The sequence below is a fragment of the Neltuma alba genome, unplaced genomic scaffold, assembly GCF_004799145.2.
Source record: "Neltuma alba isolate B1F8T4 unplaced genomic scaffold, ASM479914v2 tig00012848_pilon, whole genome shotgun sequence".
Classification (NCBI taxonomy): Eukaryota; Viridiplantae; Streptophyta; class Magnoliopsida; order Fabales; family Fabaceae; genus Neltuma; species Neltuma alba.
The window spans coordinates 155,285-216,232 of record NW_021637234.1 but is presented as its reverse complement, the minus strand read 5'-3'; the positions used below and the strand labels follow the sequence as shown (position 1 = coordinate 216,232).

The window sequence follows — 60,948 nt, the reverse complement described above, 5'->3', positions numbered from 1 at the left end:
ACGCGTTGTGAGAGGGGAGTTATGTGAACATTGTTGTGTGCGCTTTTTCTCGGAAAAGTCATGGTGAATTATTTTGATGCTCATCAGGGTTAGTCTCCATAGCTCACTATGTTATGAATTTCATTATTTTTTTTTTGTAATAAAATCTGGGCGAGTTGTTAAGGACTTGGATCCCTTCAATTGATATGGTCTCAATTGATTTTTTTTTTCTCCTTTGAATATAAAACTGAGTAACATTAAAATAAAAAGCAGAGTACAACAAGAAATGACCTACCCTCCTTCGTTAACCTGTTGAAACAGAGGCGCGAGGTGATTTAGGATAGAAGATTCCATTCTTAGCAATTAAGGGATCTTATCAAATAATTAGATGCGATGTGTTGAGGTGGCAGCTACAAATTTGTTCAAAAAATAAACAAAGGAATTTATCTCAGCACCTGTCACAATCAAGGACCGAGAACAGTGGATCGCAGAATGCCAGAAAGTGATCAAGACTTTCGGGGAGCTGCGATAGTTCAAAAGTCAAAAGGAGGGGAAAACCGGGGGAAAGTGAGGGCTGTGGAATAAATAAAAGCTTAAACGCGTGGAATTCCTGGCGTCTATAAGTAGCCCTCCGCACCCCGAAGCTGAACACTACACTAGCCATACCTCCATACAAAACTCAGGCCCTTATGGATAATCTCCCCGAAGCTTGCATCGCCCACATCCTTTCCTTCACATCCCCCCCTGAGGCCTGTAGGCTTTCCTGTATTTCTTCCTCCTTCCTTTCCGCCGCCGTCTCCGACGCCCTCTGGAATTCCTTCATCCCTCCCGATTGCCTCTCCTTCCTTTCTCCTCCCCCCTCCTTTCCTTCCAAGAAGGATCTCTTTCTCTCTCTCTCCCAGCAACCCCGCCTCATCGACAACGGTCTTAAGGTATTTCTTCCCCTTCTATCTCCTCGGTATCTCAATCTTATTTCATTTTTAACTCTTCCAGTCTTACTGCCTTAATCTCATGCCTCTTTATATATATGCACAGAGCTTTTGGCTGGATAAATTTAGTGGGGCAAAATGTTTCATGCTGTCCTCGAGAAGTCTCTATATTGTCTGGGGTGACACTCCCGTGTATTGGACGTGGCTTTCGGTGCCGGAAAGCAGGTTTACGGAGGTTGCTGAACTTCGTGACGTGTGTTGGCTGGAACTTGGAGGGTACATCAACACGCGCTTGCTGTCTCCTTCAACTCTGTATGCCGCTTACCTTGTGTTTAAATTAACGGCTCACACCAAGGGGCTCAAAAACAAGCCGGCGGAGGTCTCCATTGGGATTGCCGGGAATAAAAGCAAGCGATTCGTCTATTTGGTTCCGAGAGAAGCACAAAGCCGTGCCATTCCACTAGAGAATCTTAATCAACAGTATCCAAACAAGAGAGCAGATGGATGGTTGGAGATCGAATTGGGGGACTTCTTCAACGAAGGAATAGATGACCAGGAGCTAGAAATGACCGTTTTTAAACTCACTGGAAAGTGGAAGAGGGGCCTTGTCATTGAAGGATTAGAAATTAGGCCCAAACGCACTTAGTGAATGGTGAACCTACGCTGCGAGTTTCTGATAGATCTTATTTATCTCCATATCAGGTCAGTGAAGTTATGTAAAATTAAGAGCTTCACTTCCTTCTCTATCGAATCTTTGTAATAGTGTGTGTTAATCGAGTTGGACAATACTATGGCCTTCTTATTGCAAAATGAAACAAAAAAAAAAAAGTACAAAGGCCAAGGCACTAATCAGTAATCACAGCAAAGAAAGAAAAAAGCACTAATCAGTAGTCAGTAATCACTGATTTGTATATGTGTGTATTCTTTATTATATTTTGAGGTTTTGAAAGGCAATGGCATTAAGGTCAAGCCTTTGAAGCCAACTGCAATTGACGTTGAGGCCAATTATGGATTGCAAGTACTACCATTTTTTGGGGTATTATATATTACCTCTTGTCCTAATTATAAGACCCAATTAACTTATTTGAGGAGATTAAAGAAGTAAGTTAAGTTAGTTATTTGTAATAAATAAGTGTTGTCATTCCTAAAATATCCTTGCTAATTAAGTGTATTGGCTAGAACTATCATTATTAGAAGGACTATCTTGAAAAAAAATGCATAAATATGTGAGACAAAATGGATTGGAGTCTTATAATTAGGACCAAACAAAAAGTCAAATGAAGTCTTATATTAAGGACCGGAGGTAATATTGTTTTGTTGTCACGCCTTGAAAATTGAAGAGTGACCGGCATAGAATATAAGAACTCATATTTCTAAAGCCTTTAAGATATACAAACAAATGCTTAATAATTACAAAAATCTTAAGGGTTCATCCATTATTTCTAGTTCATATATAAATTTATTTCTTATTATCCCAACAGTAAGTTTTTTTTTTTTAGAGATTTTGGAAGAGCTTTCCTTGCAAGTCTTTTTTTTTTTGGGAAAATTCTACAACAGTCCAATAGTTGAGTAGCAAAAGAGAGCTTCGTTCCATAACCACAATATACATATACATATATCCCAATGTATCAAAAAGGAACAGGGGTCTTGCCTATAGGCTACATGGAGCACCTAAACTACAAAAATAAATACTTAAATGTAAACTTAGATTTACATTACTAAAAGATGTTTTGAAACGCATTTACAAGTTTTGACTATCAATGAGTGTCTTTGCCGTTCAATTGGAGGTATAGAAGCAATGATGCTGTCTGAAGACAAAATAGTTCCCATTAATAAAAATAAGGTAAAAGAAGTGCTAAAAGAATAAATTATGCAACATAATCATGTAAAATAAATAATTTACCATTGCTTTTAAATTCTTAATAAGCCATGAAAACATAAAATAAAATATATGGAAAGCTTTTGATATGCAAATTAAACCCAACATAAAAAAAAAACTTATTTATAAATTTAAATCACGAAATAGTGTGAAAACTCTTTTTAGTTGAGGATTTCAACAGAACGAATAATAAGTGCGGACACACAGTCCATGAGATGAGTAACTAACGTGCACGGTAGAAGCAATGAATTCAAACGCAAGAACGATACCGATGAATATCAAACAAGATGTTAACCATGATGTACCATCACAAGCGCAGCCAAAACCACGAATACAAACACGACCGGAGCCACGAATGACAAGCACGGCCAAAGCCACGAATTACAAGTGCAGCTAAAGCCACTGATACAAGTGTAAGAACAATTCCCATGAATAACAAGCACGGCTGAAGCCACGAATAACAAGCAAGCTCAATATTAACCATGTTACACCAAGGGCTAACAGTATTGTTGTTAGCAACTAAAGTTCTGTATTCAGTACTTAGAAAAAAAAAGAAAGAAAGAAATTTTCAAGCATGCACAGGGTCAATATACCATTAAACGAAAGATATCTTCATCCTATAATGAAACCTCATAAAGAAAGAATATTTTGTAACAATGATCCCAGCATGAAATTTTTCAAATAACATTTTCAAAACTTTCTTTCAAATTCCATTAGTGAGTGAAGAAGGATTCTTCTCAAGGAATATAAGTTCGCACAAGGACATTTTCAAAAACATATAAATCATTACTTCGTCTGGGCATTCAAATATCAATAAACAAATATTATAGTTCCAACAAGCCTATTTTCAATCAAACAATATTTAAAACAAAAACATTGATAATATGAACAAATATAACATTGAAAAACATATCATTTATAAAAATTATCATGGAGCGCTGTTCACTAACCAGCTATTTATCTTAATCATACTATTTGCTTTCACTTGTACAGTTCTGCAACTCCTCAATCTCGTAGTGTCACATAAACAAAGTATTAATACTCCAACCAAAAGAATCTTTCATAACAATTTATTTAATGAAATTTTAGTAAATTCTTCTTCATCAGTAAGTCTCAATAAATTGAAAAAAAAGTGTATAAATATTTCACTCAATGCCAACATTCAAGGGGTTTTATTTAAATTGATTTGTGGATACTGCACAATAATCCAACTCCTTTTTTTTTTAAACACTATTCCATAAATCAATTTATAAGTGTCCACTAATCTTAGTTTAATTAAATTCTTCTACAAGATTGCACAGCTATTCCAAGCACATCCTAGCTCAACCCACACAGTAAATAGCATGCTATAAAAATCAACAACCATATAGCTCTAAAGCATCCAAATAGCTAGTTACAACACCTTCATTATCATGTTCTATTACTGGCCAAGCAACTACAAACACCCTCAACACAACACAAAGCTGCATAAGTTAATTTCTCAACACTATTTACATATACATTACAAGTGATTAGGTTCCATAGTTCTTATTTTGCAATCATCAAAATATTAATACAAACATATCCAAATAAAATTCATTCCCTCATGTCCAGACCAAACAAAATCTCCCTGGTTCATCATTCACACAATTCGTCAAACACCTTATAGGCATTCAACTTGACTCAACAACCCAACATAATCCACAAGTCGGAAGCCATGAGTCATTTCTAATATATAAACACAAGTATATATGTTTCAGCATTCACATTCAAATAAACATCATATAGTCCATCGAACCCAAAATTTATCAAAATTCAGTGCAACACCATAGCAACGCCAAAAAAATGAACTAACAAAACCAATATAAACCCACACACCCATGTCCATCAGTGCAGAAGATTAAATAGAAAATAGGCAAATTAAGTCCAATCTACTCCCCACTACAACAGCAACAAAAGCGGGGGAGAAGAATAGTGAAACTCCTCTTAAATACACCGTTACTCAAGCAAAATAAATAAATAAATGAGTAGAAGATTTTAGCTTACATGAGTCCCTGCTAGCAGCGGCTATGAAGGAAGAAAAGGGGGGAAAAAAGGAATAGAGCTCAATCTTTTCCAAGCTATCAAGGCACCAATCAGAGCAAAGAAGAAGATAGAATGGCAAAGCTTGAAGGAAGAAGTGCAGAGCACACCCATAGCACACGAGCCGCTGATGAACGCACGGCCAGGAGAGGATAGTGGGAGAAGTTTTTTTTTTTTTTGGCTAGAGGGAGAAGTGATGGAATCACAAGATGGAGTTATCGAATCAAAGAAGAAGGATGGGGTTTTTGAATGGAAAATGAGTTTTTGGAACTCAAGCAAAGCTGACCTTTGGTCAGGACGACGTGATGGGAAAGCAACGGAAAAAGAAAGGAAAGGAAGAACACAATTATAGACTCCTCATTTGTGACTGATAATTTATTCTGGTTTTTGATTGAGAAATAAATATATTTGTAACTAAAGGGAGAATTAATGAGTAGGTTTGTATCTATGCATGCAAACTGAACAAGGTTGGTTTGAACTGAATGACAGGGGCCAATTGACATGGATTTTTTTCATCCAAATTAACGCAGTACTGTTGGCGAATCGATTTTTCCCATAAAAAAAATGAAATTTAGTAATATGTAAATTAGAAGGCTTGTGAACTTCATTAATACAACGGGACTTGACATGAAAATTGAGATTAGATATCAACATAAGTAATTAATAACGTCTTTTTTACTTCTATTAGGAGAGATAATTGAAAAGAAAATGGGATGAGAGAGGATTGAAAATACTACCTCCGGTCCTAATTATAAGACCCAGTTGACTTATTTGAGAAGATTAAGGAAGTAAGTTGAGTTAGTTATTTGTAATAAATAAGTGTTGTCATTCCTAAAATATCCTTACTAATTAAGTGTATTGGCTAGAACTATCATTATAAGAAGGACTATCTTGGAAAAAAATACATAAATATGAGGGAAAAAATAGATTGGGGTCTTATAATTAGGATCAAACAAAAAGTCAATCGGGGTCTTATATTAAGGACCGGAGGTAGTAGAAAATTAAAGATAGAATATTTTCTTGGGAAAATTGAGGAGAAGGACCTAAAAAAATTACTCCCTCTGTTCCTTATTATAAGAGACAAATAATTGAATTACATTGATAAAAAAATAGTTAAAATTAATTAAGAACAATTAATGTGTAAACAGTATAATTTTTTTTTTCAAAAATACCCTCATTAATAAGGAGAGAGAGCATGAGAGAGAACAATTAAATTATTAAAAGAAAGAGAAGTGGGAGGGAGAGAGAGTGTGAGTTGGAGATAATAAATATGGGTAAAATAGGAAATCAACACAAAAAAGTAGAGACAACTTTTAAGTGTCTCTTATATATAAGAACATGCCATAAGTATCAAATGTCTCTTATAATAAGGAACGGAGGGAGTAGTATTTATGGAGAGGGATCTTAAAAATTGTAATTAATTTGAAGGACCAAAAATTAAAATATGAATTTACAATTATGAAATTATCCCTGGCCAAATCCCTACACTATCTTCAAGACCCATATCAATATTTGACTATCAGTTATCAATTGAAATATAAATTTATAATTACTAAATTGCCCCCCATTAAAATTAAAAACTAAATACAGCAATTAACGAAAAATAGAGTCTTATTTTTCAGTCATTCATATCTGCATCTACTAGCCTTTCATTCCAATATGGCTGGAAAAATTTCCAGCTTGCGCAACTGCGATTTTGCCTCTCATTCTGATGTGGTTGGAAAAATTATTAGTGAAGCTTAGGTTACAAAGGGGTACTATTTACTTGATTTTCATATTTTGGTTAACACAAAGAACTATATTTATATTCATCTAAGAAGCTTTGTATAGGTAGTGTGATTGTGTTCATATGTATGTATAGTTGGGATTGAATGAAGGTACAAATATATACTTTTATATTCATCCAAAAAGTCTTTATATAGAGGCCATGAGAAAATTAGAAAACATTCGGTACAAATAAACTAAAGGAGAGAAAATAATGTTCAGAATATACAGACCGTCCAATAAATAGTCTGCTAGTTGATTCCTTTTAATTTGTCTTCTTTGTTTTGGATTTACAAGAAGATAATTGCTATTAGTTAAAACTTTAGGTGCATCAAAAAGAGATACAGAGAGAGAGATAGATAAATCATGTTCAATTGATAATTAACTGTTAAATTGAGATAGGAGAGTGTTGGAGATAATGTAGGAATTTGATAAGAGATAATTTGGTAATTGTAAAATTTTATTTTAATTTTTGGTCTTTCAAATTAATTACAATTTTTAAGATCCCTCTTAATAAATACTAATTTTTTTAGGTCCTTCTCCCTAATTTTTCCTATTTTCTTTCGCTATGTTTAAATAAATAAGAGAAAGATACGAAGAAAAAAGTGACTAAATTCACGATGATAGTAATATCCATATGAATAGGATATGGGCAACCTGTCTCTTTTTAATTTTCGAATTTCTTTACCTGACAATAAATCTTTGGGAAAATCATAAAAAAAAACCGCTGAAATTAAAAATTTACACACAACGACCCGTTCATAAAAATTGTTATTAAAACTCATACTAATGTTTTAACAGGTCCTTGCGATTTTTTTATTTGGGCTTTAATTAAAAAATATGGGCCTTAAGTTGAACTGTTGGACCCAACTAACAAAATATTTGGGCTTGAAAAAAAATCCTAGAATTAAATATCGCAGCATTTTGTCATAGAAGAAGAATTCATAGCATTTTTGACTCTGACCGCTGCAAAGAGAGGCCGAACAAGACATTTCAACCAACCAATTTAATTTATTCAAATAATTTAGTAATAAATAAGGCTAAAGTGATCGCTAAGTATAATATGGAAGATAGATATTAGCATGTTAGGACTAACAGAAGAGATTAGTCTTCCATAATATAGTGAATTAAGATTTGAATTCCCGCTATGAGAGATACCTATAATTAGTACCCAACTATACTTCAAATAGGATTGCCACCAATAGAAGGATCACTATGCCTAGCAAAAAAAAAAACATGTAAGATAGATCAATCACTTACGGGACTTGCAAATTAAAAATACTAAAGTATCCAGATAAAATTTTTAAAATTATTCAAAAAAATTAATTTATGTTACTTGTAGGAAAAATGACATAAAAAGAAGTTGAAAATTGTATTATTCCAATTTAAGCATCTAAGATGTCAAAATTTCAGGAAAGGAAGTGGTGTCTGATCTGATATTTTTCAAATATAGTAAAATGACTAAAATACCCTTGCATCAAAGTTGTTTTTCAAAAAGGCTAACTTGGGTTGGGCTAAAAGTCCAGCCCATACATCACCCAAAAAATAAGTCCAGCCCATTCATCAAGAATGTTGAGTCCCGCTCCCCCCTCCCCGTACAGAGGAAAAGAGAGTCCCAATCTTATATGCTCGTCACAAGGAATAATAATGTACTAAAATTTTTTTGCAAACTTGGTTAATGCTATACTTAGCAACTGATCTTACATTTGGACCCAAAAAAAGAAAAAACAACTAATGTTAGATAAGGTATTGGTGTAATATTTAATTAGACCCTTTTTCTTGCCATCTCATCGCATCTTTTGTGCATACTCTTTAAGTACTTATTTGGTGTCAACTAGAAATTTTTCTCCTGTGCCATGCATGGAGTATTATATTTGATTTGATTTGGAATTCTAATAGATTATATTATCTTAGATAGCTCAAGATTTACTTAATTATTTATTTCTCCCTTTAAGCCTCCAACCGAAATACTATTTAATTATAATGCTTCCTATTTAATTCAATATATTTAATCCCAATTAACATATTATTCATATTCAAAATTAATTACTAATTTTTTGTTTGAGCCTCTAATTAAAATCCTATTTAATAATGATGCTCTTTATTTAATTCAATAAATTCAAATCCCAACTAAGATATTATTCAAATATGAAATTAATTATTCAAAGGGAAAGAACAAAGTTGGCAAAAGAAAAAAGGGAAAGAACAAGAAACCATTGAGACGGCCAACGACTTCACCCAACACTACATCTAACACCCTTAATTATTGAATTGAGAAAATAAAATATAAAAATTCTTTTGTTTTTCATGCACCCCCCCAGGCTCGGAGAACAGCATCCAAATGGCACCTACCTATTGAACTTCTGTTGGTGCCAATCACGTCACTATGATCATGAGATTTCTCTCTCGATACAATTTTAAACGTTGAAATTTAAAATTTTTAAAAACTAATTTTTAAATAAAAATTATTTTTTTTGGAAAATTAGCATTTAAAAGATGACATTTATTTCAGATTCTGCACAGATCAATGTATTAAACTATTAAGGCTCTGTTTGGTTCAATGGAAGGGAGAGAACGGGATGTTAATTGGGAAAGAGGAGTTATGATTTTGTTTGGTTCAAAGCGAAGCGATGGGAAGGAATTTTTCTTATTCGGTTCAGAAGGAGAGGGATGGGGAAAGAGAGCTAATTATCAAGTGACAAATAAACTCTTATTCCTTTATTTAGATTTATTATTATTTTATTACAATATTTATATTAAAATTATCATTTTCTAATTTATGAGTCTCAAGCAACTAGTCATAGCACCTACACACGACACAAAAAATTATATCCATTTTAAATAATGATTTTGTTAATTATAACATATAATTTCATTAACTTTATAATTATAACGTAATATATGCGTGTATAAAAAATAAAATATATACATATCATAAAAATATATACACTTGTCCCGTCATGAAAAAATATTATAGCCATGACAGAAATATTAGCCCGACAACAATCAAATATTAAATAATTAGTAAAGATAATTTAGTTAGAATAACACATAAAATTTCTCTCCCTTCGGAAAATATCTTAAATTTGAAGGGGAGCAGAGAGAGGTGACATGAGCACTAAAAACAATTTTTTTTCCCTCCATTCCCTTTCATTTTTTAAACCAAACACGCTGAACCCATATATGTAAAATAAAAATAAAATTATATTAAACTTGAACCGTCTAATTTTGATCTGGACAGTGTAGATTTAGTGCTAATGACTTAGGTGGTGACCATCGAAAGTGAATCCCCTGCCTAAAGTTATGCCTCTTGTGCGCAAAATCTTTAAAACTTTTGTTTTGATTAATTAGGCAAAAAAATTTTTTTCCAATTTTTCAAAACACTCTGTGTATGCTTCCTCATGGTAATGGCCAACGAAAAATATATAAGGCTGAACTGGACAATTAAAAGGGGCAACCGAAGGAGACCCTGATAAATGGAAGTTAGTTAAACAAAAAACAGAGAGCAAGGGAAAAGCTATTACTATATTACATTTACGGAAAGAAAAAGCCATAAGATGCAATAAGCAAGATCAAAAGTATGATAAATTCTGAATCAGAAAAAATAATCGTGAAAATTAAACTGCACGTACAATGCCCTTTGAATATTCTGAATCGAATCAGTAAAAGAACCACATATGTAAGTCTAACATGGAATCTTAGGGTGTGTTTGGTATGAGGGATTTGGGAGGGAGGAGAGGGAAGAGGAGGGATTTTAATTATTTCTCTTTGTTTGGAGATATACAAATTTTAGGAGGGGAGGAAATTTTAAAAAAATTTTCCTTCCCCTCTCCTCCTCAACCTCCCCTCCAAAATTGGGAGGATTTGGAGGGAAATGACAATATTTTATCATGTTGTGACTATTATGTCCATATTTTGTCATGTTGTGACTATTATGTTCATATTTTGTCATGTTGTGATCATTATGTTCATATCTTAAATAAAATAAAAGCAAAATTGTTCATATTAAAATATTTTTCCCTCCCCTCCCCTCTTTTTTTATAAATCCAAACAAGACAATATTAACATCTTTCCACTCTCCTCCTTTCCCCTTCCCTCCATTAAAATCCCTCCCCTCTCCTTCCTCTCATTGAGCCAAACATATCCTAAGAGACGAACCACTCCATCACCAATATTGGAGCTTTGATCAGAGCTAAAACAAACTCAACCATGATGAACACAAAAAGGCAACATGGGCACATGCATGTTAATACCAACCTGCAAAACACACACAATCCTTCTCACTAATGATATCATTCCTGAAATATTAATTCCTACGATTCTTACTTAGGATTCTTCGAATAACTGAGACTTACCCAACAATCCAGATAATAGCACCTATGAGAGAGAGGGGCAGAGAGAAGAAGGCAAAAGAAGCCCTAGCAGAAACCCCAGAGGCCTGCATTTACCGTCTTCATCAGAGACGCACATGATGGATTCTTCCTCCTCCTCCTCCTTATTCTTCATGTTTAATGGCTGTTTCTTGCTTCTGAGAGATCAAGGACAATATAAACTACAATATTGACGGAGAGCACAAGATATATTAATTAAATAATTGTGCGTATGAATATTAGGAATTATTGGTGAGACACGTGTGTGTGTGTGTAATAATAATAATAATAATAATAATAATAATAATAATAATAATAATAATAATAATAATAATAATAATAATAATAATAATCACCCCGTTCCAGGAAAGAAACTGATCGATAAGAAACTAATCACAGATATGAATTCTTATTCAATCATTAAAATTGAGTACAAACGAAAACCCTAGTTCTTTTTATAAAACTTCTAGAAATATAAAATAATAATAAATTTCTAAATCAAATCCTAATCATACTCAAAGATAATAAAGATAATAGCAAGATATTAAAAAATAAATAGTGTCATAAATTTTAATTCTAATGGATAAATATTCCTAGAGTAAAATACTCTGACCTCCCTTCTATTTTATCTTAATTACATGGACCTCCCCTCTATTTTGATAACATACATTTTAATTCAAACCATTAACATCGTTAAGGAATATTCTGAAAAGATTCTTTCCATACATTTTTTAATTAAAAAATAATTAGAATAAACCTTGTTTCCTACTTTATCGCTTGTTCTTTTAAATATGTAGTTTATCTTTTAATATTAATATTTATTAATAATCTATTTAATATTTAATAAATTAAGACATAACTTTATAATTTTATTGAAAATACGTATATACAATTACAAAACATTTTTTACTAATATGTATTTAAAAAATTACATCACAAGTAAGTTTAAATAAATAAACAAGATTTATTGTAAAATAAAAATTTATATTTATAAAATTAATAAAATTTATGCTATGGTAATAATTGAATAGTATAACAAAAAATATTAAAATATTTATTAAAATTATTTTTTGATTTCAAATAAAGATGTATGATATGTTATTAAATGATAATTATTAAGTAATATTTGTATAAGGAAGGGACAATTTGGTCAAAATAATGGGTCAATCCTTTGATTTAACGGTCAACTAACGGATGGGTGGGTGGGAGTTGAATTTCAAAACTAGAAAGGAGGTTTGTGCAATATATATTTTGATTTTAAGGGAAGTCCATATAAATTTCCAAAATTAAAGGGAGGTCTTTGTAATTTAGGTTAAATAGGAAGGAGATTGATGTATTTTACTCATATTCTTATTCAGATCTTAAAGGATGCTCTAGATATCTAATTAAATCCTAATTATTTCATATATCATTTTACATCATGTAACTAACTAAAAATAATATTTTAGGAAAACTAATTACACACATCTATATAAATAATTAATATAACTATTGTTTTAAAAAAAATAGTTTATAGCTAACTCAGATATTTAGAATTGGAGAAAGTTAGAAAGATAGAGAAAAAGAAATTAGGAGAACAACCTATGCTTCTTTAAATATTAATTACTGTTGTTGTTGATCAATTATTCGTTTCTTGTTTTTCTTCTTCTTCTCCTTCCATTTTCGCCCATTGAATAGTTTACTTATGATTGGCGGTTTATGTTTCGGTATTGTAAAAGTAATCATCTCTGATAACTTTATATATGGTTCTTTTTTTCCCCCCCTGTTGGTGGACAAAACTTGAGTTTTGGAGATGAACCATGTACGAACCTAACAAGAAGACGTAGCGAAAACGCCGTTAAAATTAAATAGAGAAAATAAAGTGCAATGAAAAGGAAGTGTTGAACATAAAGTAATAAAATAATGGAAGCACAAGACAATAGAAAGGGAAATTAGAAGCATTCTTTTTTAATATTATTGATTTATTTAAAAACATCGCCTTCAATTTTAATTTTTTTTTTAAAATTCTTTGTCACCTTTCAAAATTCATTTCCTTTTTGTTTTTTTCACATCTACTAGAAATGTGTATAGAAGATGCATCGCTTTTAACATATTACTTTCGATCTTAAATATAAGATCTAGTTTGTACTTTGTAGTGTAATTTGCATTACAAACTAGATATTATATTTATGACATTTAGAACTAGATGTAGTGTCTTGTTCACATTTGATACCTGACAGTATTTTAAATAGAATTACTTCTGGTAGAAAGATGCATGTGACTAGCAAAAAAAATAAAAAAGCTATACCAGTATTCATTTTGCAGATTAATAAGAAATTCAGTACTATTGGCAAAAGCATAATTAACTCGTTTCCACTGTGAGATAGGAAGTTATGTGAACTTCGTTTGTGTGTTCCCTTTTGGGAAAAAAAGATTATGCTGAATTATCTCGATGCTCACTAGTTTAGTCTCCACACCTCACTATCATATTTATTTTTTAAAAAAAGTAAATAAAGGTATTTATCTCAACGTTATTGCATTACGATCTAATAATTAAATTTCTTAATTGAGACTCCATTAAAGGATCACAGTCCATTGTCCAGAGGCTTACAAAAAATAACTTTGTATTTTCTTCGCACACGCACACACATCATAGTTTTTTTTAAAAAAATAATTAATTACTATGTAAATATTTTTTTTAGTCCGCTCATAGAAAAAGCACAGGCCAATCCCATCAAATTTTCTAAACCTCTCACAACGTCATTTCCAACTCAAAATGATATTCGCGAATAAACATTGACTTCAAAGTCTTTTTTAACACAAGAGACATGATAATGCATTTTCACGGGTTTGATTTTTCCTTTTGCTAATCCTTTTATTTTCTTGTTGTTTTGTTTTTCCACATTTAATTAGTTCGACCTCCAGCGAAGAGTCATTATACCCAAAAAAAAAAAAACAAGTTCTTCGATGCGTCTTTATTAGTTTGATTTTTCTTATTCTCCTCTCCCTCTTACGGTCTTGTTGCAATTATTTTTTTCGTGAATGAAGTAAATTTGGTATATTTCGAAATTTTTAAGATCTGTTTATGATCTGATCTTGCCCAAAAAGTATAAATAGATATATTTTATCGTTTTTTACTATGAAAAATAATTATTTATTTTAAACTTATGATATAAGAAAAACGAATAGGAAAATGATTAATGTGATCTCCCAAGATTAAATACGCTAAAATATTAAGCAAAGAGCACAATAACTCAATAAAAAAAGAGGAAACCTTTAATTAAAAAAAAAAACCAGGGCCGGTTTCTAACGCTTCTCTTCCTCTACTTTAGCGGATCATTCACCAGACTTACAACCCATTGAGGTTTGCCTCTGAACATGACAACCTGAAACAACATTGCTCCAAATGCGTTCACATATATCCCAACACCACAGGTTTCCATCCAAATTCGAATCCAACTTCAGAACTTGGAAGTGGTTCTTGTCTTTCCTCATGGGTAGTGCATGGAATCTTAAGTTGAAAGCCACGCAGCTCTTTGTTTCCTCTAAAGGAATTCCTTGAGAAAGTCTCAAATTGTTGGCCCCTAGGAATGCAACCTTCAAGTTGATTCTTTGAGAGGTTCAAGACTTCAAGAAAATTGAGATTAGTCAACTTAGTAGGAATTCTCCCAATAAAGTTGTTTGATAAGAAATCCTTCCAAATTCCTCAAATTTCTTATTGAGATAGGAATTGCATGGGTGAGCCCATTATGTGAGAAATTGAGCCCCTTCAATGCACGGAACTTTCCAATAACTAGAGGAATCTCTCCTTCAAACATGGTATTCGACAAATCAATGCTTGTGAAAACAATCAATATCTAGAGTTTGCATAATTCAAGTACTGCAAAGCCAGTTTTTCCATCTAATCTTCTCATAGCTTCGAAAGATTTGAAGAATGATGCAGGTAAACGACCTTTCAAATTGTTGCTTGGCAGGTCAAGTACTCTTAACATACGGAAGTCATGGCTTCTATTGTCCTTAAAACTGGGGATAAAACTGTGCAATTTATTCCCTCTAAGAACAAGTACTTGCAATTCTTCAAGCGCTTCCAGCCAGTGGGAAAGTACACCCTCTATGCCCTTGTTGCCCAGATCAACATCTCAGCCCTGTGCAATTGACCAAAGATCGAGGTAATGACCCTTTCAAAAAGTTGCCATTAAGATTTAGGGTTCTTAAATTGTTTCCCACTTCAAATGATTCGGGTATAGTGCCAGATCCAACACAGAAAGAGTGAGGTTAGAGCTGACAATGCAGTGTGGAATGGTGCCTGCGAAATAATTATGGGACAAGTTAAGAATATCAAGTGTGCTAGCATTGCAAATATAAGAAAGGAGCCCTCCTTGAAGATTGTCGCAACTGAAGTCAAGAAACTGCATGTAGTTCCATGACAAGTGGTGCCACAAAACATTTCTGGCGTGGCAGTTGTGAGAGAAGCTGGAAAATTGACCTTGGAATTGGGCCATGCAACTTATTGTTAGACACATCAAGCCGTCCCAGTGAATAAGCGGATATTTCAACTATATGACCAGTGAATTGGTTAGATGATAAAATCAAATGATTTAAACATGGTAGAGTAAAAGGCGAAGAGGGAATTTTGCCATGGAAGCCATTGTTTTCTAGAATTTGGAGATCTTTAAGATCTGAAATTGACTAAGGAAATTAGCAACTAAAACCACCACAAAAAATTTGATTTTCAACGCTGCCGAGAGTCAAAAAGTTGTGACTGAAAGTTTTCAATGGCAACTCTTTGCCACCGTCAAGTCGTTACTATTGCGACTAATGCTAAAGGGTGCCTTCAATGATAACCACATATATTGCTGCTAAATGTGACTTTTGGCAAAAGTGGCCAAAAAAAAATAATGACATGTTATCAAACACTTGACACATCGTGCCATGTCATCCAACCACATCGCCCACCCACACCTACCATGTGTAACGCCACATCATCCGTCAACTTGCCACCCACCACATCACCTCTTCACTACCATGTATCACCACGCCATCATCGCCTGCCATGCCGCGCCCCATTACAGCATAATATTTTCACCTCCCAAATGCACCTTCGCCAAACCCATGACCACATGTTGCAGTGTCAAGCCTCTTGCCATATGAGCTATGATCAAATCCCATCTTTTTGTTGCAAAATGAAATATATGTAACACAAATGTTTATTAACACATATATGATATAAATATATAAATATTAATGTACAAATATGTTGAATTTACCCATATTGATGTATATGTTAGTATTAATATTAAAATGAATATATATAAATATAAAATATAATATTAATATATAATGACATGATATTTATGACATTATTTTTAAATAAATTAAATATATAAATTCAATAAATTATTTATTTATTTTTTCCCACCAAGACTGTTTTATTTATATTCAGTGGGTAATATTATTTAATATATTAATTTAAAATAAAAATATTATTTAAAATTAAAAAAATCCTTATTACGTCATATGTATTTTTTATTGCTTTAAAATTTATTTTCCATCTAAATTAATTATATAATTTTCAAGAATTTATTGGTAAGTTTTTACCGTTTATTTTCAGTTTGTATTATTTTTTATTTCTTAACTATTAATTTATTAAAAATTGTAGAATAAATGCATGATTTATATTGATATTTCAAGATAATACTAAATATAATATCATATAAATATATTAAATATATTTTTCAGACAAAAATATGGCTATATCTAATTTATCTATAAGGATATTTTGATTAAGGTGTAAGGAAAAAATATCATATCATCTAAGGATAAATTTATTAAAATCTTATAGGTTTAATTATATGATTCATATTTATATTTCAAGAAGTTCTATATAGGTATAAAAAAATTAAGAAAATTAGTTAATGTAGTTTTTTGTATGAAAACATGTGTTAATTTCTTTAAAGTACGCCTATGGTTATTTTGCATTAGAAACCATCTTTTGGTTAATAATTCTGAATATGTGCAAGGAGAGTTTGTAAAAAGAATAATAAATTCAAGAAACAAAGTAGATTGAGTCTTATGTTTAAAACAAAAAACAAATTATTATACTAACTCCTGTACTTAAGATCAGGGGTACTATTCTCTAACTAATTGTCTTCTTTTCTCTTGAATCAGAGCTTTTTGTTCCCTTTTTCCCTGACATGTGATTATGAAAAATTGGATGGAAACATATACACTCTATCGCTGCATATTTTATAATTAAATAGGTGTAGATTTAAAGATATATTTGATTAAATTTATGAATATTTATACCTATTGAATTAGTTTATTTTATATATCAAATTATTAAACAATTATTTTTAAGTATACACACCAGAAGAAATTAAAGTTGGACCATTTTCACCTTGGCTATATATACTAGTTTAATAAAATATATATATTAATGATCATTCATTTTAAATTAAATTATTAATTTAAGCACAAAACCTTTTAATTATCTTATTTTTTTTCTTCATGATACAATAACACATTTAATAATTTGATATGTTAAATGTCATATTTCAAAAACCAAAAAAATTATTATAATTGGTGATAAAGAAATGACTGATATGGCTACTGAACATCAAACTTTCAATAGCAACGGTTATAGTCATCGCTAAAAGTATCACAGTCAGTGATGACTATTATTGTCGTCGCTGATAGTCTCGCTACATAGTCGCCGCTAAAAGTTGCCACTTTTAACGGAGACTTGAAAGTTAGAATTTTAGTAGCAACTTTTAATGTCGCTGGAGAAAGTCAAGTTTCAGGCGCTACTTTTTAGAATTGTTGTCAAAAGTCATTGTCAAAAGTCTTTTTTTTTTGTAGTGAATTATTTGAAAAAAATTAAGAATAGTGAGATTTTCAAGATTGGAAAGTGATGATGAGTTTTGACTAGAAAAATTGTTGTTTGAGAGGTCTTGCAAATCAAGTTGTGTAAGGTTCCTTAAGGATGGTGGAATTTCTCCAATGAATTGGCATGATGAGAGATCCAATAAATTTAATGATTTCATATGGCTAAAGGAATGGGGCAACTTTCCTATGACATTTGGGTTAAAATACAAATATCTTTGTAGTTGGGGAAATGAAAACATATGTTCATCCAAATTGCTTTGCAATTCAGCTTTACTAATACGAAGAAAGACCAGAGATGCACTATAAAAAAACAGGGTATTAGTGATAGAATTTAGTGACGAAATTTTATTTCGTCACTAATCCATCGCTAATCACACACAAATTCCGTTACTAAAATTAGCGACAGAAAATTTTATTCGCTAAATTAGTGAATGATTAGTGACGAAATTTTATTTCGTCACTAGGTTAGAGACGGATTAGTGATGGAATTTTATTCCATCACTACATGCTGTCACAAGTCTGTTACTAATTTTGTTTTAAATGATTAGTGATAGAAAAATTCTTTTACTAATTTTCGTCACCAATCCATCACTAACTCTCATTTTGTGACGGAAATTAGTGAAGAAATTTTTCCATCACTAATTTCCGTCGCAATTCCGTTACTAACCCATCGCAAAAAAATATAATATAAATATATAATAATTATTTTTTAAACTTATTATTAAAATAAAGATATAATATATCATAATTTTTAAATAATATATTATATAAAAATTAAAAATTAAAATATTATAAAATAAAATAAAATATATAATTTACTTATTATTTATTAAATATTTGAATAAAAATATAAATTATTAGATTTTTTACTAAAATATAAAAATTAAATTCAAATAAATAATAATATATATTAAATTATTTATATAATATTTATATAATATTTATTTTTGTAAAAGAATTTCGCAGGTGCTTCTCAGCTCAACTGACAAAGGCTTCCGCACGGGCGTAGGAGGTCTTAGGTTCGAACTAATACTTCTTCACAAATTGACTCAATTTGTGACGTGGCGGCACATGGACGAAGAGATCATGTGGCAATATGGGCGAGACAGAGGAGTTGGTGAGGCGTCAGCCATTGATGACGTGGCAACTCATAGTGATGAACACATGGCGACGAAGTGGTATTTTAAATTTACAAAATAAAAAAATTTAACAACGGAAATTAGTGACAGAAATTTTTTGTCACTAATCCATCGTTAATTAGTGACGTCACTAATTATTTAGTGACGACGGAATTAGTGACGGAAAAAATTCTGTCACTAATTTCGTCACTAATCTGTTGGTAATTTTGATTAGTGACAAAAATTCTGTTACTAATTTGATGTTTTTTACGAGGAAAGATTCTTTAATAGGTGACTCAAGGGTATTATCCACGCCACTTAGCGAAATAACCTTTATATGAGTGGCAATTCTTGTGAGTCTCTCCCAAGTCTTTTCCTTAAGAATGAGATAATTCAAATCCTCATAGAGGTGAAATGAAACCAATTTGTGAAGATGAGAAATCTGAGATGGAACTTCACCACTAAAATTACAAAAAAACCCAAGGATATATAGGTGTGTTAAACTTACACGTTGAGAAAAATTAGATGGTATTTGAGACCCCTAAAAGTCATTGAAACGAAGGTCAAGCCTTTGAAGAAGGCTAAGCTGGAAGAGAGAACTGTTGGAAGGAGAGCCAAAATGTAGAATATGAAATGGGTAGAAAATGTAATCTGGTTCTTGTTCAGTGACAATAGTCAAGAGTTACAGACGGAGCTCTTATATAGAGCTGAAACTTAAAGACTCAAGATGACTCGTAAGTAAGCTATTTTGACTATTTAACCAGACTGACAACTAAACCATAACAAAATCTAAACTGTATTCTAATAAAGACTTTACCATGAAGTCGCTTACAATAAAGATCAAGGTCAATGACGTAACCCTATGGATTGCAGGTGACCCCATCCCATAAGCAGCTATTCGTACCATTTTTCCAAGTTGATCTCTTGGGGTATGATATGATTTCATACAAATCATAAATCTCAGAAGTGAAAGAAGAAGGATGGGGTTTTTGAATGGACAATGAGTTTTTGAAGTCTAGCAAAGCTGAGCTTTGTTCAGAAAAAACATGATGGGAACGCAAAGGAATAATAAGAAGAGAGAGACTTGGAGACAAGTTAAAGAATATAACACTACGATAAATTCCTCATTTGTATGTGAATGCGAATTCTGGTTTGATTGCTGCAACAAGTGAAGAGAAATAGCTGCTGTATTAATAATTATAAGTGAATGGAAAAGCTGGGCGAGAAGAAAAAACTAAAGGAAAATCTTAAATCTGTATCTCTGCAAGCAGTGTATCTAAAATGCCTTTTATTGGCTTGATTGATCATATTCTTCTCCTAGTACTTTCAGTGTCTTGCTGTTTCGATTTTCCAATCCAGATCAAAAAATTGTAATAAATATCTACAAAATACAGCTAAAGGAAGAATGAGTCCATTTATATCTGTGCACGCCAACTGGAAAAAAGCATTAAAGAGGCTTCACATGGTGACGTGTGTATCCGGTTTGTGACATTGATTTTAATTCTCAAATTTTATTCCATATTTTTAATACATTGTCCATATATAGTAAGTATGTGATTTATGCTCAAATTCATGACAAATTGACAAGTACTAGAGGCTCGTAAATAATTTTCTTGAAGAAAAATTTAGCATACAAACACCCACATATGTCAGGTAATGTCGGAAAGAACTCTAAAAAATGTTGCCAAAAGAAAAGCTTATAACTTGAATTTCAACTGTAATAAGTTAAATGTCATTTTTTGCTATCAACGCTAAAAGAAAGTCACACGCGCGCGCACACAAAAGATCGAAATTGTACAACTACTTATATTAAAAACAAAAAAAAAACTAAAATTAAAACTGAATTATCATTGAATTTTATGATATACTCGACTTAAATAAATTACTAAACCATAAGGGCCAATGAACACGAATTTTCCCATATCCTTCTGACCTCTGATTTCCAAGAAGTTCCCATTATTACTAGTTCATCTCATTCACATTAATACAGTACTGGAGACGAAACAATATTTTTCCAAGGAAAAGTGACATTTATTTAGTGTAAAGTAAGATTGATTGATCGCTTAAGGAACTTAATAATTAAACATCCTGAAATAGCCAAAGTTATTGCTGGAAATTTTTAAGAACTATTCTTGGTTCTTTTTGAAATTATAATTTGATCTTTGTATTTAAAAAAGAAATAACATCAAAATAAACTCTTGTTTGAAGGACCAGTCCCCCAGCGTTAGAAAGCAGCATGCGAACCAACATGAATTGACCGACAAAGTCATAATCCATAAAAGAATTTGAGTTTGGTTTTTTTTTTTTTCCCAGGGAAAGGAGTGAGAGAAGGTAGAGGATATTTTGACGGCCCAGCATGCTGCTGAGTCTCATATTGAGAAATTTCACAAGTGTTATGGGGTTTATAAGTTTAATGGGCTCTCCGTCCTAATAGATTAGTCTTTTAGAATTGGGCTTTCCCTTTGGGTTTATGCTCATCACATTGGTGCTTTCATTAAGAGTCGCCCAACCAGAAAGGGCTACATGCGGAGGATTCTGACTGGTAAGAAGACCGAGTGAAGTGTCGTAGAATGGAACCGCCAGGGACGTCGGCTCTCAAGAGGGGTGCTTTGTTATGAGTCCCACATTAGGGAATTTCATAAGTATTGTGGGGTTTATAAGTTCAATGGGCTCTCCCTCCTAATAGGCTAGTTTTTTGGAATTGGGCTCTCCTCTTGAGCTTATGCTCATCACACATGCCCAGTCAGCATCCACATAAGCAAAATAAAAAGTGGTAATACCACATAAGCATAACTATGTTAACTTTAGATCCAAGTCTTTCTAAAACTACAAGGACCAACATTTCAAATGGAATAAACTTGAAGGACAAAAACACCTGTTTTAATTTTAAATACAAATTATAAGGACCAACAATTATATTGATTTTTTTAAAATAAAATCTTGGCGAGTTGTTAAGGACTCGGATCCCTTCAATTGATGTTCTCTAAATTGATTTTTTTTTCCTTTGGATACAAAACTGCATGCCATTAGAATAAAAAGCAGAGGGTACAAGAAGAAAAAGACCTACCCCCTTAGCCCCAAGAAACATAGGTGGAGGGTGATTTAGAGTAAAAGATTCCCTTCTAAGCTATGGGAGAATTTTACTGACTGGTCAGCAATTAAAGGAAATTAATAATTGATAATTAGATCGTGCTCTAACTGTGTTGAGGCGGCAGTTACAAATTTGGAGCCGGAAGCAGTGAATCGCCAAACGCAATGAAGACTTTTGGGAAGCCGTTATATTTGACTAGAACAGCCGCAATATCCGATCAATTATTGTTGTGTTTGGATGTTAGAATTGCTACCCTCAGTCTTAAATATAAAAACCAATTAAAAATTTAATTTAGTTTTAAATATAAAACTTTAATCTATTTTATCTCCTATCTTTATTCATTTTTTCTCAAAGTTGTAACAGCTGTCGTAACACGTGTATAATTACTCATTTTGAAAACAAAAAATAATTCTCTAAAGACTAATACAATAGATAAGAGTTAGTCAAAACATGTAAGTAATACTTCTTTAGTCCTAAATATAAAACCCATTTTACAGTATAAATTATATTGTAAAATAGGTCTTATATTTAGAACCAGAGCAGTATTATAATAGAAAGAATAAATCCTAAGAATGTCCCTTAGGCTGACCCTTGACTCGGCTAAAGAAAGGGTGATACTGAGAGCTCTAAAAATGTTGAAGCCAGTCATTATGCACCAAGTGACGGCTATAGCTCGTGGTATAAAACAATCTACCCTCCTACAATCACATCTCAGCACAACCCAGTCCGGTTCCATATGCATTTTAATAGTTCAATCTCATACAATCCAGTATCCATAAAACCATTCTCACATTTAATACTCATTCAGCATCAACAATAAAATCTCAAGATAAATAATTCATGCCCACTTAGCTAACAAATTTATCAAAACACAAAGTTCATAATTTTATTTCATACTTTTGATATATAAAATATCATAACATATAATGATAACATTTATAACATCAACATATACTTATAATATCACATCAATAAGCATACAAGTTAAATTAGAAAGTAATTACCTCAAGTTCTTAACATAAAAACTAATTTGAGAGGATTTAAGACCTAGTAGCCCATACCATGTTCACTCTACAATAATAAAGTTATAAACATATATTAATAAGAATGCTAACTAATATAATAATAAACAGCCAGTGGCTAAATTTCCATAATTAGCTCACTTAAAAATTGTTTAGAAAAAATGACAATAATTCCTTTTTTCCTCTAATCATCCTTCCAAATCAAAATTCCTAGAACTTCTCAACTCTATTTCACTCATTAAAATTATTAACAAGAATAATTCTTTCAAAACTTTCAAAAATGTCCAAAAAAGTGCTTGCTTTAGTTCATAGGAAAATAACGATGTATCAACTATTTTCCAAATCATCATTACAATCATATTTCTTTCTTCCATCAATCATCCCTCACTCATTAGAATCATCAAATTACAACATTCTCCCTAGTTTAATTCAAAACACCTAAATTTTACTAGTTAAAATTCCTCCAAAAATAATCAACATTCATATTCCAACAAAATCCTAAAAATCCAACCATTAAATCTTTAATATAACCTTCAATGAACTAAATTAAGAGTTTAAGTTCGGAATTAATAGCATCATTACCACAAATTACAATTTTCCTACCTAACCCTAACTTAAATTTCCTCAAATTAACTATTGAATTAAAAATCTAGATCATAGGACTCCTATTCTAACCCCCTAGGCTCCAGTAATATCACAATAATAAATTAGAAGCCTTAAATATTCAAAATCTAACAAGCACTATTTTTTTCCATGTCAACTGTGACGACCGTTCTTCCAAAACCCATTTAGATTAAATCCAACAATTTATTCGAAAGATTAACCATGATAGAAAAGAAGAAATCTTAAAATTTTAAAATCATTATCATGGTTAAAAGAAATAAACATATATCACGAGCAACGTCGATAAGTAACTTGGGCCTTGGACTTCCAAAGTCCAGGAATATCATTCAACCCTTAGCCCAAATAAAACTCATACTTTCAAAAGAATGTCATGTGCAAAGTCTTAGAGACCTCTGGCCTTCTAACGGCTCTCTCATCAAATAGCAGTAATCAAAAGTATTAATTTACAACATCAGAATAGATGAGTACTATGTGGCAATATATAAATACTCATCACATGACAAAAAGGAGGCTATACAAAATAAACTTTATAGCTAAGCCTCCGCCATCTTCCCCTAGAGCTATTACTTGAAAATGTTAAACCACGAGAGTGAGACAAACGTCTCAGTAACCAACTTTTCAACTCATCATACATATTAACATGTGCATGTGAGGTGTCAAGTAGGACAATCATTAATTCTCAAGAAATATAGATATATCCATAAAAATATAATTTCAATCATTCAAACCTTCACTATGGGGGCCAACACACAAGCCACAAAAGTGTATCCCTCACTATAGGGGATAAATCAGACATATAGGTCTATCCCTCACTTTGAGAGACGAATAAGAAGCCACAAAGGCTTATCCCTCACTTTGGGGGACGAAGGAAGAAGCCAATCAATGTGTACTAATAGCGGCCTTACCACGTGGTAGAATAGGGCTCAATCCAAAATCCAAATAACAACCAATCATTCACAATATAACAAAAAAAATATCTCAATCTTTTCTCAGTATAATCCATAAGATATAAATCGTATATCTTTCCAAACTTCTCAATCACAATTCCAAAAATCCCACAAGACAATTTTTATAGCTCAAAAAGTATAACATATCTACTCGAGTTCCAAATAACAAATCACTATTATAAAATAGTAAAATACTCACAAACAATATATTAGCACATATAACAAGTGGAAAGTGGTTACCTCGTGCCAAAGCAATAGTAAGGATTACTACAAGGTCAATCTTTTGCTCAACTAATAATTAATCTACACAATTAATATAAGCACATATTAATATGAGCTAATTAATTAATAATTAAGCTTATATATTAGTTAAATTCCTAATTTAATTTAATTTTCATTCTAAATTCTCACAATTCTCATAACCCAAAATTAAGTACTTTGGAACTAACTTGTAATCTTCTAATAAGCCAAATTATTTATTTACATCCTCTAGATTATTTACTTCAATAAAAATATTTATTCAATATTTCTAAATATGAAATTATTATATTTTAAATTTTAAACATCCCATTTGAAGTTTAAACTTCAAAACTAAATCATAAAAAATTCAATAGTACCTCAAATATTTATATATAAATAATCTAATCAAAATTTTAATGGCATATATATATATTTTTCATAAATAATAAAATTTAGCTAAAATAATTATTTTAAAATCTTTAGTCACCTAATAAATAAAACTAAACCGATTAAAATCTCAATAACATGTTAAACAGCCCAAATAAATTATTTAACTTAATTTTAATCGGTATAAATAAGATATATCTCATAAATAACATATTTTTAATTAAAAATTAATTTTTAAATACTAAAATCAACAAATAGACAAATCTAAATTGGTAAAAATGATCTACTATAACAGATCTATAATACTGTGGTTAACACTCATCAAAACTAAATACTTGCTCCAAACTCTATATAAAAAATTTTCTCTAAACAACACAAAATTACTATCATTAGATAGATCTGACTGAGTAGAACAACTTTTATAAAAGAAGTTTTATAATTATAAGTAGTTTTACTTACCAAAATGATCTGTAACTTTGGAGAAAGAAACATGAGAGAGAGCAACGCTGTGACTGGGAGAGAGAGGAAGGAGGAGAGCAAATGACGAGGGGCAGTGGTAAAAAAAAAATGTTTGGGGTAAACTGAAGTTAAAAACCCTAGCTAAAACGAAGAGAATAACAGTTTAGAACCTTTTTTTTAATTTTTAAATATTTAAATCCTTCAAATAAAATTTAAGATGTCACATCGACAACCCAGAAAAATAAATTAAAGAGAAAAAAGCAAGATAAAATAGGATGTAAATAACTTATCAAGATATCTCAAATGAGACCAAGCAATCCCCTTTTCTCCTCTCAAACTCCCCCCCCCCCCGGCCCCCTCACGGCACTCGACGAATGTGTGAGGAGAGGAACAAAAAGCTTCTGACGCGACGGGAGGAAGAAAGGAAAAGAAAATAAAGGCTGCCTACTGCGAGCGTGTGCAAATGAACAAGGGAAAAAATAAAATAGGGGTGGGGTCATGTGACCCCAACAAATGATTCCTTAGTACATAAATTTTTTTAATTATTTGTGGGGGGGAACATGTGAGGTATCAAGTTCCCCCTCCTTGTTAGATAGTGGCTGGCATGTTTGCCACCTACTATTAAAATTCAAAATGCTAAACTAATTACTACTAGTTCAGATCCTATTTATAAGAACTAATTGACTAATTTGAGAAGATTAAAAAAAGAAGTTAAGTTAGTCATTTGTAATAAATAGGTATTGTCTTTTCTAAAATATCCTTACTAATCAATTGTATTGGGCGGAGCTATTATTATTAGAAGAACTATCTTAAAAAAATATATAAATATGAGAGATAAAGTGGATTGGGGTGTTATATTTAGGACCAAAATAAAAGTCAAATAAGGTCTTATATTAAGGACCGGAGGTAGTATATCATTTTAAAATAATACTTCAAAACACTTATATTTAATTTTTTTCCTCACTTTAATTTATAAATCTTTTTTCGAAAAGTTATTTCCAATTTGAGTAAATTCTCTTTATTCAAATAATAACATTATAATTTCAATTACTATTAATTAATAACAAATATAACTTAAATCCTAGGAATTAAAACTTGGGATGTTACAAAAATACTTCTTATAGTAATTGCGGTCGTTAAAATATTTTCCTTCTAATATACATGATTAAGAAAGATATTTTAAGGAAGGCAAAACTTATTTATTACAAATAAGTAACTTAACTAAATTTTTAATATTATTTTATGATTTTAGTCATTATTGGATTTCTATAAATATAGTACTTAGATTTCTTTCTTTTGTAAGGAATTTAGACTTGGATTTCAATTAAGGATACAATATTTTTATTTCAATTGAGAGTGCTTAATGAAGGGGTTTTTTTTTGGATGAATCCCAGGATAAATTAAAATTTCTAAATCTTTTTATAGCAATGAAGAATCGTGACTATCCTTGTTAATCCTTCCATGTCTTGTTTTAAAGCGGAAGTCAGTTCATTGATGAAGAATACATACGATGAAGGCAAATGAATTCCAATCAGTCCCAAAATAAACAAAAGAAATAAATAATACCACTAATATAACTCACTTATAACATTTTCTGGTGTACTTGGAATCATATTAAATTGATAAAATTGTTTAATTCACTCTCATTAGAGTTTTTTTTTCTCCCTCTCTCTCTCTACATTTGCAACTGATTCTTATATCCCTCCTCTCTTTTTTCTCTTTCCAATAAGAATTAATTAAAGATAAAATTAAAAAATAAACATTAAATATACTACAAATGATTTGGGACAAAAACTTTCTCGATTAGTCACTTAACCGGAGTGGTAAAAACAAAAGAGAAGACTTAAGCGCTAAGGAAAGTGGTGCGTCACCGCGTCGGGTTGACGCAAGAATTTCTCCTGAAGAAAGAGCCCACTTAAGACTTAAGCGCGAAGCATTAATCATACTTCCTTTTGGATATTAAGTGCCCACTCCGACCTGAAGCTGAACACTACACTAGCCATACCTCCATACAAAACTCCGGCCCTCATGGATAATCTCCCCGAAGCTTGCATCGCCCACATCCTTTCCTTCACATCCCCCCCTGAGGTCTGTAGGCTTTCCTGTGTCTCTTCCTCCTTCCTTTCCGCCGCCGTCTCCGACGCCCTCTGGAATTCCTTCATCCCTTCCGATTGCCTCTCCCTCCTTTCTCCTCCTCCCTCCTTTCCTTCCAAGAAGCATCTCTTTCTCTCTCTTTCCCACCAATCCCACGTCATCATGAACGACGGTCTCAAGGTATTCCTTTCTCTATTTCATTTTTAACTATTCCAATCTTAGTGCCCTGGTAATTCCTCTTTTACTTAGATTTAAGGGTTTCAATCTCATGCCTCTTTATGTATATTCAGAGTTTTTGGCTGGACAAATTTAGTGGGGCGGAATGTTTCATGCTATCCTCGAAAAATCTCTCTATTGTTTGGGGAAGCACTCCGGAATATTGGTGGTGGCCTTCGGTGCCCGAGAGCAGGTGAGCCAATAATAGAAACGTTACTTTGCCGTTTTCATGACGTGACCTGCAGAACTGCTGCGTACCTTGCAGGTTTAAGGAGGTTGCTGAACTTCGTGATGTTTGTTGGCTGGAAATTCGAGGGCAGATCAACACGTGCATGCTGTCTCCTTCAACTCTGTATGCCGCTTACCTCGTGTTTAAATTAACTCCTCACGCCAAGGGGCTCAAAAACAAACCAGCGGAGGTCTCCGTTGGGATTGCTGGGAATGATAATGATGCTCACAAGCGATTCATCTATTTGGATCCAAGAAAAGCACAGAGCGAGAATCTTAATCGACGTCAGGCCAAAAAAAATAAAAAAATTCGACAATATACAAATAAGAGAGCAGATGGATGGTTCGATACTGAATTGGGAGACTTCTTCAACGAACGAAAAGATGACAGGAAGCTGGAAATCGCTATTTGTGAGCTCAGTCCATGGTGGAAGGGGGGCCTTGTCATTGAAGGATTAGAAATTAGGCCCAAAACACAGTAAGTGAATTGTGAACCTCTAGTGTTAATCGAGCTGGATAATACTATGGCACTTTTCTTCCAAAATAAAAAATAAATATTTTCGTCAAATTACAAAAGCCAAGGCGGCACTAATCAGTAATCACAGCACAGATTGATGGATTTAATTAAGAATGTTACGGTTGATCATTCTTTATTCATATGCATGTGCCAGCTCGTGCGACGAGAGGATCATAGAAAGATTATATGTGGCCGATGCTACTTATCAAACCAAAATCCGAATCTATGTGGCTATGTAAAAATCAATAGCATACACGTACATATGTATTACTATTACAAGGAGGGTCTCCGCAAGTCTATCTAGAAGTGTGATAAGTGACATAACGATTTTTTTAATTATTTTTAAATAATGAGATTGAGTCCTCCTTTTTGCAATTTAATAAACCAGTTAATATTTGTTTGTATACTGCACATTTCAGTTACCCCACGTTTTATTTCTAAATATTTTGAATTAGTTAGGTTTTTCTGAAAATTGTGGCTGTTTGTAACTTAAAAAATTTAATTTAGCGTGTTTTATTTTTCCCCCCGAAAATATGTCACTGCTGTTATTTTTTACTGGGGATAATTATGTTAATGTTGAACTAATTAATTATTAAATTTATTATTTGTGCTTATTGAAATAAATATCTAACTGACAGCTTTGTTTTGGGGAATAACAATGGATATACATACAAAAAATAAAACGTTGGTTATAAATACCATTACTTGTGAGTTTAATCCGGTGGATACTTCCGCACCGTTCGTTTGAGGGAATGCAAATGATTGAATATTTTGTTGATTTTTTTTATTCCTGTAAATAATGTCACATGTTGAATTCTCTTACAATACTTAGTTATATTATTTACATAATATTCCATAAAAAGATTGACCTTTGCCAAAAAAATAAGGATATGTAGCAGTTTTGACAGAAGAAACTTGGAGGGGGAAAAAAGATGAGATGAGATGTTCAAGGTAGTGGCTATTTTCATAAGATTTTAGTTTAGATTGATTAATTAATTAATTAATTAATAATATAAAAGTATGAAATTTTCACTAAACCATTGCACCTTAATGTAGACGGGAACTAAAGACATTTAAAAAAGAATTGCTATAATTAAACATATGATATGCATTTACTTGCCATCAAGTTATCTGTTTTAATTTTATAATATATTTTTGGGTTAATCTAGGATTGTACTCTTCCGATCCTTAATATAGAACTTAATTATTAAGTTGATTTTTGTCTTAAATATAGGACCTATTTATTATATTTATCAATTTCTTCTAAATTATCCCATATGAATACTTCCTCAACTATAATCAAGTAGAAGAAGGAGAGAGGATATTAGGAAAGATGACTATGGCATTTTAGAAAAATATATAATATTTTTTATAATTAACTAGCTTACCTAACTTCCTTAATCTAATCAAACTAGTTAAATAGGTCTTATATTAATGACTAGAGGAGTATTCTACATGGCATACTATTAAACCGGGTAATAATTTACATTTAAGACACTATTTAAAATCCAGAGTATTATAAATAGCAAAACAACATCATGTATAAGAAAGATTTTGACAGTGCAACTATTTATTAATTATTAAGTTTGACCTCTAGAATTTTATTATGGACAAAATATATCATGGGTTACAAAATATAGAATTTTATGTGGCAAGCTTTACACAGATCAACATTTTTTGTAACCTCCTACTCTATAAACCTTTATGAAAGCAGATTTAAAAACTATGGTTGAGAGTTTATACTAAAAATGTGGTATTTTTAAAACTTTTTATCTACTTTGACTCAAAACTTATAACTTTAAACTTTGAAAGTTTTATATAATATAATAAGGCCTGAAATCGTACTACCATGATCTAATAGCAACAACAATTTATCAGAGCTGTACAGATGTTTTTACAAAAAATTCTACTTTTCTGTTTCAGCTCTAATAAATCATATTTGGTAAATCCTAAACCATTCATACTATAGATAGGTCATTAATATATGCATATATGTATGCTAAGTACCCAGTTATGCTATGTTACCCCCAAAACACTACTCATTATAGAGGTACATACATCCCATAAGTGAAAATTACATAATCTCACAAAATGAAATATGAGCATCACAAAAGGAAGGGGGAAACAAACACAAAAATATTCCAGATTAATTAACCAACTAAACACTAAGCTCTTCTTCCCTTCCACCTTAGCTAAGCTTCCACCAGAGAACAAAAAAGTATTGCCGAAAGGACAGTACAGCTACTTCTTATTCCTTCCTATACCTATAGTCGAAGGGGCTTCCCGAAAGCATTGATTGAATGTCTACCTAGCGGAAGGAAAAGATTACATAAGATAAGAAGAAAGAGAGATCGGAGAATCGGTTTTGATGGAGTCTATTCAGATGCCTAAAGTCTTATAATCGAAGGCTCAGGAAGCATTCTCTCTGTCCCTCCGTATCTGACCCACCACCCTTGCTCTAAGATCTCACTTCGCAGCGAAGCTCGTTCCGCGCTTAAAGAAAGCAAACTCAGTCCTTAAGTATTAGGGCGACAACGGATCGTTTTCCGCTGTCGGTTCAGGGTAAAATAAAAGGCTGTTCAATTTAGAGACAGCCTTTGCTTGGGTGTTGTGTTCTCGGGGCTTGGAACGAATGCCTTTCTAGCCCCCTGCGCACCAGGGGAGCCGCCTATGTTTGTCCGATTTTCTACAGGACACAGCCTCTAGTGTACCTATTGTCTTGGCCTTTGTTCGCTCGATCACATCACTTTGTGGTGTGGTATTGTGCGGAAAGAAGTTTAGTAAATACACACTTCTCAGTGACGATATCGTCATCGGAGACGCCGCAGTTGCAGAGAGGATTAGCCTAGGCTCTTCAAGACCTTACTCGGCTTGAGGAAGAGGAATAGATAGGTACACGAGGTGAGCGGAAATCTATTATTCTACATTTTCCGGATGAGGAATCTACCAAAGGAACAATCTTTGAAGAAGAGAGGGGTTCTCTTTTCCTTTGGATGAACTGAGCCCTATGGTTAAATAGAAAGGAGGGGTGAGATTCAAAGAATTCCAATAACAGTAATCATATTTCATATATTATGCATGGTATAAAACTAAGCATACAAAATAAGCCATGGAAAACAACACCTCACAAAATAATTGAACTGAGTAACTAACTGAGGCATATTCGCTGTTATTTAACTGAATCTCATATAACTGTTGCGCATAACTGAGTAACTGAATAACTAAGCAGCTGCTAACTGATTAACTGAGATTAACTGAGCATATATATACTGAATAGCTGCTAATTGATAACTAAATAACTGAGCAGTTGCTATCTGATCAACCGTATAACTGTGCAGCTGCTATCTGATCAACTGAATAACTGTGCAGCTGTTAACTGATTAACTATTAAATGCACATATATTGAACAACGAAATGCATGCACATTGCCATGGCAATAACTAGTAAGGCAATTTACATGTTCTCATGCTTAACTATAGCATTATGGCATAAACAGACATGCAACCAAAACAAAACATATAAAATGATGATTAAAGCTACCTTCTGCCTGCTCTCCTGTGTGGGTACCTTTCATACTAGTTAATAAATCATACTTGGTAAATCATATTTGGTAAATCCTAAACCATTCATATTATAGATAGGTCATTAATATATGCATATATGTATGCTAAGTACCCAGTTATGCTATTATGCTACTCCCAAAACATTACTCCTTATGGAGGTACATACATCCCATAAATGAAAATTACATAATCTCACAAAATGAAATATGAGCATCACAAAAGGAAGGGGGAAACAAACACAAAAATATTCCAGGTTAATTAACCAACTAAACACTAAGCTCTTCTTCCCTTCCACCTTAGCTAAGCTTCCACCAGCTTCTCTTTTCCTTTGGATGAACTGAGCCCTATGGTTAAATAGAAAGGAGGGGTGAGATTCAAAGAACCCCTGTAACAGTAATCATATTTCATATATTATGCATGGTATAAAATTGAGCATGCAAAATAAGCCATGGAAAACAACACCTTACAAAATAATTGAACTGAGTAACTAACTGAGGCATATTCGCTGTTATTTAACTGAATCTCATATAACTGTTGCGCATAACTGAGTAACTGAATAACTAAGCAGCTGCTAACTGATTAACTGAGATTAACTGAGCATATATATACTGAATAGCTGCTAATTGATAACTAAATAACTGAGCAGTTGCTATCTGATCAACCGTATAACTATGCAGCTGCTATCTGATCAACTGAATAACTGTGCAGCTGTTAACTGATTAACTATTAAATGCACATATACTGGACAGCGAAATGCATGCACATTGCCATGGCAATAACTAGTAAGGCAATTTACATGTTCTCATGCTTAACTATAGCATTATGGCATAAACAGACATGCAACCAAAGCAAAACATATAAAATGATGATTAAAGCTACCTTCCGCCTGCTCTCCTGTGCGGGTACCTTGCTCTTGGTTTCTTCTTGGTGAGCTAGGACACCAATTAAATCCTAACATTTCAAGTACATATATAGGATGAGTTAAAATTGGGATTCTGGTTAACCCATAACTAGCTAAATCTTTTTATAACCCCCGCTCAGGTGTACTCTCTTCTCTTAAGGTAGCTGGTTATTTTAGCCCAAAATTTACACTTCATCTATGTATTTCTAAAAGTTTCTAACACTTCCCCTTTCTTGTGTTTCTCTTAACTTCCTATTCTATTATGATTTAGCTAAGATAGTACGATTTAACTTAGTTATTAACTCTTCATGCTTCTTAAATAATTGCTTAGCATACAGGAACACAAAACAACAAACTTAAATCATAAATAGCTATGTAGAACATTAACTTGACATTTAGAGATATTTAAAGGAATTTCAAATTAGTTCCTCAGGTTTAGTTCAGTCTTACACATTTCACAAACATGGATGGTTTCATCAAGCATTTCGGTTTCCTTTATTATCTGTTTTGAACATTCAATCTTACTCACATAGCTAAGAATAACAGTTTAACATCTAAACGTATAATTCAGCTTATGGCTTTATCACATGTATTGATATTAATCAACAAGGAGTTTTTCAACTTATGACCCCTAAGCATTTAATCTAACACGAACCCATAACATATAAGGTAATTATTCACTAATTGACAGTGTCAATCATCAACTCGTACAAAAATATTTCATGACAATAATATTCAATTTCAGCAACTAGAAAACATGAATAAGAAAGTCCATTACACGCATCCCTATAGACCACCTTGCATTCACTTGCTTTACTCATATTCTTACAAGTTTATAATCAACTTTTAACCATCAGACGTTTCAAACAGTAGCACTATATAACCTGGAAATTATTTTCTAGTTTCATAACATAGGTATGCTTCTTTTAATTCTTTAACCATTCAGTCTACACAGAACGGCTCCCCTGAAGATTTTAGCTCTTATGTCAGATATTAAACCATCATTCAAGAGTCTCTAGACCCAGCTCATAAGTTATTATAATGGCTTAATATTCAGAAGTATAAACCAGCAAGTTCTCATACATTATTCAGTTCCAATTTTAACAATATATCATATAAACTACAACTCAACAGATTCCAATTTCAAGAACACTGTTTCGGTCATTATTTAAGCATCCTTAAAACATACTCTAACGCCTTGAATCTCTGGTTTAACATTCAGAAGCCCCAAACAATAATTTATAATCAGTTTTCAAACTCAATAATCCTAATCCCATGACTCATGGCAACATGCAAGTATACAATTCCTATCCAATCTCCCTGCTCCAACATTTTCGAATCCCTTTAGAGACTCTTATTTAATACCAATGACAGCAGCATCACATTTAAATCACTTCCCCTTAGCTCAAACAAGAAAGAACCCGACTGCAAGTGTACGTTTGCATTTATAGATCAAAATAAGGGAAATTACAGATAATTGGCTTTCTCACATAAAGCTTCTATTTTCAGCATCCATCTCATCCAGCAACAATAATATAACACGCATATATATATATATATATATATATATATATATAGCTTAGTTATTCAAGCTTCAATAATTCAGTTTGGCCTCATGACAGCATCCTTCTTAAATCTGAATTATCATCCTCATTTACTAGCTATCATCATTTTCACTTAGCTTGATTATCATCCAACAGTCTCACGGGTTCCCTCAAGAATCTAGCAGCATTTTAATAGTTTATACCACTGTTATAATATCAATAATAGCAGCATTTGAAAGTTCTATAAAAATACTCCAGCTTCACATATTCAGATCACACAACCACAGACATATTCTTAGCAGCCAGAGAAATTTCTTCTTTTTCTTTTCTTTTTAGTTAGCTCGCCCAAAGTTCAAATAAAAGAATAAAAGCAGCACGGACACACACCCATATCAATGTATAGTATTCAAGTGTTTAATGTCATCAAATCGAAAGCCCAAACAACTTTTCTTTCCATTTTATCATGAAACCCAATGCTATATCCACCATCACAGAGCACACATGCATGCTTAACTATTCAAGCTTCAAGTTTCATCAATCAGCAATCATTTAAAGTACTCAAGAATGCAATTTCAGTTCCAGTATTGGACACCGCAGAAGATCAAACAGGGGCGTCCCTGCTACGGCTAAATACCAAAACAGATTTAAAGACACAAAGCTGCAATCTCGGAAATATGACCCAGAATTTGAATGACATGTACCACATAAGAGACATCAAAACAAAGTCACTGATTTTATATCAATTTTATTTTTCAACTACCCAAGCTTTAATCTTCACCCAATCGGTGATTTCTCTCCCAACTGAACCCATCTCATCGGTTAATGACAATGATTCAGAGGAAGGAAATAACTCGAACAATACGAACACACACACACACACACACAAAAACAGCAAGCATCGGGTTTCGAAATCAGAAAACAGAATCAATCCAACACATGCAATGCTAAATATTAACTTAATCTATCTCTAGTTATAGTTTCGAACCTTTAATCATCATTTTCCCCTCACTTAGAACCAGAATTCAATCACCCCTTTCCTACTGAAATCATCTAATCGAAGAAATAAAAGATGGGAGAAGACTTAGGAGTCCACCTTGGTTCGAAAGCCGACTTGCACGTAATCTATCTCCTCCCCGAAAGCTTCCCTGCTTGGATCTCCCTCCCAGTGTCAGCTCTCTTTCTCTTACTCTCTCTCTCGTTCTCAGTCTCTCAATCGGCCTCCCCACAGTCTCTCAGACTCACACTCTAATATAAGCCATCAAGCTTAATTGCCTAAGAGAGAGAAGGGAAGCGTGTTGAAGGAGATCTGATATAAGGGAAACAGGTGGCTGAAGGTAGTGAAAAGCAGGCAGAGAACATGCCACGAACGTGAGAATTTGGGAATGATCATCGATTCATCGTGGGAAAAGACGCGTATAATTAGGGTAAAAGACAAAAGTTATTTTTCCCTTCACAAGATAACTCTTATCTCAATTTTATCTTTTTTCTAAATTTTTACTTTAATCTTAAATAGTTTTTAAAATTGATCTTCAGCATTTTGTAAGAGTTTTCTTTCTTTTTAGCTTCTTTAGCTCACTAAATAACTTTCCTAAATTTTAGAGGGTGAAAATTAACGTATAACTATTTTTCTTGAATTTCTCAAGAAAATAAGCCTTTTATTTAGGAAAATAGATTTTAAATTCTCTCTACCTTTTTGTTCATCCATAAACACATTTATCTCTCAAAACAGTCATCTATAATTTTTCCTTAGTTATTTTAGGTCACTATATATTTTTAATAATTATTCCTTCTTTATTTTCCTATATGTCTTACTCAATAGTAGACTTTTATAGAATAATTATTTTCCTGAGGCCTTAACTAAATATTTATGCCTCTCAAACATCTTATAAATTTGTAGCTATAAAATTTGAAATATTATATTTTTCAATTACACATTTTACCACCGTATCACATATACATCGCATGTTGAGTGGTTATACACACATGCATCGCTAATAACATTCATTTTCTTATTGTAACCATAGATGAATTTTTTGCAAGATAAAGAGTGGGAGCCGTTAGATTTATTCCCGTCAGTAAATTACTATTGTTGTTATCGCACCATCCGTTTTCTCCAAGTATTCACATGACTCCTACATTCAATTCAGTTCGTCCTATTAACCCATGCATACAAAATTGAGAGTCAAAGTTCACGTGGTTCGATTATGGACTATGCCTGGATGTTACTCTCGTGGAGATATCATCCATGGAAATGATTCTGAGGGACAAGGATGTGAGTGTTTTACTGATTAATTTAGGTTTGTTACTTCCTATATTCTAACAGTTATTTTTCTACACATTGACAACATTCACGTTATAGTTAAGACTGTCTTCTTTCTACGACAATGCTAGAATTTTGAAGAAGGAAAAACATATGTGGTGTCGTATTTTTATGTTTCTTCCAATACAGGCTTGTACTGAGCTTGTACCCCAATTGAAGACGTGAAACCAAAATATTGGCAAATAATAATAAATCTGTTAAGTTGTTAAAATTATTAATAAATCTGTTAAGTTGTTGAAATTATTAATTATTGAAGATTAAAGATTAATAGATAAACTCCCAGTTGATCAACACATAGCATATTATACTTAAGTCTTAATAGCCCCAGATTTAGTTAAAATCTCCACGTCCCCAGCTTAATTTGAAACAATCAAGGTTTTTTAAATATTTTTGTTTCATATTATTATGAAAATAATTATTTTTATTATTATAATCAAAATACATAATATAATATCTTAAAGTATAATGGAACATAATGTAATAATATAATATATCATCACATGCCTTATATTTAGTACTTCTCCGGTCCTTATTATAAGACCCAATTTGACTTTTTATTTGGTCCTAATTATAAGACCCAATCCATTTTGTCTCTTATATTTATGCATTTTTTTCCAAGATAATCCTTCTAATAATGATAGTTTTAGCCAATATACTTAATTAGCAAGGATATTTTAGGAATGACAACACTTATTTATTATAAATAACCAACTTAACTTACTTCCTTAATCTCCTCAAATAAGTCAATTGGGTCTTATAATTAGGACCGGAGGAGTATACCATTATGGCTATAATAAATATAATATTATATAAAATATGATGTATATATAACTTTTAAATATTACGTAATGTATATTTAGATTATTTGTTCTAACCTCTTGTCCGACCATTCATGTCAAGTGTGTGTGATGCATTGCGTGTTCCCATATATGGGGTAAGCTGTCAAATTCTCCCATAACCACCAATATTTGCGATATATAATCTCATTTATTTTACCTTCAATGATTGGAGGCTTACACAAGCGTGTGATATGTAATCATTTTGGGTAAGCCACATAAAAGCATCATCTAATCCATTTGGAGGCAAGGTTGTCCTGTTTGGGGGTGATTTCAGACAAATATTACCTGTCATCCAAGAGGAAGTTGTGAAGATATTGTGTATCCTACAGTAAATGCTCATAATTCTGGAATGATTGCAAGCTTTTTAAGCTAACCAAGAGTATGAGGCTCATGAGTTCTCAAACAGCAGCCAACAATAAAGAGGTACACCACTTTTCCAATTGGGTTATATCCATAGGGGATGAAGCTGTCCCTACAGAGAATAATTCTGAGAACTTGATAACCATGCCAGATGAATTTCTGTTGAAGTCCAACACTACACCACTGGAGTGTATTGTGAAAGCCATATATCCTAATTTGTTACATCATTTAAATGATAAGCCATATTTCCAGGAACTATTCTCGCTTCCACGCTAACGGATGTTGATGAGGTGAATAATTATATTTTTGATATGATTCCCGAGGAAGAAAAGGTTTATTTAAGTGTTGATAGTCTCTCCAAGAAAGAGAAGGTGCACACTTCTATCAATGTCAGGTCTTCTAAACCACAAACTAAGGTTCAAGGTGGTTGCTGCCATTATGCTGATATGTAACATTGACAAGTCTAACGGTCTATGTAATAGCACCCGTTTAATTGTAAGTAGGTTGAAGCAAAATGTTATTGGGGCAGAAGTAATGACATCAACTAGTGCAGGTGCAAGCGTATTGATCCCAAGAACAACCGTTACGCCTTCAAACACATCTCTCCCATTCACTTTGCGTAGAAGGCAGTTTCTAGTCATGCCATCTTTTGCAATGACGATTAACAAAAGCCAAGGACAAAGCTTGCAAAATGTCGGCCTGTATCTTCCTCCCCCTGTATTTACCCATGGTCAGCTATCTGTTGCACTCTCACGTGTTCGGAGGAAGGAAGGCTTGAAGATATTATTTTAGATCAAGATGGAAATGCAACAAACAAATCTCGTAACATTGTATACAAAGAAGTCTTTTGCAATCTGACTATTTGATTAATTAAAAAAAATCCTTAGTTCTATTTTTCTCCACTGATCTTCAACGCTTCATTAGCTTAAATGTGATTAATTAACCAATTCGATATTACGTAGTTAAAAACAAGTAGCATAATTTTTTAAACTACACCCACGCATCGCGCGGGTTCTGTACTAGTTGCTTATTAAAATAATCGTAAGAATATAATTATTCTCTATTGTAGCACAGCATATTCTCATGTTTGTGTGTAGAGGTGTGTGTTTATACGTATGTATTCTTTATTATATTATGAGCTTTTGAACTCTGAGAGCTAAAAAAAGAGAAACTCTTAAATTATGCACATTTGAGCTCCTATTAATTTATTAGCTCTTTAAGGTTGTATTTTTCAAGTTTGTTTCATCTAATTTATTTTCCTGGCCTTAATCTTTTATCAAATTTATATTATATATATATATGTGTGTGTGTGTGTGTGTGTGTGTGATGCAAATAGACACGTGAACTTTGAATGATGAGTCTTCAAGCAGTACGGTAAAGAACCTTAATTATGCACCTTGTGAATGAAATTAAAAACCATATATCTCCTTATCATTTAAGATTTATTTATATTATGGTGGTCTTATCCAAAAATAAATAGAGAAATCAATATATTTTACCATGTTTCTTCACTTTCAAAAACAATTTGGAGATTATTCACAAGACTATTATGGATATTTTAATTTCTAGCCCTTTTCTTCCTCTTCTTTTGGGGATCATTCCCCAGACTCACTAACCCATTGAGCTTTGCCTGTAAACAAGACAACTTGAAACAATGCTGCTACAAATGCTGCTTCGCGCACATACATATCACAAGAAAAAGCATTTGGAAGCTTGGAGCATTAAAAGACGCATTAGAGACCCTTTGCCGTTGGGTACAATGGGTATAATATGATCCAGGCACTGAAGGTTCGAAGCCGTTGTAACTGGAATGAACAGTTTTTGTTAAATGACAGAGGTTTTGGCCCTTGTTTGTCGAAAGTTGATGGCAATGGCATGCTTGTCATCGGCAACACTAAATTAAAAAATTATAGTTTTTTTACATTATCATAGCATGTGCGACACATCTACTTATGCGACAAGGTATCCCAATTCAGGCCGCATTATAAGTTGATAAGAGATAAAGTTTGAGAAGCTTTTTGACCTGTTGAGAAGCTAACTTTAAAAGTTTTCTTTATAACCGTCGTTTTTAATTTTTAATTCAAATAATCTATGTTTAATGAGCATCTCAAAAAAATTCAAAAATTGGACTCTTTTTGCTATGTCACTCCACCCATTACATATAACATCATTCTATCTCTTCGGGGAAAAAACAGAAAGATTATTGTGTCTCTTGGTTGAGTGTTTCGGGTCTACCTAAAACACACTTGTATACCTGGAATATGATCATTTCTAGTAGGAAGATACCTGTGTCTAACAAAACAGAATCTATTTTTTTATACATGAAAAAATATATATTATGCTATCAGAAAAAAAATCTACTCCTTTAGTCCTAAATATAAAACTCCTTTTATAGTGTAATTTTTACACTATAAAAGGGATCTTATATTTAGAACCAGAGGAGTATAATAATATTCATTTTGCAGATTGAGAAGAAAATGTCCCTTAGCGGACATTCTATAAAATTGGAACGATGCACGACGAGAAGAAATTCATTGATTGAGTAGTATTGGCAAGGGTAAAAGCCATTCATTTCCACGGTGAGATTGGAAATTATGGTGAATTTCCTGGTGCTTTTTCTTTTTAACGAAAAAATTATGGTGAATTATGTTGATAACCAGATTGTGATCTAACCGTGTTGAGGCGGCAGTTACAAATTTATTTATTTTTTTAAAAAAACAAATGAATTTATTTTAACCCTCTCTCTACTTCTTCTCCACTTAATATTTTCATCATTAGATCAAACTTCAATGGCTAAGATTTATTTTATAAGGATTATTATTAAAATATTAAAATTAAATAATAAAAAATATATAAATAATTTATGTTGTTAAGTGTTAAAATTTGATATAAGTAGTTTAATATGACAAATTTTTATTATATTTAATATTATAATAATCTTTTTACTTAATTTTAGATCTCAATCAGTGGAATTTAATCCAACAATAAAAAATTAAGTAGAGAAAAAGTGGAGAGAGAAGTTAGCGGAGATATTCTTCTCCGGAGAACATATGGCCAATTGAGTTTTTTGTACTGCCAAAAGAACTACCAATTCATCTAGCAAAGCAAAAGGCACCTAACGTTATGTGCTATTTAAAACACTACATGTTCATCCACACGACGTCGTGTGGAGTCTCTGCTAGTATTGTTAAAAGCAAAATCAAAGTCCACTCATTCCCGTTGTAAGATAGGGAGTTATGTGAACTTTTTTTTTTTTTTTCCATTTATTGGAAAGTTATGGTGAATTATTTGTATGCTAACCGGGGCTTGTCTCCCTACCTCACTATTTTATGAATTTCTTTTTTTATAATAAAATCTTGGCGAGCCGTTAAGGATTTGGATCCCTTCAATTGATGCTCTCTCAATTGAATTTTATTTTCTTTTATTCCAATATAAAACTGAATACCATTATTAAAGAGCAGGGAGTACAACAAGAAACAGACCTACCCTCCTTCATTAGCCGCTTGAAACGTAGGTGATGGAGGGTGATCTCGGGTAAAAGATTCCCTTCTAATCTATAGGACAAATTTACTAACTGGTCAGCAATTAAAGGATATTAATAGTTAATAATTAGATTGTGAGCTAATGGTGTTGAGGGCTTGAGGCGGCAGTTACAGATTTTTTTTAAAAAAAAAATCGAAGGAATTTATCTCAACACCGACGATGAGGGAAAATATATAGTAATACACTAATAACGCCACAGTCAATGACCACAAGCAGTGAATCGCCGAAAGTAATGAAGACGGAAGACCTTTAAGGAGCCGTTATATTTGACTAGCAGAACTGCAATATTTCAACAATTATTATTTATTTCAATATAATGTTAATATTACTGCCTTGAATTTTAAATATAATAGTTAATTAGAAAATTTAATTTAATTTTAAATATAAGACCCCAATTTACTTTATCTTCTTATTTTTATTCATTCTTTTTCAAATTAGTCCCCAACTTCCCTTAGCAATTGCGCTTGTCAAGATGTTTTTACTTTAATATACATAATTAATAAATGTATTTTAGTAAAGATAAAACTTATATGTTACAAAAACTAATTTAACTAATTTTTTAATATTCGCAAATGAGTACTTAATTGTGATATTAATTTTTTTATGAAGAAGTTGTATTATTTTTTGATTTTAGTCATTGTTGGATTTCTATCAATAGTACTAAGATTTCTTTTGTAAGTAACTGAGACTTGGACTTCAATTGAGAATACAATATTTTCTCTAAAGAATTACATTCAAGTTTTAAGAAAGAAAAATAATTACTAAAAAAATTATAATAACAGCATATAATAATAAGTTTTAAAGTTTAGAATGACAACCTCTAGGACTTATTTTGTAGTTTTTTTCTTCTTTGATACCTCATTGTAATTCTCTCTATTTTCTCTCCTCAGTTTCTCTCTCCTATTCACCTTTTCTTCCTTTCTTCCTCCCTTCTCTGTCTTCCCTCTCCCTTCGTCCTCTTCCTCACTTCCTCTCCTTTCTTCCTCCTCTTCTTCTTCCCATTTTATGTCACCATAATCTAATTCTTAGTATCCCTAAATTGAGAGTTAGGGGTTTTTTTTCAATTTTATTTTTATTAATTTTTTCTCTGCATATATTTATGAATCTTTTTCATATCTCTCACCTTTTGCCCTTTATTCAATAAGAATTAAACATACAACAAATAACTTATATTTAAAACCAAGACTTCTCCTTACAAATAACTTACATTTAGAATTACTCCTCTGGTCCTATTTATAAGACAGAGAGAGAAGATCTTTTTTGGTTCTATTTATTAGGCACTAAGAGAAATTTTTGACATAGATGTACAATTTTACCCCTTATTTATTATTGTGTTGACTTTGTTTACATGGGATATAATATATATTAAATAGGGATAAAGTTGGGAAGTTATTAAATTTTAAAAGAAAGTTAATGAAGTTTAAAATTTTTCTTAGTCTATGTGAAACATGTTTGAAGTGTCTTATAAACAGGACCAGATAAGTATATAGTCGCATTTCTCAACCTTCACTTTTTTAGTTTTGCTCCCACCTTTTGCATGTCTTGGGCCTGATTGGAATTCATTTGCCTTCATCGTATGTATTCATTAGGGGTGTTCATAGTGCCCGCATGCTTGGTGTGCCGGCCCGAGCCCGGAAAAAAAATGCCTAGCCCAGCCCGAAAAAATGTAGCCCAAACAAAAAAAGAGCACTTTTGGGCAGGGCAGGGCGGCGGGCAGGGTACCCTACCCTGCCCACTTGGCCCTGCCCAGAAGTTTTTATTTTTTATTTTTTTTTCACTTTCACTCTCCAGTCTGGCAGTCTCCACTCTCTACTGACCACTCCATCAGTCCGTCTTTCATCACTTCATCAGAAATTCAGAACCCTACCCATTTACCCAACGCGGCAACACAGTTACTCCCCCCCACTTTCAGTTCTGAGTCACTCCGACGCTCCCCTGCCTGTCGGTCTCGGACTCTCGGTCTCTCCCCTGCCTCTCAGTCTCGGTCGCTCCCCTGCCTCTCGGTCTCGGTCGCTCCCTCCCAGTGCAGTCTCCCACCTCCGCGTGCTGTGATTGCTCACTGCTGTCTCTGATTTGAAGACTGAAGCTCGCCGAATACTCCAGCTCAACGAGTTGTTGCTCGCCTGGATCTTGCCTCTCGCTGAGTAGTCTCTCGGTATAGACCATTATAGACCATTTCTTCCTCCTTTTTCACTATCTGGAGAAATATTATGCTCTACAAACCTCACCTTGTCGGTCTCGGTCACTCCCAGTCTCCCACCTCACCTTGCTGTCTCTCCTATCTGAAGCTCGTCGAGTAGTCTCTCGGTATCTCTCAGTCGCTGTCTCTCAATCTCAAGCTCGCCGAATACTCCAGCTCAATGCCTCAACCACCATCACGTCTCTCGGTCACTCGTTGCTCCACGGCTCCAATCTCCACTCGGTGAGTTGCGACAGCACGGATTCCTTTCTCCAGTCTCCACGCATGTCTCTGTAACATATGATTGTATTTGATTCTGGTTTGATTCAGTCGCCTGATTGTGCCATTTGATTCTGCTTGGATTATTTCTGATTTTCTGTTTCACAATTCATATAATGCTGTTTCTATGGAGGTGCATGAGATATTCAAATTCAACATCTAATGCTGTGTTTTGTAATTGTATCTACAAGCTCATGCCTGCCGTGTCTATTCAAAAAAAATAATTCATGTAATGCCATGTTTGTTTTAGTTTGCAAGAATTTGAGATAATAGAGAAATGGTTCTGCTTCAGTGCTTCTACCGTGAAATGAGTGGCAGAGTTGGGATAGCAAAGTCATCTGTAATTACTGCCATGTTCGTTTTAGTTTCCAAGCATTGCTCGATTTTTTTTTTAATAATTCGTTTTAGTATTTGGAATAGCGGAATCATTTTAAATGAATCAATTAAATCAAATGGTATATCGTGAGTTGTACTTTATATCAATATTATTGTATCAATTCAAATTTCTTGCCATGATTCATTTCTCACAATATTTCTTCAGTCTCCACTTGTGTTTGTATGATATAATGCTATTTGATTCTACTTTGATTCATTTGAAATTTCTGCTATTTGATTCTGCTCCTATTCATTTAAAATTTCTTGCTATTTGTGTAGTGATATATTTTTAAAAAATAATTTGTTCAATTATATGATATTGCAGCTGCAATGGATGATGAAACTTCTATTACATCACCATCCCCGGTTGTTGGTGGAAGGTCTCAAGCTGCTTCAGCCCCTCTTCAAACACCAATCTCTATTGGACCTAATCAAACACCAAATCCTAATAGACCTAATGAAGTGACTGCCCCTAGCCCTATTGTTCCTGTTCAACCTCCATCTCATCCTGTCCTCCCTCCCCTTGCTCCTTCTCCTACCCCTACTCCCCCACAAACAAATTCTGTCACACCAGAAACAAGTATTGATGAAAGGGGTACAAAGAGAAAGGCAAGAGAAACTAAGCACACATCAGAGGTTTGGGAATATTTTGTTAGATTGCCAATAGAAGAAACTAATGGAGTTCACTTAGCAGCTTGCAAGTATTGTCATACTACTTATAAAGCTTATCCAAACCGTCATGGGACAAATTCTTTATTAAGGCATATCCCAAAATGTTCAAAGAACCCTCATAAAGCCACTACAGATAAAAAGCAATCTATGTTAACTCTTTTGTCGGGCAAGACTAGTGGCCAAGGAAGATCTTTAGTTACACATGTATATGATGAGAAGCGATGTAGAAGAGCTTTAGCTGAATTTATTATCTGTGATGAGCAACCATTTAGAATTGTGGAGAAGCCTGCATTTAAGAAATTGTTGACTGAGTTTGAACCTCGCTTTTCAATCCCATCAAGAACAACAATTGGAAGAGATGTGTGGCAATTATATCTTGGAGAAGTTAAAGTATTGAAGAAATTTTTGAAACAGAGTACTAAACGTGTTTGTCTCACCACAGATTGCTGGACATCAAATCAGAATTTCAATTACCTATGCTTGACAGCACATTTTGTTGATGATGAATGGAAGCTTTGGGATATCTTAAGAGACGTTTGAGGAGTTGGAAGGGCTTACTTTGTGATGGTGATTATCTACAATTAAGATGTTGTGCACATGTCTTAAATTTAGTGGTCAATGAAGGTATTAAAGAAATGAAAGACAGCTTTGAAGCCATTCGAAATGCTGTGAGATATGTTCGTTCTTCTCCTTCACGCTTCCTAAGATTCAAATCTTGGGCTAAAGCTGAAAAAATAGACACTAAAAGTCTTGTTTGCCTTGATGTATCCACTCAATGGAATTCAACATACTTAATGTTAGAAGCTGCAATGAAGTTTCAAAAAGTGTTTGAGCGAATGCGTGATGAAGATGATGACTATATTTCGTATTTCAGCTCAAGCACTTCAAACTCTAGGCGTGAGCGTGGGGCTTCTAGTTCTGCTAGGCGTGAGCAAGATAGCTTTTTTGGTCCTGTTACTGATGATTGGAATAATGCTTGGATTTTCATCAAATTCTTGAAGGTCTTCCATGACATAACATTGAAATTTTCAAGCTCCCTTTCTGTATTGGCAAATGAATGTTTCCACCAGATTGCTCGGGTTCAGAAAATGCTGCAAAGAAATATCACAAATAATGCTAATAGCTTCTTGAGAGAAATGAGCACTAGCATGCAGGTGAGGTATGACAAGTATTGGGGTCAAGCAGACAATATGAATCCATTGCTTTTTGTGGCTGTCATTTTGGACCCTCGGTATAAACTAGCATATGTGAATCATATGTTTGATCTTCTTTATGCTGATCCTGAAGTATGCTTGATTATGAAGGAGAGGATTAAAGATTGTTTGTATCGGTTGTTTAATGAGTACTCTGCTGGGGTTTCTATTGACTCAGGGACTACCTCCACAAGCACAGCAGGTGCAACATCATTGCCTTCTTTTGATGATGATGATGATGATGGTGAAGAGGATCCAGGTCATAAGTGGTTAGAATCTATGAAACAAAAAGCCTCAACAGATCCTCAAACTGAGTTAGATAGATATATAACAACTGACTCGAGAGATGAAATCCCTTCTGCAGCTGAGTTTGACATATTGTTATGGTGGAAAGCTAATTCAGAAAAATATAGAATTCTCTCACACATGGCACGAGATGTATTGGCTATGCTAGTTTCTACAGTGGCTTCTGAGTCTACCTTTAGCACCGGAGGACGTGTGGTTGATCATTATAGAAGCTCTTTATTTCTAAGATGACAGAAGCACTAATTTGTAGCCAAAATTGGCTACAACCTGGGCTGTCAATGTCTGAATTTGTTGACAAGCTTCGGGAGTTTGATAATTTTGATGAGACAGAACATGTCCTTCAACTTGCTAGTAATCATTTTTGCCCCCAAATCTCAATAACTCATATTTTACTTCATAATTTGTAATGTCATTGTTCTTTGATTTTTTGTCCTAGATTCTGCTACACCTGGAGCTGGAGGGGAGAATTTAATGGCTATTGGTAATTGAAGGGTCATTTTATAAACATGACTAGTTAAGCTGGCAAGGTGAATCGGTGCTTCCTTTAAAATCTAGAAGTATATTTTTTTTATTGTTTACTTTGTAATATATTAAACTTTGTTATTTTTATTTGTATTTTTTTCAGGTGTTCCATCCTTTTTGGGAAATTATGGAGATTGATGCAAAGTGCAAACTGTTCAATTTTCTAGGCTCCAATTACAATATTGAATCTTGTTTTGAATGGATTATTGATGTTATTCAATTGGATATTTGTTAAGACTTATTTTGGACTATTTCTGAATGATTTTTGGTGTGTTAAAATGTAGAATTATGTAATGTGATTTTCAGATATGGATGGAGTTGTTTTTTTTTTTTTAATGATTTGAGCAGGACATCGGTTTTTGGGCAATGAAGCCCGCCCTGCCCCGCCCTAAAATGGTTAGGGCTTCTACGGGCAGGGCTGGGCACCAGGTTGCATTTTGCGACCCTCACATAGTTCGGGCTGGGCATCGGGCAGGGGTCGAGCCCTGCCCAGTCCTGCCCACGTGCACCCCTAGTATTCATCATCAATGAATTGAGTTCCCCTTTAAATCAAGGCATAGTAGGATTGGCAAAACAAAAGGACACGCAGTTTTGGGAAACCACTCAAGAAGGGACACTGAAATCTAAAAAGATAAAATAAGAAGGGAGTGGTGATTCCTATTCCTATAATCACGCGGGGCACATAAAAAATCAACCGTAGTTGTCCGGTTGGGCGTACAACAGTTGGATCAGTTTTGCAAATTTTAACTGTTCAAATTTAATATAAATGACTTAGATTTAATTTTTATAATTTTATTTTTTAAAAATATTTTTATTTAATAGGTAGATAAACTAAAATAGATGTAATCTTTTAATGGTAAATTTTTTTAAAAACTATTTTTATTTAAACATTATTAGTTAAAAATTTTAAATTTAGACACTTAAAATTGTATCTGAATGGTGCAAATTTCACAGTCGTTGAGTATCTAGTGCTTATCATTGTCATGAGTACCGAAACTAATTTCACAAATTTGTCTACATTCTCAAGCTCGGACCCAAATGCATGTTTATTACTTGAGCCTAACACATGTTTATGCATATTCTAAATTGTGTCTACTCCCTTAACTCTAGCAACACTCGGTTCTTGGTTGAGTGTGAGACCCGAGTGATAAATAATAATAATTAAAAAATAATAGAGAAGGCTTAAGGGCTGACGAAAGATCGCACTTAAGACTTAAGGGCGAAGCATCCTGGACATATAAGCTGCCCTCTCTACTGCGAAGTCGAACATAGCGCTAACTATGCCTCCGTACAAAATTCAGACCCTCATGGATGATCTCCCTGAAGCTTGCATCGCCCACATCCTTTCCTTCACATCCCCCCGCGACACATGTAGGCTCTCCTGTGTTTCTCGCTCTTTCCGCCGCCGTCTCCGACGCCCTCTGGGCTTCCGTCATCCCTCCCGATTGCCTCTCCTCCCCTTCTCCTCCTCCCCCCTTTTCTTCCAAGAAGCATTTCTTTCTCTCTCACCAGCCCCAACTCATCGACAACGGTCTTAAGGTATTCCTTCCCCTTCTTTCTCCTCGTATCTTCTCAATTTTGTTTACCTCTTCCAATCTTAATGCCTTGGTAATTTCGATGCTCTTTTATTTAGACATAAGGGTTTCAATCTCATGCCTCTTTATGTATATTCAGAGCTTTTGGCTGGATAAATTTAGCAAGGCGGAATGTTTCATGCTATCCTCGAGAAGTCTCTCGATTACATGGGGAGAGACTCCGGAGTACTGGGGGCGGCCTTCGCTGCCGGAGAGCAGGTGAGTCCATAATAGAAACGCTACTTTGCCGTTTTCGTGACGTGACCTGTGGAACTGCTACGTACCTTGCAGGTTTCAGGAGGTTGCTGAGCTTCTTGATGTGTGTTGGCTGGAAATTCGAGGGCGCATCAACACGCGCATGCTGTCTCCTTCAACTCTGTACACGGCTTACCTCGTGTTTAAGTTAACTGCCAACGCCAAAGGGTTCAAAAACAAGCCGGTGGAGGTCTCCGTGGGGATCGCCGGGAATGATAATGATGCTCAGAGGCAAATCGTCTTTTTGGATCCACAAGAAGCACAGGGCGAGAAGCTTAATGGACAATATCCAAACGAGAGAGCAGATGGGTGGTTGGAGATTGAATTGGGAGACTTCTTCAACGAAGGAATAGATGACAGGGAGCTGGAAATGGCTGTCTGTGAGATCAACGCTGGCCACTGGAAGAGGAACCTTGTCATTGAAGGATTAGAAATTAGGCCCAAACTCAATAACTGAATGGTGAACCTCTACGCTGCGAGTCTGTGATCTTTTTTCTCTCGATATTAGGTCAGTGGTTGCTGTTATATAGAATAAAGGGTTTCATTTCCTTCTCTGCCGAATCTCTTTGCATAATGTGTGTTAATCGAGTTGGATAATACTATGGCCTTTTTCTCTCAAAATAAAAAATAAATAGTTTTGTGCAAATTACAAAGGCCAAGGCGGCACTAATCAGTAATCACAGCAAAGAATGTTAAGGTAGATCATTCTTTATTCATATGCATGTACCAGCTCGTGCGACGAGAGGATCGTAAAAAGATTATATGTGGTGGATGCTATTTATCAAACCATAATCCGAATCTATATAGCTATACAAAACAATTAATAGCATACACGTACATATTGCTTATTAAAATAATTGTAAAAATATAATTATTCTCTATTGTAGCATAACATATTCTCAAGTTTGTGTGGAGATGTGTGTGTGTGTGTGTGTGTGTGTGTTCTTTATTATGTTATGAGGTTTTGAGCTCTCGGAGCGAAAAAAGAGAAACTCTTAAATTATGCACATTTGAGCTCCAATTAATTAGCTCTTCAAGGTTGTATTTTTCAAGTTTGTTTCATCTAATCTATTTTGCCGGCCTTAATGTTTTATCAAATTTATATTCATATATACATATATGATGCAAATAGACACTTGAACTCGGGTAAAGAACCTTAATTAAGCAGCTTGTGAATGAAATAAAAAACCATGTCCCCTAATCATTTAAGATTTGTTTATATTGTGGTGTTCTTGTCCAAAAATAGACAGAGAAATCAATATGTTCTACCATGTTTCTTCACTTTGGAAAACAATTTGGAGATTATTCACCAGACTATTATGGATGTTTTAATTTCCAACCCTTTTCTTCCTCTTCTTTGGTGGATCATTCACCAGACTCACTAACCCATTGAGCTTTGCCTGTAAACAAGACAACTTGAAACAATGTTGCTCCAAATGCTGCTTCGCGCACATACATATCACAAGAAAAAGAATTTGGAAGCTTGGAGCATTAAAAGACGCATTAGAGACCCTTTGCCGTTGGGTACAATGGGTATAATATGATCTGGGCCCTGAAGGTTCGAAGCCGTTGTAACTGGAATGAACAGTTTTTGTTTAATGACAGAGGTTTTGGCCCTTGTTTGTTGAAAGTTGATGGCAATGGCATGCTTATCATCAGCAACACTAAATTAAAAAATTATAGTTTTTTTAATATTATCATAGCATCTGGGACACATCTACTCATGGGACAAGGTATCCAATTCAGACCATATTATAAGAGATAAGTTTGAGAAGCTTTTTGACTTGTTAAAAAGCTAACTTTAAGCAATGAGCACCTTAAAAAAATTCGAAAAATAGACTCCTTTTGCTATGTCACTCCACCCATTACATATGAGATCATTCTATCTCTTCGGGGGAAAAAACAGAAAGATTATTGTATCTCTTGGTTGAGTGTTTCCGGTATACCTAAAACACACTTTTATACCTCAAATAGGATGATTTCTAGTAGGAAGATACCTGTGTTTAACAAAACGAAATCTATTTTCTTATACATGAAAAAAATATATATTATGCTATCAGAAAAATCTATCATAATATTCATTTTGCAGATTGAGAAGAAAATGTCCCTTAGCGGACATTCTATAAAATTGAAACGATGCACGACGAGAAGAAATTCATTGATTGAGTAGTATTGGCAAGGGCAAAAGGCATTCATTTCCACTGTGAGATGGGGAATTATTGTGAATTTCATGGTGCTTTTTTTTTAACGAAAAAAATTATGGTGAATTATGTCGATAACTAGATTGTGATCTAGCGGTGTTGAGGCGGCAGTCACGAATTTATTTTTGAAAAAAATAAACAAAGGAATTTATCTCAACACCGACCATTATGGGGAACATATGGCCGAAAGTAATGAAGATTTTTGGGGATTATATTTGATTATTATTATATTATTTTGATGCTAGAATTACTGATAATAAATATCAGAGCTAGATAGAAATTTAATTTGATCTTAATATAAAATTTCAATATATTTATCTCTTATATTTTTTCTCAAAATAGTCCCCACAGTGATTACACTTGTCAAAATATTTCCATTCCAATGTACATTAACAAAGACATTTTAGAGAAGACCACACTTATTTATTACAAATAATAAATTTAACTAACTTTTTTAATATTTACAAATTAGTTATCTTGTTTTTATATCATGTAGTAATAGAGGTAGTATTACATTATGATTTTAGTCATTATTGGATTGGATTTCTATATAAATAGTACTAGGATTTCCTTTGTAAAGATGACTTGGATTTCAATTCAATTAAGAATACGATATTTTCTCTCCCCAATTTCTCTCTCTTACTCGCCTTCTCTTCCTTTCTTCCTCCCTTCCTCATCTTCCCCCTCCCTTCGTCCTCTTCCTCACTTCCTCTCCTTTCTTCATCCTCTTCCTCTTCCTTTTTTTATATCACCATAATCTAATTGTTAATATCCCCAAATTGAGAGTGCTTAATGTGGAGATGTTTTCAATTTTATGCTCCTTATAGTTTTTCTCTCTCTCTAAATTTATAAATCATTCTCATAGCCCTCCCTTCTTTCTCTCTTTCCAATAAAAATTAAATATGCTACAAGTAACTCACATTTAAGACCAAAAATTCACCTTGCAAGTGACTTACCCCTAATACCATACTATTCAAGGCATGGTAGGATTGACAAAACAAAAGGACAAGCAGCTTTGGGAAACCAATAAAAAAGGGACATTGAAATCTAAAAAGATAAAATAAGAAGGGAGTGGAAATTCCTATAATCACGCGAGGCACATGAAAGGTTAGGCGTACAAAAGTTGAGCGCATTCTTAGGCTCAAGCCCAAATACATGCTTATTATTTGAGCCTAATGCGTGTTCATGCATATTCTAAATTGTGTGTACTCTATCACCCCTTAAGAACATGTCTTGATTCTTGGTTAAGACAAGAGTGGTAAATAATTTTAAAAAAATAGAGAAGGCTTAAGGGCTGGTGAAAGAGTGCATTTACGACTTACAGTGTTTGGCTCGACAAAGAGAAGGGGAGGGGAGGAAAGGGGAGGGTAGTTACAAAAAAGAGGGGTGGAAGGGGGAAGGGAGGGAAGAGATTTTAATAATCTCCTATTTGGATTTATTGAAGGGGAGGGAATGGAGGAATTTTAATGATACCTTATTTTGTTCTTATAAAAAATTGACTATTTTAACCTCATAAAATTTAAATGAATTTTCTCATTTTTTAAAAAATTTTGTTAAGATATAACTATATATATAATGCAATTCACTAATTTTGACTTACAAGACACAGTCATACGCCTATAGGATATTAAGATGAAAAGTCGTGAGTGATAGATTTCAATTAGAAAAAAGACTTGAAGGTGAAAGAAAATACCGACAGCCTCTTGGAATTAGAAGAAGAGAAAAAAAAAGGGTTAAACAATGCTCACTAATTTTGGAGACAACTATCTTGACAACCTCTTGGTAGATGTTCAAAAGAACTCTTTTATATAGAAATGTTTACGACTAATTAGGGGTTAACAAATCAAAAGGATATATGAGGAATTAAAGTATTTTATTTAGGCTAATCTTGAAATATAAAATTTTATTTCTCACCTCTCCTCCAAAAAACCCCACTTCTGGAGGGGAGACTAGAAGGAAAGAGAGAAGAGGAGAGCCTCTTTCCTCTTTAAAAAGTATCTTAACCAAGTAAGGCGAGGGGAGAAACTCCCCTCTCTTTCCTGAAAAATTGTATTAGCCAAACAAGGGGAGGGAGCAACTTTCCTCCCCTCCCTGCTGAAAACCCCATACTAAACATAGTGTTAAGCACGAAGCTTTCGTGGCATAAGTAGCCCTCTCCGCCCCAACGCTGAACACAGCATTAATTATACTTCCATAAAAAATTCAGCAACTCATGGATCATCTCCCCGAAGCTTGCATCGTCCACATCCTTTCCTTCACACCCCCCGCGACCCCTGCAGGCTCTCCTGTGTTTCTTCTTCCTTTCTCTCTACCATTGTCTCTGACGCCCTCTGGGATTCATTCATCCCTCCCGATTGCCTCTCCTTCCTTGCTTTTTCTCCCTCATTTTCTTCCAAGAAGCATCTCTTTCTCTCTCTCTCCCGCAAATCCCACCTCATCGAAGACGGTCTTAAGGTATTCCTTTCTCTATTTCATTTCTAAGATTTCAATCTTAGTGCCTGAGTAATTTCGATCCTCTTTTACTTAGACTTGAGGGTTTTAATCTCATGCCTCTTTATATTTAGAGTTTTTGGCTGGATAAATTTAGCGGGGCAAAATGTTTCATGCTATCTATCAAACCATAATCTGAATCTTTATGATTATATAAAAATTAATAGCATACACGTACATATTGTTTATTATAATAATTGTAAAAATATGATTATTCTCTATTGTAGCATAGCATATTCTCATGTTTGTGTGTAGGTGTGTGTACAAATATGTATGTGTATTCTTTATTATATTATGAGCTTTTGAACTCTCAGAGCTCAAAAAGAGAAACTCTTCAATTATGTATATTTGAGTTCCTATTAATTTATTAGCTCTTCAAGGTTGTATTTTTCAAGTTCGTTTCATCTAATTTATTTTCCTGGCCTTAAATGTTTTATCAAATTTAGTTGCTGCTTGAAGACGCAAATAGACACGTGGATTTTGAATAATGCGTCTTCAAGCAGCAGGGCAAAGAACCCTAATCAAGCATCTTGTGAATGAAATTAAAAACCATATATCTCCTAAGCATTTAAGATTTGTTTATATTGTGGTGGTCTTGTCCAAAAGTGAATAGAGAAATCAATATATTTGACCATGTCTAATTTCTTCACTTTCAAAAACAATTTGGAGTTTATTCACCAGACTATTATGGATGTTTTAATTTCTAACCCTTTTCTTCCTCTTCCTTTGGGGATCATCCACCAGACTCACTAACCCATTGAGCTTTGCCCGTAAACAAGACAACTAGAAACAATGTTGCTCCATAATCCAAATTAATATAGCTATATAAAAAATTAATAGCATGCACGTACATATTGCTTATTAAAATAATTGTAAAAATATAATTATTCTCTATTGTCGCATAGCATATCCTCATTACCACCACCCTGAATCCACTCTTGACTTTTCTACACTTTATCCTTCTGATGGTGTAGCAGCATCCTTCGAACCACATCGGAAGCAATATTCACCTGCATGCTTCTCCTCACCGCCGACGGCCACCATTGGCGATAACTGATCGTCTAAACTAGAGCCACATCCTCCTTGCGTGCTTCGTATCCATGAAGAATTCGCTCCAATCTGAAGACCATGATTGCTATTCCAAGGCCAAAGCCGCAAGGGGACAAATGAAGGTTGTGAAGAGTTTGCTCAAACCCAAAAGTTTCTCCCATTCCAAATCTAAAGCCCCAATTGTTATTTTGTAAGTACGAAATGAATAGTAACCCAAGAGTAAAATGCAAAATTTAATTTACAGGCTTTTATTAATAATTCGGTTGAACCGTAATACTTTCAAATACATAATAAAAGTGTATAAATAATGGATGTGACACACGCAAACTGAATGATAGAGGCCAATTGATACAGATTTTTTCATCCAAATTAACGCCGTACTGCTGGGGAAACAATTTTTCCCATTGAAAAAAAAAATTTAGCAATATGTAAATTAGGATTAATTAATCACTTAAGGAGCTTGCGAATTAACGTCCCGTTTAGTATGAAACATTAAGAATAAAATATGAGGATTGTGATTGAGATTGAGAAAACCCATTAAAAGAATATTTATTATAAGGATTGTTTGTTATTTTGGGTTCAGTAAACTCATGTAGGTGTTGATCAGAAGACAATGCAATCTCCCTAATAAAACATCATTCTATTCTTTACTGAAAGTGTAAAACATGTTTGGAAGGTGGCATCGTTAAGATATTATTCATTTATCCTTTTCATTTGGTGGATAATTTATAAGCATTTCTTTATAAATATCTTTTAAACAGTAAGACCTATCTCGGGGAAGAATTATTGTAGGACCTCCAAAAGAAGGGGGAAAATATAAATAATACTAAGAAGTGACACAAATGATGAACAGGTTAAATGAACTCTGAAGTAAGTATTTTCAAAATTTTAAAATACAGAATCTCAAACATAACATAAAATAAATTACCAATGAATTTGATGACATATATGAAAATTATTTATTCATCTTAAATATATTATTAAACGATATATTACATTACTTTTTTAACCAAACATTTTATATGTGGAAGTATATTAATGTTTTATAATTGTTGTCTCTTATGATTCATCTCTAAATTTGCCGCTGTTTATGCATTGATAATTGATTATATTCCTCCTTCATTGCTCTTTTAGTTACAGCATGACCAATCAATTAGAATTTTTGTAATAACTCACTAAGCTCTGCCAAATTCCTCGAGGCCTAATCCGATTATTCAACCCTTAATTATTTGACAATAACACAACATATTTTCTCTCTTTTTATTTTCCAAATACATAGAGATTTGCAGTTATGTTAGATCAAATATAGTTACAATTATATTTACTTTATAATTGTGTTAAAAAATATGCATGACACACATTATTATATCTCAAATGTTGTCAAAACCTAATTCCACTAAGCAATTGCGAGGTTTTGGTCTTTTAGCACAATGTTTTCACATACAAATATTAGGACAAGAAGTAATGCAAAGAAAAGATAGAAGGCTTGTGAACTTCATTAATACAGCGGGACCTGAAATGAAAATTGAGGTTATATATCAACATAAGTAATTAATATTAATAATGTTACTAAGAGGGGACATGAAAAAGGTATGCTTTTTAGTTTTTACTTTTATTAGGAGAGATAACTGAAAAGAAAATGGGATAAGAGAGAACTGAGAAAAAAGAAAATTAAAGATAAAATATTTTCTCTCATTATGTTTAAATAAATAAGAGAGAGATACTAAGAAAAGAGTCACTGAATTCATAATAATAGTAATATCCATATGAATAAGATATGGGCAACCTGTCTCTTTTTTATTTCTGAGATAATTTTAGGAGGGAAAATGACAAAAAAAAAGCTGAAAATTTGTAATTGCCAAATAAGGAATGTCAACAAAAATTTCTTATCATTTGCAAATTCAATGATTTCCAGTTTCTTTTTTGTTATTTTCTCATTTTAGAAAGCATTTTTTCAAAATTTCTTCACTTGCAATGAATCTTCAGCAAATATATGGCTTTAATTAAAAAATATGGACCTTAAGTTGAACTGATGGACCCAATTAACAAAATACTTCAGGCTTGACAGATCCTAGAACTAAATATCGTAGCATTTTGTCATTAAAAAAAAAATTCATGCATTTTGGTCTCCACCCGCTCTTAATTTAAGCTGAACAAAAAATATCAACTAACCAATTTAATTAATTCAAATAATTTATAATATGGCCAATAAATGTTAGTCTAATTAATCAGGAGTTAACTTATAATCTGTAAGATCAGGTATGCCTTGAAACCTAACTCACCTAAATTTTTTTTATCAAATTATATAATAATTATTTAGTAATATGTAAGGCTAAAGTTATCGCTGGGTAACACGTAAGATAGATTAATCACTTATGGGACTCACAAATTAAAAATTCTAAAAATATCCAGCTAAAATTTTTAAAATTTTTCGAAAAAATTAATGTATATTACTTATACGTCAGCATTTTTATTTTTTATTTCATAATAATCTAAAATTAAAATTTAGAATTTAGAAGTCTTCTGTTTAATTTCATATCTGATAATGATTTTGTTCGTCTTTGTAGATCCTTGTATTCAAAATTTTCAAACATCTAATATTTGTGTGATGTATATATTAATATTTTTTGGTTGTTTTATGTAATAATTTAATTAATTAAACATTGACTTACAAGTCTCAAATCACAAATACTTTCACATACAGACATTGACTTACAAGTCATAGGGTGTGTTTGGATGACTTCAAACCGTGGTTTGGAAAAGTGATTCTGGAGAATAGATTCTGTGGAGAATAGATTCTGAGAAAAAGTGATTCTGAGAAGTGAGAGTGTTTGGATAGTTATTACCAGAAGTGCTTTTTACATGTGGAAATGACCAAAAAGGGTATAAGTTAATATGATAATTATATAAGGGATAGATTTTATGATTTATTTTGATTTGAAGAAATAAAATTGTTAATGAAATAATTTTTACTAACATAATTAATAATATATAAGATAATATAATTAATACATAATTAATATGTGTACATATATTTATAAAACATAATATTAAATATGTTTATAGAAAAATGATTTTTTTTATAACAGAAAAATATTAATTTTGTTTAAAGATTGTAAACGTGAAATCCCATAACATTTTTTCACAACTACTTTTTGTAATAACATACTACATGTATAATAACCTCTGATGTTTAATACAATTAATTAATTAATTGTCACCACACATATATATTCATAAAATATAAGAGTGAAAAATATTTTTAGAGAAGATGAATTATTTTGTTGCAAACAGAAAGTCATGTATTTTTCATGAAGATTATAAACATAAAATGGGATGATATTGTTTGATAAAATAGAATAAACACGTCTTAAAATAATTTATTAATTATTCAAATAAGTAATAATTAGCTTGAGAATACAAGGCATAATATTAATAAGAGAAATATAAATAAAGAAGTGTCATAATCATTAAGATGATGCATCGATACAAAGCATTTGTAATAGGTTTTGTTTTTAACTACATATTACAATCTATGATAAAAGGAAATAAATAAGACATGACTACTATTCTCGTATTGAATTAACAAGTTCGTCTCTTATGCTGTCACGAACCTGAGCCATGTAAGATGAAGATTGAATTGATGAATGTATACGTGAAAATCTAACCCCATCATCATCATCTTCTGCATAAGTACCTTCTTCTTCCAACTGAATGAATCCAGGATCAGTAATAGATGTCGTTCTAATAAAATTATGTATAGCCATCGTTGCACAAACGATTTTAACTTGTGTTTCAAAATCATAAGATGGCATGTTTTGTAAGATTGCGAACTTTTTTTTCCAAACTCCGAAAGTTCTTTCAATTGTACTCCTTAAACTTGAATGGAAATAATTAAAGATCTCATTGTCATTTTCAAACCCAGATGTCCTTCGAAAATCAGGCAAATGGTAACGCTCCCGTCTGTATGGGCCGAGATATCCATTCGGTGTTGGGTATCCAGCATCCACCAAATAATATTTTCTATATAAAAAATGAAATTATTGTAAATTATGTTTCTATTGTTAAGCTAAATATTAAAAAAATATAGGAAATAAAAAAATACCTTCAGGTGGATGGGGAAAGTTCATTGAAGGAGTTGTGAGGGCATGATCAAATATCCGAGCATCATGTGCGCTACCTTCCCATCCGGCCAAGACAAAAGTAAAACACATGTCCCAATCACAAACCGCCATGACATTTTGTGACACTGTTCCTTTCCTAGAGATAAATTTAGTTTGATCTGTTGCACTGACAACGCAGGAAACATGTGTGCCATCAATTGCTCCAATAGCATGTTTAAAAAAAGGCCAGTATTTACCAAACCGAATTTTTGTATGAACATGCCGGAATGTTGGATCTTTTGGTTTGATATTAGACATGGCAAGTCTACAGCATGCCATTAGGACATTATGAAAATGTCTGCTAATTGTCTCCCCTGAATGTTGAAATCTTTCTTGCTGCATTCTGCTACTAAGTGCATGCCCAACGGTATGTAAAAACATTGCAACTGATTCATGTATCCCTATATTTTTAGTTTCTTTTAGACCATGTTGTTGCAATTGTTCCACTAGACTTAAGAACACATCCCGTTCCATCCTAAACATGTTATAACAACGACTGGAGTTGCCATATAAAACATCCCTTACCCATATGCAGCCTGTATAAGCACTTGTATGCCGAGGCTCCTTACACAAGTTCAAAGTAGCGTATGCACCAACCAATGCTGCAACTTTGTTAACCCTTTTTTTCCGTCCCTTAGCATGCTCTTCCATATGTTTAATTTCATCATCCATATTCGTTTTATCCTGTGCACATACACATAAAGTTTAGAATTCCTACGTAGAAATTATGAAACATTTATAAAAGTTACAGAGTTGTCTGATTCATATAACAATCCACTGGTCACATAAAACATACACATATGGAACTGTCTAATATAATAAACAAGTCATAAATCCCTAGTAAAATGCTCTAAAATGGGTAGAAGTTGTTCCTTCTGATCCTTCAAAGCTGCATACATTTCTCGTGCATCCGGCCGTTCCATAAGGAGTTGTGTGCACCGTCTAAAGAAATCAGGATCACTGACAACTTCAGGAACTGTTTTCAGGTGAGACAGGACTCCCCTAATTGAAATTTCATAAGCACGCACTTCTTCTTCCAACCTTCTAGCTTCTGCTCGTGAAATGACCTCATTTCCACGCTCGGCCTCAGAAATATTTGTTTCAGCAATCTTGCGAATTGCATCCACTATTTTCATAGAGGGAGATGCGCGTTTCTTCTTGACTTCACTCTTCCTTCTGACCCCCAGTGAGCTACTAGGTCGACTCCTACCTCTGCTTGTACCCCCACCACTGGTATCCTGCCTCAATTCAGTGTTGCCTCCACTACCTCCACTATTATCATTGAAGTTCACTGTGTTAAATTCCCCACTTATACCAGTTGGTGCGCCTAAAATTTCATCACTATCTTCGGACCCTTCTTCCAAATCTTCATTCGGTGTTCCTTCACTTGGAAGTGTCATGGAAGAAGGTGCCCATGCTTGTGGTCCAGTTGCAGCCACACTCCCAAATAGTTGAGTCAATTGATCCCTAAATTGAAGTCCTCTTTCTCTGAATTTTTCGTAGTTTGGAACTTCCTGCACATTAGACACTAATAATATCATAAAATATTCCAAAAACAGTAAATATACACAAAACATTGACAAGTAGAGGAAATGTAAGATCAAAAGGTTCAATAATTACCCTTATTTTTCTCTCCCACCAATCATCAGTTGCACTGACAGTATTCCTTTCAGTATCCCATCCCAATCCTGTCTCACGAAGCAGCCTATCCCATGTCTGCCACTCTTTTCGTAGGGAATCATATTTATTCTTAAATTGAGCTTTTTCATACACTCTTCCAGTTTTGGCAGTAAAGTTATCAGCAAGAATATCCCAAGCTTTCTTTGTTAA

General features: G+C 33.2%; 2 protein-coding genes and 2 long non-coding RNA genes across 5 annotated transcripts; 3 read left to right on the top strand and 1 right to left on the bottom strand.

Moving 5' to 3' along the window:
• Positions 1 to 668: 668 nt before the first annotated feature.
• On the top strand, positions 669 to 1,717 carry LOC114731825 (F-box protein At2g02240-like). The gene is made up of 2 exons (XM_028919072.1): positions 669 to 911; positions 1,015 to 1,717. The coding sequence occupies exons 1-2, from the start codon at positions 669 to 671 to the stop codon at positions 1,552 to 1,554; spliced, it is 783 nt and encodes a 260-aa protein (XP_028774905.1). The 3' UTR covers positions 1,555 to 1,717.
• A 25,998-nt stretch (positions 1,718 to 27,715) lies between these two features.
• On the top strand, positions 27,716 to 49,671 carry LOC114731828 (F-box protein At2g02240-like). Its single transcript, XM_028919075.1, has 3 exons — positions 27,716 to 28,008; positions 28,119 to 28,237; positions 49,251 to 49,671. Exons 1-3 carry the CDS (start codon positions 27,763 to 27,765, stop codon positions 49,669 to 49,671), a joined length of 786 nt encoding a protein of 261 aa, XP_028774908.1. The 5' UTR covers positions 27,716 to 27,762.
• Positions 30,922 to 36,016, bottom strand: LOC114731823 (uncharacterized). Of its 2 annotated transcripts, XR_003738938.1 has the most exons (4): positions 35,891 to 36,016; positions 33,232 to 33,303; positions 32,648 to 32,696; positions 30,922 to 30,976 (listed from the first exon to the last, which is right to left on the bottom strand). It is a non-coding gene; the product is annotated as an uncharacterized LOC114731823 (long non-coding RNA). The 2 variants fall into 2 exon arrangements; XR_003738937.1 differs by lacking the exon at positions 30,922 to 30,976 and having other exon boundaries at positions 32,620 to 32,696.
• Positions 47,194 to 47,529, top strand: LOC114731824 (uncharacterized). Its single transcript, XR_003738939.1, has 3 exons — positions 47,194 to 47,214; positions 47,300 to 47,390; positions 47,489 to 47,529. It is a non-coding gene; the product is annotated as an uncharacterized LOC114731824 (long non-coding RNA).
• Positions 49,672 to 60,948: the final 11,277 nt, after the last annotated feature.

Coding starts and splice junctions, on each gene's coding strand:
- LOC114731825 (XM_028919072.1), top strand. CDS start 669: ATGGATAATCTCCCCGAAGCTTGCATCGCCCACATCCTTTCCTTCACA. Junction 912..1,014: donor TCATCGACAACGGTCTTAAG/GTATTTCTTCCC, acceptor ATATATGCACAG/AGCTTTTGGCTGGATAAATT.
- LOC114731828 (XM_028919075.1), top strand. CDS start 27,763: ATGGATAATCTCCCCGAAGCTTGCATCGCCCACATCCTTTCCTTCACA. Junction 28,009..28,118: donor TCATGAACGACGGTCTCAAG/GTATTCCTTTCT, acceptor ATGTATATTCAG/AGTTTTTGGCTGGACAAATT. Junction 28,238..49,250: donor CCTTCGGTGCCCGAGAGCAG/GTGAGCCAATAA, acceptor CGTACCTTGCAG/GTTTCAGGAGGTTGCTGAGC.